At 42.6% G+C, this 55,514-nt stretch overlaps 3 protein-coding genes across 6 annotated transcripts; 1 reads left to right on the forward strand and 2 right to left on the reverse strand.

The window, feature by feature from the left end:
* Positions 1-5,155: 5,155 nt before the first annotated feature.
* On the forward strand, positions 5,156-10,235 carry LOC142381798 (dickkopf-related protein 4). Its single transcript, XM_075467029.1, has 3 exons — positions 5,156-6,077; positions 7,438-7,549; positions 8,704-10,235. Exons 1-3 carry the CDS (start codon positions 5,967-5,969, stop codon positions 9,021-9,023), a joined length of 543 nt encoding a protein of 180 aa, XP_075323144.1. The 5' UTR covers positions 5,156-5,966; the 3' UTR covers positions 9,024-10,235.
* A 1,332-nt stretch (positions 10,236-11,567) lies between these two features.
* On the reverse strand, positions 11,568-18,067 carry ppiaa (peptidylprolyl isomerase Aa (cyclophilin A)). The gene is made up of 4 exons (XM_075467030.1): positions 17,915-18,067; positions 14,172-14,291; positions 13,883-14,055; positions 11,568-11,974 (listed from the first exon to the last, which is right to left on the reverse strand). Exons 1-4 carry the CDS (start codon positions 17,981-17,983, stop codon positions 11,842-11,844), a joined length of 495 nt encoding a protein of 164 aa, XP_075323145.1. The 5' UTR covers positions 17,984-18,067; the 3' UTR covers positions 11,568-11,841.
* A 5,198-nt stretch (positions 18,068-23,265) lies between these two features.
* On the reverse strand, positions 23,266-54,589 carry LOC142381789 (zinc finger MIZ domain-containing protein 2-like). 4 transcript variants are annotated; one of them, XM_075467012.1, is made up of 21 exons: positions 54,336-54,589; positions 42,498-42,580; positions 40,952-41,066; positions 40,654-40,862; positions 39,838-39,997; positions 37,533-37,766; positions 37,290-37,443; positions 36,131-36,249; positions 35,958-36,050; positions 32,421-32,607; positions 32,104-32,245; positions 31,116-31,194; positions 30,650-30,781; positions 29,583-29,688; positions 28,426-28,583; positions 28,283-28,350; positions 26,910-26,978; positions 26,429-26,685; positions 25,317-25,489; positions 25,076-25,243; positions 23,266-24,186 (listed from the first exon to the last, which is right to left on the reverse strand). In XM_075467012.1, the coding sequence occupies exons 2-21, from the start codon at positions 42,545-42,547 to the stop codon at positions 24,079-24,081; spliced, it is 2,781 nt and encodes a 926-aa protein (XP_075323127.1). In that variant the 5' UTR covers positions 42,548-42,580; positions 54,336-54,589; the 3' UTR covers positions 23,266-24,078. The 4 variants fall into 4 exon arrangements, with proteins under 4 accessions (XP_075323127.1, XP_075323126.1, XP_075323124.1 ...); XM_075467011.1 differs by having other exon boundaries at positions 35,958-36,047; positions 42,486-42,580; XM_075467009.1 differs by having other exon boundaries at positions 42,486-42,580.
* Positions 54,590-55,514: the final 925 nt, after the last annotated feature.

Below are 55,514 nucleotides of genomic sequence, written 5' to 3' on the forward strand. Positions count from 1 at the left end.
TCATTTACAGTGATGTCTGCCGTTCATGACACATAATGTGAACTCATTCACGTTCAAGTTCTTTATTAAAAAATGTGTTGCGTTCAGTTCAACGTTCGCGAAAAAAATTAGCGCGTTCAATGAACGCGTTCTTTTGAACTCGTTCACGCACAACACTGACGAGTAGTGACCTCATGATGCATACCCAACATTTCAGAGAATCTAGTATGCATCCGGGAACTTAAAATAAGTTAAAGTTAGTAGGAGAAGTAGGCGGTTTCGAACACAGCCAAAGAGATTAGAAGCATTTGTCAGGTAGGGTGGGTGCGAGGAAGGATGCAGATTCTTTCAGAAACAAAACTTGGTTTATTTTCAATAAAAGGTTTAACAGAAAGCGCGGCTGAGCCGGATCGCAAAAACTAAAACGTGACAAAAACAAAACATGACTATGGCTTGGAATACAAGAAAGGTACTTAGCTGATGACGAGTGACGAAAGATGAATGAGGATCTGGCTATGAACATGAATAAACTGGGAGACTAAATGCTGCGGAGGGTGAGTGAGTGCAGCTGATGGGGAAAACACAGGTGAGGCAAGTGAGGCTGATGGCAGGAGAAACACTGAGGTGGCATAGCATGGCAAAAACTAAAAACGAACCTAAAACTTAAAACTAAGACGTGAGAAAACTAAGAACTTAAGCAGAAACTAAAAACAGGGCAAAAATGAGCTGGACTCTCTGACAGCGGTGTCAGACAGACGGATGCTGAGCAGGATAGAATCCATGCTGGACAATCCTGCACATCCTCTTCATCATGTGTTGGTCACCCTCAGTCAGAGACTTATTGCCCCATGCTGCACCACAGGAACTCATTCCTGCCTGTGGCCGTCAAACTGTATAATTCCAGTGTCTGATAGTTATTCATCTCATTATTTATTATTTATTTATTTCATTACTTCACCATGTGCAATAATAATAATAATAATAATAATAATAATAACAATTAGGTACTGAGCAGCATTGTAAATACTGTTTATTGTATATACTGAGATTTTCCTTATCTTATTCTTATTCTTATATCTTATTTTTACACTGCTAATATGGGAAGGGTTGTAATTTTGCTTTATCTTATTTTGTCTTATTGTATTATATTTATATTGCTCTATTGTATTTCCTGACTTAATCTTTTTTTCTGTAAACGAGTGCACTGCAGAAAAGGAATTTCCCGTAAGGGATTAATAAAGTAATTCTGATTCTGATTCTGAAAAACCCCACAGACATGACAGCATTTAGCTCAGTGGTGTAAACAGCACTTCATTCAGCTGGTCTGTAAGCAGAGGTGGGTAGTAACTAGTTACATTTACTTGAGTAAGTTTTTGAAAACATTATACTTCTAGGAGTAGTTTTAAATCTCTATACTTTTTACTTTTCCTTGAGTAGATGTGTGCAGCAGAAACTGTCCTCTTACTCCGCTACATTAGGCTACAATGAGCTGGTTACTTTTCTTCTTACCTCTTTGGTATTCTACGCCTCATTATTTTTATCCCCCCGCGTACGCCTCATTTTAATGTTTTATTCTGACAGAGAGAGAGACTTCCGCCAAAGGCTCTACCACCTGACTGTGTTCCACCAATCAGACGCAGCCGTGCGGTCTGGTCACGTGACCGTACTCGATCTCAGCGGCGGGACGGGTTAGCTTTAGCATTAGCAGTCGTAGCAAACAAACAAAGAAACAGATGAAAAATGTCAGAACCAACGGTGGGAAATGAAGACGCAGACGAGGCCTCATACTGAAAGCATGTTTACCTTACAAAGAGTGAGAAACAGCAGCTACATTATGTGTCTTCTGTGGCAACCAAAACAAACGCACATTTCAGCAGAAACTCAACATCTAACTTGAGGAAACATGTAGCGCTAAGTTTCCTAAACTCGTTTTTCCCCCATGGATAGGTGAATGTTTGTTTTTTAGGTTACATATGGGTTACATATGTTTTAAACATTTCCTACGTCTCTTTTATTTTTTATTTAAGTTCTTGAATTTACCTGGATTATTTTAATTTAAGCTATTTTGTAATTAATTAATTCATTTTAATCTATTTTATCAACTGGATGAACTCCAAAAAAAGTTTAAATAATCAAATAAATGGATACCAATATGATATTGAAAGATTCAAAGGTTTATTATCATATGTGCAGTTAGAAACGTGTTTCCCTGTTCAATGAAATTATTTGCTTTTGTTGCCCACACTGGATGTCCAAATATAATAAAAGATAAGATAAAATAAGCATGCAACAACAATATTATAACAGGATTCTTAAATAAAATAGAACTATAGAAATTAAAATATAGAAATCTAGCTTGTGTACATAAATGTGCAGTAGTGCGCTACATTAGCTGTCTTTGTGCAGTAGTCAGCAGTAAGGTGGTTGTGCAAAATTGCAAGTATTTTACTGTGATGTCATTATCACGTCTGCTTTTTGTGATGTTTGTGTGGTGAGAATCTGATTTAAAAAAAGGAAACATAATGACTATAACACAAAGTATTGAAAAAAGCTCAAAAAGAGTCATTTTGAGTGATATAATTAAGCATAAATCATGTAAAAAAAAGCGGTTTATAACTCAAACTAAGACAAACCTGCTCATTAGGACAAAAGAAGGATATTTTAAACAATATTTTTGAATATAATTAAATAGTTTTTAACGAACATAAAACAGATCAAAGTAAATAAGTTTATATGAAACCACCAAAAACAAGTTTCTTTTCAGAAAATTCAGCAGAAAACGGGTTTGAAATGTCGTCTTTAAGATGTTCTGAGTAAAGATGAGAACCCTGAAATCAATCTAATCTCCCAGCATGCACCTGGAGAAATGAGGACAAAAGAGGGAAGTTAGTGGGGAAACTGAAAGTGGTGTCCTTAAGAAAGAGGAAAAAATTCAGCAAAAAGTATTGAAAAAAGCTCAAAAAGAGTCATTTTCAGTGTTATAATTAAGCATAAATAATGTAAAAGAAAAGGAATGAACCTACTTTCGTGGAATACATCATTTTGAGTTAAGTTTTAATGTGATTTCCAAATGAGTCGTTGTTTTTTACAGAAACTGCACATTTAGAGAAGAGATTTTGCTGCCAATTGTTATCCTGCGCGAGTAGGCTAAAGTTAGAAAAGGCTAACGTCACGTTAGCATGAAGCTATGTAGCACTATGAAGTGGTACCTTGAGTTATTAGTGTCCCGACATACGAGTTTTTTTGAGTTACGAGTCGTTATGAACAAGGATGCAACTTCAGATTTTAAATATTTTATTTAAATAAATGCTGAAAAATGACCTGAAACACCGTGTTTGCGTCATGTTGAATATATTTTACATTCATGCAGGCTGCTTGTGTGACCAGTAAAAACTACAAACTGCACCTGATCGAGTCATGATCATTTCGTATTAGTGAGTAAATACGACTGACAGATTTTTGGGTAAATTAAATAGAGTAGTCTTACATGTCACTGGATCTAAAACGGTGCATTTTTCTGGACTTCTTAAAAAAAAGGGGAAAAATTGAGAGTATACCCACTTACCCAGGGACCACTACACTACACTGGAAAAAATCTAAATCTTACCAAGTATATTTTTCTCATTGAGTATCTCATTACACTTAATATCAGACACAACTGCCTAACAAGTGCTATTTCAGCCAGATATAGGGACTTGTTTGAAGACAATACATCTGGAATATCTTGTTAAATGAAAAAGTCTTGAAAACAAATTGTTTTGAGTCACATATCACATGAAACAAGCTTTTTTTTTTCATTTGAAGAGGTTTTTAAGCTCATTTCAAGATCACTTTTATCTCAAAAGTCCCAAATATCACATTTTATTTCAAGAAATCTTGACAAGCCAATTTTCACTAGTTCTATTGGCAGATTTTTTTGCTTATTTCAAGCAAAAACGTCTTTTATTTGTTGGTTTTTAAATTATTTTTTGAGGGGCATTTTTTCTAGTGTATCTCAGAGTTGTTTGAAACAGCTGCCACTTAAGATTTCAAGTGTGTGGAGTCGATTCATGTGTTCAGAATTGCTTCCCAGATGTGGAAAATGTATTTTATGAGACAAATATACTTGGTAAGATTTAGATTTTTTTCCAGTGTGGTGTAGTGGTCCCTGGAGAAGTGGGTATACTGGAAAAAATCAAAGTCTTACCAAGTATATTTGTCTCATTTCTAGTCAAAATATACTTGGGGTTACTATAAATAAAAGTTACAAATAAAAGACGTTTTTGCTTGAAATAAGCAAAAAAATCTGCCAATGGAACTAGTGAAAATCGGCTTTTCAAGATTTCTTGAAATAAAATGTGATATTTAGGACTTTTGAGATAAAAGTGATCTTGAAATTAGCTTAAAAACCTCTTCAAATGTAAAAAAAGCTTGTTTCATATGATATGTGACTCAAAACAATTTGTTTTCAAGACTTTTTCATTTAACAAGATATTCCAGATGTATTGTCTTCAAACAAGTCCCTATATCTGGCTGAAATGGTGCTTGTTAGGCAGTAGTGTCTGATATGAAGTGTAATGAGATATTTTGACTAGAAATTAGACAAATATACTTGGTAAGACTTTGATTTTTTCCAGTGTGGAGCTCTTATCTCAGAGTTAAAACCTCAGTTTTGACTTTTCGTGTCACACATCATGCGACTTGTGAAGCTAAAGGTTTTAAAAGTGTTTCTTTCTTCTCTTCCTGGCAGAAATCAGTTTATTGGAGGAGCTCCGGTGCTGGATCTCTGAGCCGAGATTAACCTGTTAAATCTGTTTTGCTGTCATCATCTGTTAAATCGTCTTTAATCACCCGTAAACACTCGCACATCCGCCCGCCTGAGAGACGCAGCCCGGCCTCTAATGAGCCTTAATCCTGACCTTTCCAACCACATGAAGTGAAACCACACACACTACTTCAGACGGCTCTACCTGTCTCAGGGCTCCAGGTGCATTTTAATCTCTCTGTGGTCTCTGCGGTGTCACGTTTCAAACGTCCCGCCTCACCTGAGGCCGCGGGGCTTCCAGGAAGGAAGGGAAGGCGGCGCTGGCTCTGCCGACTGATGCGGTCGGGCTTCAAACGCACATTTCAAAACTTCTGAGGCGGAGCGGGGACGATCAGAGAGGAGGGCAGGGCTATAAAAACCCAGCGCACCTGAAGGCAGCAGCCAGGAGACGCTGATCCGTGCACAGCATCAACAACAGAAAAGGCTTTCTGTCATCCCTGAGCACCGAGGAGGAGATATCTGAGGAAAGGATTTAAGGAAACTCTGCTACAACTAGAGTTTTAATTTAGACGGAAAGCAGAAAGTAAAGCGGCGAAGGAGCCAGATTTAACTGTGAAACTCTGCTAACAACCAGAGTTTTAATTTAGACGGAAAGCAGAAAGTAAAGCGGCGAAGGGGCCAGATTTAACTGTGAAACTCTGCTACAACCAGAGTTTTAATTTAGACGGAAAGCAGAAAGTGAAGCGGCGAAGGGGCCGGATTTAACTGTGAAACTCTGCTACAAACAGAGTTTTAATTTAGACGGAGAGCAGAAAGTAAAGCGGCGAAGGAGCCAGATTTAACTGTGAAACTCTGCTACAAACAGAGTTTTAATTTAGACGGAAAGCAGAAAGTGAAGCGGCGAAGGAGCCAGATTTAACTGTGAAACTCTGCTACAGCCAGAGTTTTAATTTAGACGGAAAGTAGAAAGTAAAGCGGCGAAGGGGCCAGATTTAACTGTGAAACTCTGCTACAACCAGAGTTTTAATTTAGACGGAAAGCAGAAACTAAAGCGGCGAAGGAGCCAGATTTAACTGTGAAACTCTGCTACAACCAGAGTTTTAATTTAGACGGAAAGCAGAAAGTGAAGCGGCGAAGGGGCCAGATTTAACTGTGAAACTCTGCTACAACCAGAGTTTTAATTTAGACGGAAAGCAGAAAGTGAAGCGGCGAAGGGGCCAGATTTAACTGGACCGGCGGGAGGATGTGGCTGTGGCGCAGCGTCCTGTGCGTGTCTCTGGTCTGCGGTCTGGCTCTGGACTCCAACACCATCAGATCCTCCAAAGAGGTGACGCAGCCGGAAGCCGAGCCGCCGGTAAGAGCAGGAAACTAATCCTCTGAGGCTGACTTTTGCTTTTCAACAAGCAGAAAAACACACTTTTTACACGTTAAACCTGAATCTGTCTGGAAATTAAACGGGAAATGTGACATTTATGAGTTAAACCTGTGGAAGTGCAGATGATCCAGATGATCTAACAGTGTTCTGTTCATCATAATCTCTGTTTTTAAACTAAAAAATCATCTGTAAACTGAACGGGCTGTTGAATTATACACGTAAAAGGCATTAAAATATTCATGTTATCTTTAAAAAAACTAGGGCTGGGTAACGATTAAAATGTTTAATCTAATTAATCACATGATTTCCCTGATTAATCACGATTAATCGCATTTATACGCAGAATCCAAAAATGAATCCAAAAGTAGTGTATAGCCTTTAGCATTTAGCTTTATTTTAAATGTGCTGCCATATGAATGAAAGTGCCATAACATTTGTTGTGCAAACACACTTTTAACATCAGCATCTTTCTGTAGTTTTTATGTAGAAGCCTCGCTCCACTGTCTGTTTCCTTGAATGACTTGCTGCTATCAGTTGTGTGTTTTGCCTTTAAGTGATATTTTAGACTGGAACTACTACGCTGAGAAGACAATTCAACTTGGCAGTGTTTACAGATGACTTTGGTTCTGTCGACTCCGCCGTCTGGAAGAACTTTAACATGAAAATGGCCGAGTAAAAGTTCCGTACCCTTCTCCATGTTTGGTGGATCCGCCGATTACTTTCTTTTCCTGTTCCACAGCAGACAGCAGCAGACTTTTACAAAATAAAAGCCTGTGAGCAACAGACTTTTACAAAATAAAAGCCTGTGAGCAACAGACTTTTACAAAATAAAAGCCTGTGAGCAACAGACTTTTACAATAGTTACCATGGAAACATCTGCAGATATTCACTTTAAAGCTGCTCAGAACTGAACTAACTCTGGTTCTGACTCAGATTCTGGGTTTATGTTCATGTTGGAACTGATAGCAGCAAGTCATTCAAGGAAACAGACAGTGGAGCGAGGCTTCTACATAAAAACTACAGAAAGATGCTGATGTTAAAAGTGTGTTTGCACAACAAATGTTATGGCACTTTCATTCATATGGCAGCACATTTAAAATAAAGCTAAATGCTAAAAGCTATGCACTACTTTTGGATTAATTTTTGGATTCTGCGTACAAATGCGATTAATCGTGATTAATCAGGGAAATCATGTGATTAATTAGATTAAACATGTTAATCGTTGCCCAGTCAGTAAATGTAAAGAAATTAAGCTGATCAGGACTTTGACACAGACCTGTAGATCTTTGTTATTCTTACTCGCTGTAAAACTTGCTGTGTTTGTGTTTGTTTTTGTCAGACTGGAGGCTGCAGCAACAGAGCTCAGAGGAGGCCGGCCTCCGACAGACATGTGGTCAGACAGACCAACAGGCACGTCGACAGGCAGACGGACGGCCTCAACAGGACCAAAGGTGAGTGGCTGAACAGCATGTCCCAGCATGCACTGCGGCAGGGTGCCTCCATGACGACTAGGGATGGGAATCGAAAACCGGTTCTTGTTGAGAACCGGTTCCCAGTGCTTCAATTCCTTGGAATCGTTTGGCGATTTTGCAAACGATTCCCTTATCGATTCCAGTGGGCGTGAATGACGTCACCACGCAGCGTTGCGTGGCGAGTCCAGCGCAGCCAGCAGCCAACAGTAAACATGGCGCCCAAGCGGTACAAACGCTCGAAAGTTTGGTTCCACATCCCTAAAAAAGACGACAACAGGAAACTTGCAAAGTGAATATTTCACCAAAGGGAGGAAATACTACCAACATGCAATAACTATGAATGAATGTCGCGTTTTCGATCTGCTCCGGACTAACGTTGGTGAATCTGAACCCAGCAACGTTAGCAACGTTAGCAACGTTAGCAACGTTAGCATGTCCTCGGCTAACACTGCAGGTCACTAACTAACAAACACTGCCTATCATGTTAGCACCATTTGCCTGATTGTAAAAGCTGCTGTTAGTAACGGTTAAGGTTAAATGAATGCCTTCTCAGGCATTACATTTAGATGAAATCATGAGAGACAGAGCCTGACTGGCTCAGAGCCAGAGGCTGGTGGTACTACCCCCAGTTCACCTCTACCTCCAGCTTCTCCTTTCACCAGAGCAATTCAATTCAATTCAAAATTTATTTTTAAAGCACATTAAAACAACCTCAGCTGACCAAAGTGCTTCACAACAGCAACTGCATCACAAGAGTCATCAATAAAAGCAATAAGAATGACTTCATCACAGATAAAAAATCTAATTTGAGATAAAATTAGCAATAAAATAACAATAACAATAAAAGTGGTGGAAGGCCAGGGAAAAGAGATGAGTTAAATGAATAGTTAAATGACCCAGGCCATGATAGACCAATGTGGACCTCACCGTTGTTGGGTTTGTGAGGTCATGACTCGTGTTACTTCTAAACTAAACAAAGTTGATGCTAATCGACCGGTTTGTTCCCAAAAACGAGAATCGATAAGGGAATCGGGCAAAGAACCGAATCGTTAAACAGAATCGAAAATGGAATTGGAATCGTAAAAATCTTATCGATTTCCCATCCCTAATGACGACGCCCCTTTGTGTTTCAGCCCCGGAGATGTCGAGCTGCGTGCGCTCCGGCGACTGCGCCGCCGGCCTCTGCTGCGTCCGCTATCTGACCGGCAAGCGGTGCCAGAGGATCCCGGAGGAGGGCGAGGCCTGCCTGCTGCGAGGCCCCACCAAGCTGAGGAGGAACCTGGGCCGCTGCGACTGCGCCGCCGGGCTGTCCTGCGCCGCCGCCGCCGCCGCAGAGGGGGCGGAGCCGGGCAAAAACAAGCGGCAGGGGGTGTGTCTGCCCAGGCCCCGGCAGGGCCAGAGGAAGACGAGGCACTCCGGGGGGAAGAGGACGGCGGCGGACAGTCGCTGCTGAGGGACTCTCAGAACTTCCCAGAACTTTGCGGCTCTTAGTTTTAGTTTCATGGATGCAGCGCCGTGTTGGATGTGTGAGTCACGGGAGCAGAGCAGCTGGCAGAGCGGCAGCACCCCCCACAGGCCGGATAGTGTAACTGCAAGACAGGAAATGAAAGCAACGCTCCAGACTTTGATCGTTTAATTCCTCTTTGGCCCCCCTTACAGTTCTGAGATGTAACACCACTGTCATAAAGACTAGCTAAAGAAAACCAAAGCTACGTTTTTTACGTGACCTGCTGTGCAGTAACCTCCTGCCTGGGGCGGGAAACATCAAATAAGCAAAATATAAAACATAAAAACAACAGCAGAAACAACCAGAAAAAGAGTTCAACAACATACGAAAAGCTGTGGTGAAAGCTAAAGAAAACTAATTTGATCAGAAGAAAAGGAGCCTTTCTAACATCTAAAGGCAACTTGTTCCCAAGTTAACGAGGAGGAGAAGGGAGAAGGAATATTTTGGGCATCTCATACGAAGACGTTATTAATTAGTTATTATAAATACTAATTAAGTCTAAGAATCACGGATAAAAGGCTAAAATATCACATGTTAACTATAATCAATCCAGATTAAAGGGAACAGAGGAAAATATGAGTATTAGTTACATTTGTTTCAGCATTTTTGTGTTTCGAGTACGCTGTGGCGCAATGCTTTATGGGATGTAGATTTTTCCAAATCAGTACACCATCCAGGTGCTTTCAGCGTACTGTGTAGTACAATTTGAAAATCCGTATGAACTGATGGTATCGTGTGCGGTTTTGAAAGCAGCCTCTCTGTGAGCCGCGCACATGCGCAGCCACGCACGTGACTTTGTTGTCGTGTTGAAGAAGCTTCGAAGACGCTGTCAGAACCCAAAGAAATGTCAAACAAGTGTAAAGTAAAAGTGAGGCGCTGGGTCTCCGGGGTAGTTTCAGGCCAGAAAACGCGAGTTACGAAAGTCAATTTGCTTTAAAACAAGTCAGAAGTAGGTTTAAGGTTCACAAACTTCTCTGGCGTTGCTTTGAAAGGAAGTCGATGGAACTAAATAAGAAACATGAGGCTAGAACAACTTAGTTACTTTTATTGTGTTGCTGCATCAGATTCCACATTTGTTTCTGTTTTTTAAATAGAAAGTTTTGTTCTTCAGTGAAGACTGAATATTATTTTGTTGTGTTTGTTAAATAAAGGTTTAAATGAACTACTAACTGAATTAAAGTGTCTTCATGTTCAAAATGTTCCAGTAAACTGATAAATCAAATAAAAACGCCGTATCAGCGACGCCGTTAGCTCGTGCAGCTAACAGGAAGTGTTTATATGAAATTTAGAAAATGAAGTAAAACATTTAACAAAAAGAAGATGTTTTGGTTAAAATCTTTGATGATGATTCAGAGGATGTTTTAAGGTTAACAACCTTCTCTAGTGTTGCTGAAAATCTATTTAAAGTGTTTTTTGTACCAAAGCAGTCCATAAAACGTGGTCCCTTTAATTATATTAAATATAAAACCAGACAGTTTCCTGCTCATCTTTGGTCAGAATAATGTAGATAATGTGCTTCTTTTCTCTGGGGTTTAGTCCTCCGTTTAAGCTTCAACTGATTATTAAAATCAGCAAATCTTATCGTAGAAATTGTGTGATTGTGGCCCCTTTAGCATTTAGATCCATGGACAGAAATGATCCTCGTCAGCTTATGTTACTGAGCAGATATTTATTTTATTACTGTATTTTATGTTAATCAAAGTAACTCTACATTCGTTTTTGTTGTACGGTATTTAACGTCTTCATGTAGCACCTCGATCATTCAGACCGATTAATTCAAAGCTTTTTTCATTCCTTCTTCTGGTGAAAAAACTACAAACGTCTTCTTCGTTGGTGCATAAAGTCTGATCAAAAGCACTCCGTGTCAGAAAAATAACTTTGGAAAAACAAAACCACTGAGACAAAAAGGAAAGCCGTAAAAAAAAAAAAAAAAAAAAAAAAAAAATGATATTAAAAATTCCCTTTGGCATTTGTCTCTTTATGGTAATATTGTTTATATGCAGTTTGTCTGATAAAGAAAGTTTAAGTACATTAACATTTATCCACAGCCACAGAACTCTTAAAAATACCAAAAAAACAAAACCTGTTCCGTCTTAAAACGGATCAAATTTTTAGAGAAAAACCAGAAGTCTGCAAATTAAAATCCAAACAGTCTTACTTTAACATTTAGTCTATTCACTGTTAAAATCAAATGTTTCGTGTCTCTGATTTAGAGACTATTTAAGATACATGTATACCGTGTACCTGCAGTACCCGGGTCCGCCAGCAGAGGGCGGAATACCTGCAGTACCTTGTTCCGCCGGCAAGGGGCAGTCCACTTTAATATTAAGCCTTAAACTTTAATGTAACACTTTAAAGTAAACCTGGAACCAAATTTAGGATCAACTTTAAATTTCATTTGATATTTTACTGCAGCATCAACTTTAATTTGGACTTTATATTCATTTAAAATACTGAAACTTTGTAAATAAAAACCAAGAAAACAAGTCGTTTCATTGTCAAGGCATCTTTTATTCTCTTGTTCATTTTTTGGATTTAACAAAAAGAAACAAAAACAAACCGTCGGGACTTTGTGGAAAAAACGTTAATGCAAAAGAAACTTTCAAAAGGCGAAGTCACAGATGCAGCAACATGGTTTCAACAGAATAGAAAATAAAAAAAAAATAACTGGGCAAAAGGGGGGGGGGGGGGGGTTCGGCTTAATCTCCATCAATAGGAATGTTGAGTAGTGGAGGGGCGGAGCCTAAGAGGGTGTGGCTACTGGTTAGAGCTGCCCGCAGTCGGCGATGACGACCTTGGCTTTGGGTTTTCCTGATGAGGTGCCGACGGCGTTCATCTTATTCACCACGTCCATCCCCTCGACCACGCTGCCGAACACCACGTGTTTCCCGTTCAGCCTGCAGGCGGAGAGCAGGGATCAGGAAGCACGCCAAAAACACGCCAACAGGCTTCAATTCAACATTCACACACGAGCATTTTTAAAGACTCAAAACCAATAAAATGGCCCAATGACAGCGCTTTATTTATATATATATATATATATATATATATATATATATATATATATAAAAATAATGTTTTGTAATAGCTTTGTATATTTTTTGTTTATTCACTATTTTAATTTTATATTTATTCTATTCGCTTGTTTTTACTTTAATCGTTTACATATGTTTTACTGTATGCTGCTGCAACAATTTTCCCAAATTGGGATGAATAAAGTACTTATCTATATATCAATCTCTCATTAGAACCTGTCACGCCGTTGCCGTGGTTACGTGACGAGCCACGCCCAGAACAAAGCAAACATTAAACCGTCGTTTCCAGACAACGGTTTTATTCTTTATCCTGAAGTCTTGGAAAACATGTCAGGTGTTAAAGACGAGCAGCTGTGCAACTCCAGATGTTCAGTGAATATTCTACAGAAACAGCTGCTTCGTCTGCTCACGTTACAGGAACATCAGATTAAAAAAAACCAAAAAAAACACAACAACATTTTCTCTCATTAACAGCTTAAAAACTGTTGTAAATATATTTTTTTATAATTTTAAATACTTAATCTTTTCAAACTGAACCAGAAATAATCATAAAGTACTTCTCAGACATTTAATTTGTTTTTAAAGCATTTTTTTAGGATAATTTAACCCTGATAGGAGACATTTTTCACCACTTGGGGTGTACTTTCTCCTCTAATTTCACACTGGAAATAGTGATAATCATCATATTTGGTCCAGTTGTGCATGTTTGACTATTTTTTCGAAGTTCAAACATCAGATACAATGCAATTTTTCATTGTGTAGAGAAAAAATAAATTTAAAAAAAAACTCCTTAATTTCTGAAAAGGGACATTTTTGTCCCCTTAAAACCACCTAAAAACATAATATATTTTTCACAAATCTTTTATTCCACTTCAGATCATAACCACCAAGTTTAACAATTATTTTAAAAAATTAACCCTTTAGATGCCAATTTGAGAATGGGTTAATTTTTTTTAAATAATTGAAAACTTGGTAGTTATGATCAGAACTAAAGTGGAAGAAAAGATTTGAGAAAAAAATATTAACATATGTTTTTAATTCGTTTTAAAAGGGGACAAAAATGTCCCTTTTCAGAAATTAAGTTGCGTTTTAAATCAGGTTATTTAACGACATGATCAAACTGAACCTGAAATAATTATAAGAAATAATCGTCTTTTAGGATATTTAATAATTGTCTCGGTTCCTTAAATTATCCAAAAAGTTAATGATTCTTTTCACTGAAAATTGCAGAATAATAAAACTATAACACAACCAATGCTTCCAAATTAACGAGGTCATCGCAGTGGGCGGGGCTTAACATAAGCCCTGAACACTGGACTTTGTCAAAGTGGTGAAAAATAACGTAATTTCACAGTAAAACGATCTCGTTCCTGCTTAGACATCCTCAGAAGTCGGCATGAAGCTAAATTTTTTTGTTTATTATTATTAGTTAGTAGTAGTATTTTTTTTACTAGAATTGGTATTATTGTTAATACAATCATTGTAAATATTAAAAAAAAAAATAATAATAAAATAAAAAAAAAATGTTGAGCTACTTGACTAATTTGAATTTCCCCCATTGGGGGATGAATAAAGTATTTTTCTATTTTTATTCTATTAAAGCGTGGCTGCGGCTCTGAGCGGTGCAGCTCCGGGCCGTGTTATTGTTTTAATATTGTTGTTTTTGCATTGTTCTTGTGTTTTACGCCTTGTATTTTGTGTTGTACAGCACTTTGTTTCAGCCACGGCTGTGTTAAAAGGCTTTATAAATAAAGTTGAGTGGGACCGTACCATGTTGTCTCGGCTGTGCAGATGAAGAACTGGGACCCGTTGGTGTTGGGGCCGGCGTTGGCCATGGACAGGATGCCGGAGCCGGTGTGCTTCAGGGTGAAGTTCTCGTCGGCGAACTTGTTGCCGTAGATGGACTTTCCCCCGGTTCCGTTGTGGTTGGTGAAGTCGCCGCCCTGCGTGGCAGAAACACGATGTAAAGAGCCGGTTATAAACATTCTGCTTCAGGTCAGACCCACAGAAACGGGAACCGGGGTCCATGTGGGCCGGTTACCACGGTTACTGGACTCACCTGGCACATGAAGTCGGTGATGATGCGGTGGAAGCTGCAGCCCTTGTAGCCGAAGCCCTTGTCTCCGGTGCAGAGGGCGCGGAAGTTCTCGGCGGTCTTGGGCACCACGTCGGCGCGGAGCTGCAGAAAAAAAAAAAAAAAAAAAAAAAAAAGTCAGAACGCTGACGTAACCATGGCAACAGGAAACCGAAAGGCTGCGAAACCCCCTGATCAGAGAACATTAGCCCTCCTGTTGTCTTAGCGGGTCAAAAGTGACCCACGACCATGTTTAGGAAAAGGAAAAAGATAGTTTAAGGTATTTTTTTCTACAGCTAAAGGGACCCCATCATTAGAAAAAGTTTATTTTTGTTTATGTTTCCATGTGGGCTGTACACCACTGGGGTACAAAGATTGTCTTATGGGTCATTTTTGACCCGTGAATTATAAAAACATTTAAACACCAGATAAAAGTTCACTGTTTTTTCCCCTTTCAATATAATTAATTTAGAAGTAATTACTTCACATTTATATAATAGCAATAATAAACCTTTATTATGTAAAATAAAACTGAGAAAACAAGAAAACTGTTGGTCCAACTGACAGTAAAAAAAAAGAAAAGTGTAATCCTGAAAACTGGTGATTTTCTTTTTGTGTTGTGTAACAAAAAATACATGATAAAATAATAAATCAGTATTTTCTCTCATTAACAGCTAAAAAAAAATTGTTGTAAATATATTTTTTTACTATTTTAACAACTTAATCTTTTCAAACTGAATCTGAAATGATCATAAAGTACTTTTCAGACATTTAATTTGTTTTTAAAGCATCTTTTAGGATAATTTAACCCTGATGGGGGACATTTTTCTCCACTTGGGCTGTTCTTTCTCCTCTGATTTCACACTGGAAATAGTGATACTCATATTTGGTCCAGTTGTGCATTTTTGACTATTTTTTTTTTTTTTTCAAACACATCATATACATGATAAAAAAAAATGTATTGAATTGAGTTGAATAGATAAATAACAGGTGGTTTCATCATACAATAGATTTTGGATTTAAAATTCAATTTAGTTGCTTTATTTTGGGGCTTTGGTAGGACAAAGGGGAGTAAACAGAATGATAAGACCGCACAAAGGGTTAAACTTTACTGGACTCTGCTCTGTGGACAAACCCCACAGCCAAACACACCTTCAGTCAGGGGGAAATCACCCGTCTGTCAGATAAAACGATGCCGCAGCAGACTGGACACGGATCAGGTGACGGGGCGGTCGGTGCTGTAAGGTGAGGCAGGAATGCAGCAGACGCTGTGGTGCAGTGACGCTGCAGCCCTGCCAGCAGGCGGGGAGGGAGGGGGGAGGCAGGGAGAAGGTCTGCAGCAGCAGCAGCAGCTCAGACCTCTAAACACACCGGGCAGCGTGAGCCAAGAGCTCCACCAGCTGATCTGTGAGCAGGCTGCGGCAAAACCTGCCGAAGATGCTGAATTCTGCTGCTCAGATGCAGAATTTTGCTGCTCAGATGCAGAGTTCTGCTGCTCAGATGCAGAGTTCTGCTGAATTCTGCTGCTCAGATGCAGAGTTCTGCTGAATTCTGCTGCTCAGATGCAGAGTTCTGCCGCTCATAGGGCTGCACGATAATGGCCAAAATGATTATTTGTTGATTTTAATGAACTGCATGACTCCATTGGTTATTTCACGGTGTCTTTGGGAGGTGGTTGGGTATGGTGATGCGCTAAAGAGGCCTGAGTTGATGTTGTGGGATGATTGGTCTTTGCGATGCATTTCTTGGTCCTCATACATTCATCGTATTGAACTTTATGGTGTTTAAGTGGCTAAAGAGGTTCGTTGTGTTGCTTTGTGGCGCCAACACAACCGTACGGCACTCTTTGCATATCACCTTCTCTCGAGTTGCGTCACTCGCCTTGAACCCAAAATGCTTCCAATGGAGGAAAATCCGGTTCTTGGGAAAAGCTCCTCGGCCTCTGCCACGTTAGACATTTTTTGTTTTCTCTGTTAAGATTGTTTAAAGCTTATAAGACCGACTGCTACCTGTTGTGGCATGTTCGCCACGTTACTTTGTCCTCTGCAACTAGTGTCTACATCTAGAAACTAAACTGAATGGCGCATTTTAAATATCGTTCGATCACGCGAATTTGATTGCAGGAAGCCAATATCGTTATTTAAAATTCGATATATTGTGCAGCCCTAGATGCAGAATTCTGCAGCTCAGATGCAGAATCTGAGCAGGTTGTGACCTCAGAGCAACTCAGATAGGTTTTAGTCTGGAAGGCTGACCACATGCAGATGCTCAGACTTTCCAAAAAGCAGAATAAAAAACATCTGGAGGTGCAGATTTTAAATCAGTGCAGGAGCTGAACACATTTATAACCCTTCTAAGTTCATAACAACTAATATATGGATTTTAGTTTACTCTTTTTTTTAATGTTTGTTTACATTCTGTTGGAGCCTTTTTACATGTTAAAGTTTTTAATGTGCATCAGTCCAACATGGGCACATTTCCTGCTTCTCTAATCGTGTAGTTTGCCATAAAGATGAGATCTAAATAAGGTGGCGGGTTAAAGCAGCCACACCAGCTGAGGACACATATAGCAGAAGCTCCAGTTGCTCTGAGGTTTCAGGTTGTGAAACATTTCCCCGGCAGGTCCCAGGATCAGGTCGCAGGGAGCCGCCCATAATGGTGCACAGCTGCAGCACAAAATGGCTGGACCCGCAGTTGGTGCGTCAATCAGCCCAGCTTCAAGCCACTAGAACCGTATAATTTTTTTTTTTTTTTTTTTTTTTAACCCTCAAATGAATAAAACCACCGGGCTCACTATCCTCCACCCGCCGCCGTGTTTCTGTCCCTGTATGCGGGCACAAAGAGCTCGGTGTACCCCTCCAGCTCGGACACCCCCTACATCCGCATTTTTAACCGTGCAGACAGCCCCTCCCCCTCCCGGACAGCGCGAGCACCGCGGAACGTTCCAGAACTGGTCCCGGCCGCGAGCTAGCTAACCGGTACCGTTAGCTTCAGAAGCTAATTGCTAACACGTTTACTAACGTTTCCAACCACACCGAGGTTCGAGAAAAAAAAAAATATATATATTTCGACATCGTTTGTAAACTTGTAAGCAGCCCGCGTGCCTTCCATTTTAGGTTTCCCAGGCTCGCGTGAGGGCCGCGCGACGCTCTAACAAAGAACAAGCGCGGGCACGCAGTTTTAACATTAGCATTAGCTGCGAATATAGCCACCAACGGCGCGCCTCGTGACGACGACAGGAGCCTCCGCGTGACGGCTGCCAGGGGCGGCTACAGTCTGCGTGAACGGGGTTAGCCGGCGCCCGGCACCACGGCGGAGTGTCACTACACAAGAATAAGCACGAACGCGGTGCTCGCGGACGAATTAAGTCCAACAGTAAAGTATTCTTCTGATTCCGGTTGCACGCGGCGACACAGCTACAAACACGTGCACACCCTGTTCGTGACAGCTCGGCTAATTAATGCTAAGTTAACCCCCGTTTAAAGCCATTCAACAAGAAATCGGGTTTTAGCATGCACTTAGCTTAATGCTAAGCTAACCCCGTTTAAAGCCATTCAACAAGAAATCGGGTTATAGCATCTGCTTAGCATCTGCAGCTGCAGCTCACCGGCCTGGGCGGAGGTGGTTCTCATACACCCGTGGAGCAGAGCTGACAGGCCGGCCGAGACTAACACGAACCAGCCGCCCTGACAGCAGCTTACACCCGGCTTCACAAGCAGCCGACTCACCTCCATTACAATCCGACCGATGGATTTGCCGTCGGCGGTGATGTCGAAGAAGACTTTTGGGTTGGCCATTTCAGCAGGCTGCGGTGGAGCGGGAGGACTGAAGAGTTTTCCAGCGAAGAGGACCACAGTTAGGCCACAGGAAACCGAAAAAGATGGTGGAGACAGGATTTATTTTATATAATACGCCGGCGGGGGCGTGGAAACACAAGACAGCCAATTAGTAATGCAAGAGTGTTTGATTGACACCAGTTTGGGCCAATCAGAGGTCAGAAGAGTCGACGCTGCCGTTTTTACAGCGTACGGTCGTTGTGGGGTTTGTTTGATGTGTATCGTAGCATCAACCGGCTGGGTGGCGGTGTCTACATATCCTTCTTTGTCACGTAAACACCGCCCCTTTAAGGTGTACCAGGAAACTAATTCAAACAGTCGTAAGAGTGAGCAGCGCGCGCAAAAGATGACAGACAGCCGGGCCGTCCAATGCGTGAAGCGCACGCGGTGGGCGGACGTAAAGTTCTGCAGTGAGCGCGCGCACCTGATGCTGGGGGTTAAAATATGGGCGCGCGATCACGAAAACAGGGCGCGGTCCGTCTGACACGAGAGGAAAGTTAGCAGGAAAAAGTTCACGTCACCTTAAGGTCAAAGTTCAGCCGTGACCCGCTGCCACATTAACGTCAAAGATGGCGGAAATTTCCCGGTTCTTCACGATGTGTGAAGAAAATGTTGGAGAAATGAGTCCCGAGTTGAAATAAGTTTATTAACCCTCATACCTGATTTAAAACACAACTTAATTTCTGAATGGGGACATTTTTGTTCCCTTTTAAAACAACTTAAAACCAGATGTTAATTTTTTTTTCCGCTTTTTTTTCGTATATCTTTTATTCCACTTCAGTTCTGATCATAACTACCAAGTTTTAAATTATTTTAAAAAATTTAACCCTTTAAATACTGGTTTATATGATGTAAACGCCAATTTCTGTAAAAAAAAACAAACAAACAAAAAACTGCTATATTTTCAATATATAGAATGCAAAGTGAAATTGTTGAGCAGGGATAATTATGGTCTGGGATATGTCAATGATTAGCAGCAACATTGATTTTTAGGGATTTTGAATTTTTTTGCTATGTCTGATTTAAAAAAAAAAAATCTTTAATTTCTGAAAAGGGCCATTTTTGTCCCCTTTTAAAACGACCTAAAAACATCATATATTAATATTTTTTTCCACTTTTTTTTCCAGAAATCTTTTCTTCAACTTCAGTTCTGAACATAACTACCAAGTTTTTAATTATTTTCAAAAAATTAACCCTTTAAATACTAGTGTATATGAGGTAAACACCAATTTCTGTTCAAAAACACACACAAAAACTGCTATATTTTCAATGTATGCAGTGCAAAGTGAAATATTCTATGGGGGATTATTAGGTCTGGTAGATGTCATTGATGAGCTAAAACATCAGTTTTTACAGCTTTTTAGTTTTTCTGCAGTGGCAGATTACAGAAACTGCTCCCATAGACATCCATTATAATGAATGCAGCATTAGGCTATGGCACACACACACACACACACACACACACACACACGCAATATATGAAAAATAAAAAAATGTCCGTGTTTGTAATATATCAGCTCACTTATTGTCCCTTATTTTCATGAATATTAATAGCATCTACAGTCATTTAGTGTGTTTTTCTGTCCAAACCCTCAGCCGGAGCTCCCTGATGTTGCCATGTCTGTCAGAGTCCAGCAGAAGCAGCTCAACAGGTGATCGTGACCTTTACCTGCTGCAGGATGAAGCAGGTAAAGGTTCCTGTTGATCAGTGACCTTTAACGACCTTTGATGATCTGTGGTTGGTGCTCAGAGGCGGCAGCTTCATGACGAGCGGAACACGTCCTCCAATCCAAACGATGGATAAAAGATCCCACATCAGCTCAGTCACTCAGTGGGGTCACATGCATGGGCGTCAACTGGGTTTGGCAGCTGCCACACCTTGGCTCCAGGGGAAAATCAATTTGTATTGATTATTCTATTATTTAATACATATAAATGAACTACAAATGAAATTCTGAACAACACAATCAATTTATCTAAGTATCATCTTCCCTTTTGAAATGTGGTATCCCCCCCCCTTCCTCCCACGAGTTGACGGAGCCTGGAGGTCAAAGCTGATGTTATTAGCGGGATTTGTTGTTTGCTAATTAATGTAAAATATGAAGAAGCAGAAAACTTTAGATTTATTTATCACCAAAAAAGGGCAGGTGATGATGGGTCCAATGTTGCCCCAGCGGCAGAGGAAGGAGGACGCCGCTAATGCTAATGCTAATGCTAATGCTAACAGGGAGACGGAGACGAGTCCATTGTTATGTTAGCGGCTATGTGAGTGAGACTGCATTTGCACACAGATAAACTACATAGCAGACCTTTGTGGTGATTATTGTATATTTATTGATACTGTAGTCATGTGACTATAGTGACCTTGTCGTACCTTAGCTTTGGCTGAATTGACGCCGCTGGTCACATAGCACTGAAAGGATCGGATTATTGGCTAAATCACAATCAGACTTATTAAGTTATTAAGTGCATGTAGACACCTTAATCTGACTAAGAACTGGATCGGATGGGATTCAGACCCCGAGATAACTGGGCTGAAAGTCACTCTAAACCTGCTTGTAGACGCTGAAGCACGTGGTGAATCAGACTTTGCGTTCTGCGCATGCTCCAGATGTTTTCCCGGGGTCGTGACCCTGAAGTCAAAGGAGACGATATTCCTGTTGTTGTCGCCGTCAGAAAGAAACAAACAACGCGATGGAGAATGCTCCGTTGGGCATCGAGTTTGTGCAACAAGCAGCTCATCACAGACCAAATGTAGAGGGACGTAGCTTCATCTGGCTCTGCGTTCTCCATCTTTCTCCAATGCCTGAGTTTGTTGTTGTTGTTGGTGGTGAAGAGGTCAACAGGAAGTGGCTCTATTAGCAACAGCTGGAATGGGTACAGCGCCACCTATCATACCGGGGTATGACACGCTTTGTGCCTCTGATCCCATTCATTCACCGCCAGATATCCAAGGAGAATTACCCTTAATAACTCAGTCTGATTGTAATTTAGCCAATAATCCGATCCTTTCAGTGCCATGTGACCCCACTGAGTGGGTCTACGTGATCAGATTAATTTGATTACAGCTACAGTTGGGTAATTATCCTTGGATATATGGCGGGGAATGAATGGGATCGGTTTTGGAAGGAAATGCACTTCTGATTTCTTGTGAAGTTCTTTTGCCGACCGATGTGGAACACACTTATTGTAAGATAAATAAAAGAGTCTGCAGAATGACCGTAATGTGATGTGATGTTTCTCCTGCTGTACGAACATAAAGTTCATGTTTTTGGTCCCTTTTATTCACGGATGCAGACGAGTGTTCAGTCCTCCGCTGATCAGGAGTTACCTCTGAGGTTAATAAAGAACTTTACTTCCTGGTGGATGCATTTATATTCATTCTACTTTTTACCGGAACTGTGATTAAAAATAACCGTTTTCTCTGGATAGCTTCCCTGCAAGCTGCTGACAGGTATATATGAATGTATACATATACATATATATACATCAGGTCATTTCCAGTGATCTAACATTGTGTCACCCACGCATGGTAACTAAAGCAAAAAGGAATGTTTCTCCCAAATGTTGGTGGATCTTCTTCCATGAAGCTCCAATGACCCGTTAGTTTCAGAGAACATGGCTCTGACTCACCAGTTCCGACTGTTTCTTTTTTGGGGGGGGGGGTTATGCCTTTAATGTTAGGACAGTTGGAGAGAGACAAGAAGCAGGGGGAAGACATGCAGCAAGGGGCCGATTGGTGTGGGAGTCGAACCGGGGCCCGCTGCAGCGAGGACAAAGCCTCTGTACATGGGGCGGCTGCTTAACCCACTACGCCACCGACCGCCCCGCTCTAACTGGCTCTAACTGGCTCTAACTGGTTCTGACCGGTTCCGACTGCTTCTAACTGTTTCTAACTGGCTCTGTTGTTTCTAACTGGTTCCGACTGTTTCTAACTGGTTCTGACTGTTTCTAACTGGTTCTGACCGGCTCCGACTGTTTCTAACTGGTTCTGACCGGTTCCGACTGCTTCTAACTGGCTCTGTAGTTTCTAACTGGTTCTGACTGTTTCTAACTGGTTCCGACTGTTTCTAACTGGTTCTGACCGGTTCCGACTGTTTCTAACTGGTTCTGACTGTTTCTAACTGGTTCCGACTGTTTCTAACTGGTTCTGACCGGTTCCGACTGTTTCTAACTGGCTCTGACTGTTTCTAACTGGTTCTGACCGGTTCCGACTGTTTCTAACTGGTTCTGACTGTTTCTAACTGGTTCTGACCGGTTCCGACTGTTTCTAACTGGCTCTGACTGTTTCTAACTGGTTCTGACCGGTTCCGACTGTTTCTAACTGGCTCTGACTGTTTCTAACTGGTTCTGACCGGTTCCGACTGTTTCTAACTGGCTCTGACTGTTTCTAACTGGTTCTGACTGTTTCTAACTGGTTCTGACCGGTTCCGACTGTTTCTAACTGGTTCTGACCGGTTCTAACTGGCTCTGACTGTTTCTAACTGGTTCTGACCGGTTCCGACTGCTTCTAACTGTTTCTAACTGGCTCTGACTGTTTCTAACTGGTTCTGACCGGTTCCGACTGTTTCTAACTGGCTCTGACTGTTTCTAACTGGTTCTGACTGTTTCTAACTGGTTCTGACCGGTTCCGACTGCTTCTAACTGTTTCTAACTGGCTCTGACTGTTTCTAACTGGTTCTGACCGGTTCCGACTGTTTCTAACTGGCTCTGACTGTTTCTAACTGGCTCTGACTGTTTCTAACTGGTTCTGACCGGTTCCGACTGTTTCTAACTGGCTCTGACTGTTTCTAACTGGCTCTGACTGTTTCTAACTGGTTCTGACCGGTTCCGACTGTTTCTAACTGGCTCTGACTGTTTCTAACTGGCTCTGACTGTTTCTAACTGGTTCTGACCGGTTCCGACTGCTTCTAACTGTTTCTAACTGGCTCTGACTGTTTCTAACTGGTTCTGACCGGTTCCGACTGTTTCTAACTGGCTCTGACTGTTTCTAACTGGTTCTGACTGTTTCTAACTGGTTCTGACCGGTTCCGACTGTTTCTAACTGGCTCCGACTGTTTCTAACTGGTTCTGACTGTTTCTAACTGGTTCTGACCGGTTCTGACTGTTTCTAACTGGTTCTGACCGGCTCTATCAGTGGATCATTTGTCTTTCCTGACATTTTGACTGGTTCTGACCAGCTGAAGATGGAATAACTGATGAAACGATCACATGAAGCTGATGAAATCACCACAGACTCGGCGTGCGTGCGTCTTCCCCGTGTGTGTTTATTAAATTACAAAGGTTATAACTCTCATTTTTCAGGTTATCGTCACCGTTACTGAATCACACAGAGTCATCATGAACACCTATTTTACCCAGAAGCCACCGGGCCTCCGGGCCACGAGGACGCCACAATCTGGACTCGACAGTCACTTCACAACATACAGAATCATGACGATGAGGAGGATGAAGATGGGACCTCGTGTCTCGTGCACAAATCTGAGAAAAGATCCAGATGTGAGTTCCACTGAGCCACATGTGCAGGAACCATGTGACCCCACGTCCGGGATTTAAGCTCCCGTAAAGGTGCAGGTCGGTGTAAAATGGTGGACGGACTTTGAGATGGTCGCCATCTCCGCTTTGACCACTAGATGGCAGCACCTGCTCCACACGGTTCTGATCGGCATGTTTGGGACTCGGAGGAACCGGAGGGCTCCGTCTCTGTGGCTGAGTGGAAGTCACGTGTCGTGTTACGGCTCCTTTAAAACTCCTGGTACAGCACGCTAAAATCACCCGGAGCGGCGCCGCGGTCACCGCCGCCATCATCAGCAGCAGCAGCAGCGGCGGCGGGGCCGTCGCTCCGACAGGGAATGAAGGAGGTCAAAATACAGATTCAGAGGATAAAAATCAATAAAATAAAGTTACCATCGAGTTCATAGTCACACAAAGAGGTTTTTCTATTTAAAAGTTGCTCCCCGCTCCGTCCTGTGCGGGCGGCGGCCATGTTGGACCGGCCGCGGTGTTTGCGGACGAGCGGAGAAACGGTTCGTGTGTCGCGGCGACGCGTCGGCCCCTCAGTTGTTCTCGAACAGGGACAGCAGGTCGTCGTTGGCGTTGCTCGGGTGGTCCGGGGGGCCGAGGTACGACAGCAGCTCGTCGGTGTTGGTCAGCTCCGGGAGCAGCTGCAGAGAGACCAGAACCGGGTCAGAACCGGGTTAGAACCGGGTCAGAACCGGGTCAGAACCGGGTCAGTTTTAAAACTTTAACCAGGTTCCAACAGGCTGCAGATGAAAACAGTCTGACCCTGAAGTTTATGAAGTTAGTTCATTTAATCACCTGATTTACATGTGGTGACATCACTGGATTCTGAACACATTTCCACGTTTTTAACTTATAGTTTTCCTGTTAGCTGCATGAGCTAACGGCCAAACGCTTCCTGTTAGCTGCGTGAGCTAACGGCCAAACGCTTCCTGTTAGCTGCGTGAGCTAACGGCCAAATGCTTCCTGTTAGCTGCGTGAGCTAACGGCCAAACACTTTGTGTTCGCTGCATGAGCTAACGGCCAAACGCTTCCTGTTAGCTGCGTGAGCTAACGGCCAAACACTTTGTGTTCGCTGCACGAGCTAACGGCCAAACGCTTCCTGTTAGCTGCGTGAGCTAACGGCCAAACACTTTGTGTTCGCTGCACGAGCTAACGGCCAAACGCTTCGTGTTCGCTGCACGAGCTAACGGCCAAACGCTTCGTGTTCGCTGCACGAGCTAACGGCCAAACGCTTCGTGTTCGCTGCACGAGCTAACGGCCAAACGCTTCCTGTTAGCTGCACGAGCTAACGGCCAAACGCTTCCTGTTAGCTTCCTGTCAGTTTACTGGAACATCTGGAACATGAAGACTTCTGAATTCAGGGATAATTCAGATAAATTCTGTTTTCTGGTGCTAATGTGGGACCTTCAGCTGTTTTATTCAGGGGCGGGGCTTAAACTCTCTCATCATCATCATCATCATCATCTTGAACACGTCTAACCTGCTGCTGACCCAAACTGGACTCTGGACCTGAGTCGGGTTTTTACTCACATCCAGGGAAGGTTCGGGAACATCTGCAGACCCCCCCATGGAAAAGGGGCCGTCGCCTTGGAGACGGGGATTCTGGTTACGCTGCATCATCTGGTTGCCATGGAGACCCTGCGACTGCTGCTGGGAGAGAGGTGCACCATGGGAAGTGGAGTCCAGACGGCCGGACATCTGAGAGGAAACAGCTGGTTAGTGATGAAGACTCGAGTCTGAGCCGATGATGATGATGATGATGTCACCGTACCTGGGCAGCCAGCTGGTGGGGGTGGGGCTTGTCGGGGGTCAGGAGGGCGCTGGAGAGCTCGGGCTGGTAGGACAGAGGGGGAGGACCCGGAGAGGAGAAGTCCCCGCCAACGCCGGGGGTCCCGGGACCGCCGAAGTCCGAGAAGGAGGCCGAGGGAGCGGGGAAGGACGGAGCTGAAGGAGGAGACGGATCATAAATTAAACTTCAGGAGTTTACTGGAACATTTCGGACATGAAGACGCTTTAATTCAGGGGGGCAGGGCTTAAATATGTTCATCCAACCCGAATATTTCTGCTGTTTTTCTTCTTCTTGTTGGTATAAAACGAACTTCAGGCACTAAATTAAAATCTTTAAAATCATAAAAATCCACAAAAAGGCCGAAACAAACGTTTTAAAAAGATTAATAATGTAAATAAAATTAAATTCTATAGTTTCAGCATTTTTAGCATTTTTTAAGGAAATTATTTGTTTTAATTGAATTCTGTATTTTATCACAAATAATAATTTATATATTAGCTTATTTTTCTGCTTCATTAAAACAGAAATAATAATAATTTTAAAATGTTTAAAAACTCAAATATTTATTAGTGATAATTAATCAAATTAATTAGTAAAAAAAGATTTTTATTAAAGTTCAAAACTGAAATAAAAACAAATGAAAAATGTATTGAATTAAAGGAAATTTAGATTTAAATGATGAAAAGAAAATAAGTGAACAGATGAAAACAGCAGATATTCACATTGAATACTGATTTTATTCTGATCAGAAACAAATGAAAAACAGAAATAAATAACTAAAATGTTTAAAAACTCATTTATTTTTATAATTGATAATCAAATTTGTAAAAAAAGATTTTTATTAAAGTTCAAAACTGAAATAAAAAAGTTAATGAATTAACTTTTTCATTTGTTTGTATTTAATTTGTTCATTTCTTTATACAGTTAAATTTTATGATAAAATTTAGATTTTATCATTTAATCTAAATTAAAGGAAATTTAGATTTCAATGATAAAAGTAACAGATATTCATTGATTATTGATTTTATTCTGATCAGAAACGAATGAAAAACAGGAAATAAATCGACTTTTCTCTCGAAGGTCACGTGACCCACCTGATCCGGGGAAGTCGGGCGTGTGAGCGCCCCCTGCTGACAGGGAGGAGTAGGGTATCGGCGAGGAGGAGGAGGGGGCGGGGCCGAGCGACGCGATCATCTCCATGACGCTGGGCAGGACCATGTGACTCGGGCTCAGCGTCCTGCAGCGCTTCAGAACCGGGCCGTCCGGGTCCTCCTTCACGTGGATGTCGGGCTTCACCGGAACCGGCTTCCAGCTGCAGACCGGGTCAATGGTGATCTCCTCGTACTCCGAGCTGCGCCAGAAGAGAGCAATGAACCCAATGTGAGCTTTCACGGGTCATTGGTGGACTTCTCTGCTTGTTTAAAGAGAAGGTCACACGCTACTTTGGCCCTGCTGGGCTGCCGTACAGAGTTTAAGAAGTCTGGTTGGAAACTGTCAGACTTTAGCTTTAAAGTTCTGAAACTCAGGAGGAGAAAACGTGTTTTCAGAAGATGAAGAACAACTAAAGTTTCTTACTTTTGGACGTAGATGAGGATTCCCAGCATGTACTGGTCCACTTCCAGTCCCTCCAGCAGCGCCGTTTTACTGCAAACACACACACACGGGTTACATGCCGTCCGGTTCTGTCCTCAGAAAGCAGGCTCGCTCCAGGCTAACCGGTTCTACTCTGTCCTTTAAACAGATTCAGGTCTGAGTTTCTGACTGAAGCTTTTTGTTCAGAACCAAAGTGTCTCCTGATGCTACGAAGGCTGCAGCTAACGATCATTCAGGTCATTGATTATTCCATCGATTTATCTGATTAGAAATATTTATACAATTGAAAACTATTTAAAACAGCCGTTTTTGTTCTGGTTGGACTTTGATGGGACTCAGAATATTAGTTCACATTAACAGGCTGAAGCTGCTCTGATGGGCCGAGGCACATTAAGGACAATATGATGGGGTGCTTGTGCTAACGGGGTAGTTCTGGTGACATTTCAGCAGAATTGAGACACTATTTGTCCAACACGATAACCACTAGTAGCCTCAGCGTCCTGTTCTCTGCTAGCTTCCTTTTGTTCTCTGCTAGCTTCCTTCTGTTCTCTGCTAGCTTCCTTCTGTTCTCCGCTAGCTTCCTTCTGTTCTCTGCTAGCTTCCTTTTGTTCTCTGCTAGCTTCCTTCTGTTCTCTGCTAGCTTCCTTCTGTTCTCTGCTAGCTTCCTTCTGTTCTCTGCTAGCTTCCTTCTGTTCTCTGCTAGCTTCCTTCTGTTCTCTGCTAGCTTCCTTCTGTTCTCCGCTAGCTTCCTTCTGTTCTCCGCTAGCTTCCTTCTGTTCTCCGCTAGCTTCCTTTTGTTCTCCGCTAGCTTCCTTCTGTTCTCCGCTAGCTTCCTTCTGTTCTCCGCTAGCTTCCTTCTGTTCTCCGCTAGCTTCCTTCTGTTCTCCGCTAGCTTCCTTCTGTTCTCCGCTAGCTTCCTTCTCTTTTCTGCTAACTTCCTTCTGTTCTCTGCTAGCTTCCTCCTGTTCTCTGATAGCGTCTTCCTGTTCTATGCTAGCTTCCTTCTCTTCTCCGCTAGCTTCCTTCTCTTCTCAGCTAACAAGCTGACTGATTTCCATTAAAATGCTAACCTGTTCGCTTGTGTTTGTTCTGCTCAGTGGACTCGATATGTGAACTGGCTGCTTTCTGCTGAGATGCTGTAGCATTGACGTTGTGCTATCATGCTAAGCTAACTAGCTTTTACAATGGACACACTGTTCAGTATTCTCTCTTCTTTGAAATGCTCCCAAACTTTAGACATTTTTCCTCTTTTTCTCTGATTTTGCTGCTCGTCGTTTCCATCAAACCAAGCTGCTACAAATGTGCGCACGTTGTGCGACAGTAATAACTGGCGTTCTGTGAGTCATGTGACCTACTTGCACACAGGACACCTCCATGTTCCCCTCTCGCAGTTCAGCTGCAGGTACGACTCCAGATCGAAACACTGTGGACACAAACACAGGCGTCAGTGGGAGGAGCCGAAGGCTGAGAGTCCGCTGTGATTGGCCGCCCGACTCACCTGTATGTGTCTGCAGTCGTGGCCTCTGGCCGGCAGCTGGATACGCCGAAAGGTGATCGGACACTTTAGGGAGACTCTAATGGCCGTCTGCTCCACGCCGTCTTCTCCGTTCAGCCCGGGGGTCCCGGGGATGGAGCCGCTGCTGAAGTTCCTCTTTACTGAAACAAGAGAAGAAGAGTCTGAGGTCCTGATTACAGCTTCCTCTTCAACAGGAAGTGACAACCAACCCGAGGAAAACACTCGCTGTGTTCCAAACCGGATACTTCTCCTACTGACTTTAACTTTTTTTAAGTTCCCGGATGCATACTAGATTCTCCGAAATGTTGGGTATGCATCATGAGGTTACTACTCATACTCAAACTACCCAGGATGCAACGTAACGTGACGTTGCCGATCGTCATTTCCTGTCAAAACGGCAGTTTCAAGCTAGCTACAACGAGGGTAGGTTCACTTCCTGTTTTCAAAACAAAAGCACCAATTGTATGGTAATGGCTTTCCCTATGATAAAAGGCAACGGGTATTTTATTTTGTGAAAATAACAGGAAGTGCGTTGCTCACTGCGGCTAGCTTTAGTAGCACCGAATTCGTGGGAACAAAATTGTAAACAGCCGGTATTTTGTCAGGTTTTCAACACGTTGGGGATCTAAACGACTACTTTCTCACCTGAAAATGTTTCAAATGTTGCTAAAGTTTACAGAGTTTAGAGCTTAAGGGAAATCAGCTTCAGGCCGGCTTATTTCGGCTCGGGCAGGAGCCAAATGCATTGTGGGTAAACGCTCTGCATACTGTCTGATCGATGAGTATGCAGTATGCGGTATGCGGTATGCAATATGGAACACAGCCGAACATTTCACATCCTGATAAAGGTTTGCTGTCAGAGTGAGGGGGAGGAGCTTAGTGACGTCAGGATCTCCTTGATGACATGTTAATGGTTCACAGTTCTGGTTCTTAATGACCAAAGAGCAGCAAAGAAATCAGAAACTTTCCTGATAATCTTCCTCCAGCATCAGGTTGTTCACCATAAAAACATTAAAAACTGAGTTCTGCCTGATTACTAACTGAATAACATCTGAACAGACAACAGAACAACTCGCGTTCTTCTTCTACTAAAACTTAAAACCTGATCCAGGCCGGCTGGAAAAGATGGAGGAACTCACTCTTGGTGACGCAGTGCTCTGCAGGCAGCAGCCTCTTCTTCATCAGACCCTGCAGCACCGAGCGGACCGACGGGCGGTGGACCAGCTGCAGGACGAACAGGTGAGACTGAGGACACAGACAGGTGGGTTAGTGAGGAGCTGCAGGGTTAAAATCCTTCTTTTGTTTCATTTAATCATTCTCATCCTCCACCATCCGGGGGGAGGAGCTCCAACATTCAGAGGGAGGAGCTCCAACATTTAGGGGGAGGAGCTCCAACATTTAGGGGGAGGAGCTCCACCATCCAACATTCGGGGGGAGGAGCTCCAACATTTAGGGGGAGGAGCTCCACCATCCAAAATTCGGGGGGAGGAGCTCCAACATTTAGGGGGAGGAGCTCCAACATTCAGAGGGAGGAGCTCCACCATCCAACATTCGGGGGGAGGAGCTACAACATTTAGGGGGAGGAGCTTCACCATCCAACATTCGGGGGGAGGAGCTCCAACATTTAGGGGGAGGAGCTCCACCATCCAACATTCGGGGGGAGGAGCTCCAACATTCAGAGGGAGGAGCTCCACCATCCAACATTCGGGGGGAGGAGCTCCAACATTTAGGGGGAGGAGCTCCACCATCCAACATTCGGGGGGAGGAGCTCCAACATTCAGAGGGAGGAGCTCCACCAGCCAACATTCGGGGGGAGGAGCTACAACATTTAGGGGGAGGAGCTTCACCATCCAACATTCGGGGGGAGGAGCTACAACATTTAGGGGGAGGAGCTTCACCATCCAACATTCGGGGGGAGGAGCTCCAACATTTAGGGGGAGGAGCTTCACCATCCAACATTCAGGGGGAGGAGCTCCACCATCCAACATTCGGGGGGAGGAGCTCCAACATTTAGGGGGGGGAGCTCCACCATCCAACATTCAGGGGGAGGAGCTCCACCATCTAGGGGGAGGAGCTTGATGTTTTCTCTTCCTAAATGTGTGTTTTCTTCATTTAGTGCGATTATCTTGTTTCTTAAACCTCGTCTTACAGAAGTTTCCCATGAATGAGGTCATGAACACGCGTGTGCGTGTGCGTGTGTTCTTACGCAGCAGCAGGCGGTGACGGTGATCTGGATGGTGTTCCTGCCCGGCTGACAGACTTGCTTCAGGTACAAAGGTTTGTGGGAAGTTTTGTTGTCACCGCGCTCGATGGTGAGAGGAGTGGCGTTCACACTCACCTGCAGGAGGCCAAAGGGGAGGAGCTTAACATCAGAACGCCTTCCAGCAGCACGGCTTATAACATATTATTTATATATTTATAACACCGCTTTGCTTCATTATCTTACTGAACAGACAAGAATAAATGGATAAAACTGATCGGGGAATTTCAAAGTAAAGGCGACTTATTCAGCACAGATCAGTCAAATCACGTAAAAAAGTTACTGAACCTGAAGTTTTAAGAGTAAAAATCATATAAATGACAGAGTTTTTGGATTAACTGAGATTAAACATGGCCTCCGATCACCAGCTGATTGATCTCAAATGAAACGTAAACAACGAGGAGGATCAGACCTGGACGGAGGCGGGCCAGTTGGTGTTCATCTGTCGGTCCTCGTGGTGGTAACACTTAAACTGGAGCTCCAGGTCGGGTCTAAAACACAGGAAAACAGCACATAAAGTTATATTCCAGGGTTCATTTATAGAAAATAAAAAGCTTTTAAAGATCCGGAATATTTTTTATCTACGGAGCACTGAAAGTGCCATAATCCAAAGTAAATAAAAGGTTAAATAATAAGATTATATCATGATAATTTTATGCTTTAATATTAAACTGCATTCATTCAAATTTGTGTTAATGTTGCTGTTTTTTTTTAATTTAATTTGTTATTCAACTGAAATATATTTAATTTATTTCTTCATCTGAAACTCCGCCCCCTAATTTGCATAATGACGCAGAAATGCAAAAAGAAATGTAAATAAACAGAGAAGTTCATAGATCAATAAAGGGAAGTAATGCATAAATAAATAAGTACAGTAACAAACAAAACGAAATAAATTCAATATTTTCCATTTTAAATAACAAATAAAACTGGAAACTGTGGAAAAGTAAATAAATAACAACGAGATTAAATTAAAGCAGAAATCTGATTTCTTTCACGATCTATAGATTTCAGGAACACATTTTTCATTTAATTTTAGCCGCATTTATCGCTCATTTACTGATTTATTTAGGCATTTATATATTATTGAGCACGGCGGTTTCAGTTCTCCATAATTTTTTCACCCTAAAGTATTTGAACAAAAACAGTAATTTTCTAACTTACGGTGAGTTATAAATTATCTTTAATAAAACTAAATTTCTGTTTCCTTTCAGGTGAGAATATCAACTTTAACTTTAATTAAATTAAGATATTTCTAGATTTACAGAAATAAAACATTTCAGATTAAATTTAAACTGTTTCCAGAAGTGCGTTTCAGGGTTAAAACTAACTAAAATAAATAAAATGTTAAAGTTTTGGTTAGAAACCATGAAACTCGGCTCAGCTGGCTGTGTTTTCACCTCATTATGAGCGTTTTGTAGACCGACTCTTTCAGCTGGAAGGCGTGGTTGCTGACCGCCAGGTTGTGCTCTAATCTGAAGGGCTCTAGGACCACGCCGTCCCTCACCGGGAAGGTCAGCCGCAGGTCGTCACTGGGGTTACCTGTGGACAGGAAGTCGTCACGCTGAACACTTCCTGTGAATCATTTGGAACATTTCCCTCCAATAAAGACCTTTTTGTTAATTTTGTGTTATTTTAAGGTTAAACGTTGATGATATTCTGTAATAATCTGCTTCTGAACGACCCCGCCGTCACCTGAGTGCGTTCCTGAGCGTACCTGTGGAAGGGGGAGGGGCCAGACTGGCCATGTTGGGTTTGATGTCCGGCAGGAAGGAAGAAGGCATCGGCTTGACGTCGTTGCCGGGCGACATGTAGGGCGGCGCCATGGAGCTGCTGGGGGTGATGGGAGGGGTCGGGTTCCCAGGAACCGGGGAGGATGGGTAACCAGGCAACCCCCGTCCAGGCTGCGATGGAGACACAAAATGTCCCGGCATTAAATTTCTGCCAACAGTTAAATGGATTTACAATATATGGATGTTTATATCATGTAGAGAAAACAGGACGGAAAGAAATGTCCTCATAAAGACAGAAATGTCCTCATAAAGCAGAAAATAAATGTCCTCATAAAGTAGAAAGAAATGTCCTCATAAAGTAGAAAATAAATGTCCTCATAAAGTAGAAAATAAATGTCCTCAAAGACATAAATGTCCTCATAAAGCAGACAGAAATGTCCTCATAAAGACAGAAATGTCCTCATAAAGCAGAAAATAAATGTCCTCATAAAGCAGAAAGAAATGTCCTCATAAAGTAGAAAATAAATGTCCTCATAAAGTAGAAAATAAATGTCCTCAAAGACATAAATGTCCTCATAAAGAAGACAGAAATGTCCTCATAAAGCAGAAAATAAATGTCCTCATAAAGCAGAAAGAAATGTCCTCATAAAGTAGAAAATAAATGTCCTCATAAAGTAGAAAATAAATGTCCTCAAAGACATAAATGTCCTCATAAAGAAGACAGAAATGTCCTCATAAAGCAGAAAATAAATGTCCTCATAAAGTAGACAATAAATGTCCTCATAAAGCAAACAGAAATGTCCTCATAAAGCAGAAAATAAATGTCCTCATAAAGTAGAAAATAAATGTCCTCATAAAGACATAAATGTCCTCATAAAGAAGACAGAAATGTCCTCATAAAGCAGAAAATAAATGTCCTCATAAAGCAGACAGAAATGTCCTCATAAAGCAAACAGAAATGTCCTCATAAAGCAGAAAATAAATGTCCTCATAAAGTAGAAAATAAATGTCCTCATAAAGACAGAAATGTCCTCATAAAGCAGAAAGAAATGTCCTCATAAAGCAGAAAATAAATGTCCTCATAAAGCAGACAGAAATGTCCTCATAAAGTAGACAATAAATGTCCTCATAAAGTAGAAAATAAATGTCCTCATAAAGTAGAAAATAAATGTCCTCATAAAGTAGAAAATAAATGTCCTCATAAAGAAGACAGAAATGTCCTCATAAAGCAAACAGAAATGTCCTCATAAAGCAGAAAATAAATGTCCTCACAAAGACAGAAATGTCCTCATAAAGCAGAAAATAAATGTCCTCATAAAGTAGACAGAAATGTCCTCATAAAGCAGAAAATAAATGTCCTCATAAAGACAGAAATGTCCTCATAAAGCAGAAAGAAATGTCCTCATAAAGCAGACAGAAATGTCCTCATAAAGAAGACAGAAATGTCCTCATAAAGAAGACAGAAATGTCCTCATAAAGAAGACAGAAATGTCCTCATAAAGCAGACAGAAATGTCCTCATAAAGCAGACAGAAATGTCCTCATAAAGCAGACAGAAATGTCCTCATAAAGCAAACAGAAATGTCCTCATAAAGACGAAAATAAATGTCCTCATAAAGACGAAAATAAATGTCCTCATAAAGACAGAAATGTCCTCATAAAGACAGAAATGTCCTCATAAAGCAGACAGAAATGTCCTCATAAAGCAGACAGAAATGTCCTCATAAAGCAGACAGAAATGTCCTCATAAAGCAGACAGAAATGTCCTCATAAAGACAGAAATGTCCTCATAAAGCCAGAAATGTCCTCATAAAGCAGACAGAAATGTCCTCATAAAGCAGACAGAAATGTCCTCATAAAGCAGACAGAAATGTCCTCATAAAGCAGACAGAAATGTCCTCATAAAGACAGAAATGTCCTCATAAAGACAGAAATGTCCTCATAAAGCAGACAGAAATGTCCTCATAAAGTAGACAGAAATGTCCTCATAAAGTAGACAGAAATGTCCTCATAAAGCAGACAGAAATGTCCTCATAAAGTAGACAGAAATGTCCTCATAAAGTAGACAGAAATGTCCTCATAAAGTAGACAGAAATGTCCTCATAAAGACAGAAATGTCCTCATAAAGCAGACAGAAATGTCCTCATAAAGTAGACAGAAATGTCCTCATAAAGTAGAAAATAAATGTCCTCATAAAGTAGAAAATAAATGTCCTCATAAAGCAGACAGAAATGTCCTCATAAAGTAGACAGAAATGTCCTCATAAAGCAGACAGAAATGTTCTCATAAAGCAGACAGAAATGTCCTCATAAAGTAGACAGAAATGTCCTCATAAAGTAGACAGAAATGTCCTCATAAAGACAGAAATGTCCTCATAAAGCAGACAGAAATGTCCTCATAAAGCAGACAGAAATGTCCTCATAAAGCAGACAGAAATGTCCTCATAAAGTAGAAAATAAATGTCCTCATAAAGTAGAAAATAAATGTCCTCATAAAGTAGAAAATAAATGTCCTCATAAAGCAGACAGAAATGTCCTCATAAAGTAGAAAATAAATGTCCTCATAAAGTAGACAGAAATGTCCTCATAAAGTAGAAAATAAATGTCCTCATAAAGTAGAAAATAAATGTCCTCATAAAGTAGAAAATAAATGTCCTCATAAAGCAGACAGAAATGTCCTCATAAAGTAGAAAATAAATGTCCTCATAAAGTAGAAAATAAATGTCCTCATAAAGTAGAAAATAAATGTCCTCATAAAGTAGAAAATAAATGTCCTCATAAAGCAGACAGAAATGTCCTCATAAAGTAGAAAATAAATGTCCTCATAAAGTAGAAAATAAATGTCCTCATAAAGCAGACAGAAATGTCCTCATAAAGCAAACAGAAATGTTCTCATAAAGCAAACAGAAATGTCCTCATAAAGCAGACAGAAATGTCCTCATAAAGGCAGAAATGTCCTCATAAAGACAGAAATGTTCTCATAAAGACAGAAATGTTCTCATAAAGCAGACAGAAATGTCCTCATAAAGCAGACAGAAATGTCCTTATAAAGCAGACAGAAATGTCCTCATAAAGCAGACAGAAATGTCCTCATAAAGACAGAAATGTTCTCATAAAGCAGACAGAAATGTCCTCATAAAGACAGAAATGTTCTCATAAAGCAGACAGAAATGTCCTCATAAAGACAGAAATGTTCTCATAAAGCAGACAGAAATGTTCTCATAAAGCAGACAGAAATGTCCTCATAAAGACAGAAATGTCCTTATAAAGCAAACAGAAATGTCCTCATAAAGTAGACAGAAATGTCCTCATAAAGTAGACAGAAATGTCCTCATAAAGCAGACAGAAATGTCCTCATAAAGACAGAAATGTCATCATAAAGGCAGAAATGTGCCTGAGGGTGGTTTCTGGTGTTAAATTCACAATATTTCTGTTAAACTGACGTCTTATTTAACTTTTACAGGTTAATTAAATTCCAGTTTCTCTGCAGAGTTAACGAACACACACACAGAGTTCATCTTACCCCCGACGGCTGGTTGAAGGAGCTGTAGACACCACCGGCGCCCCCTGTTGGCAAAGTGTTCAAACCTCCACCCTGACCATTAAACTGGTCCTGCTGAAACAACACGTTACAGTTAGCTCATTAATCTGATTGTTCTGGGGCTAAAATCCATCATTAACACTTTGTCTGCTCACCTTGTAGTACTGAGCGTTGGGGGGGCCGGAGGGGGAGTACTGTGGGAGGGGCATTTTATGGCTCTGATAGGAAGGGGAGGAGCCAGAGCGATGGGGGGCGGGGCCTGGTCCACCAGGACCTGCAGCGAAACCGAAAAGATAACGGCAGACATGTTTAAAACCCAAATAATGACAAAATGATAGATTATTTTAAAACAAAACAAATAGTTTTTAATACATAACAATAATAAATAATGTATTTAATATCCAAACTGCAAATATATCATAAAATATACAGAAAAACTTCTAAAAAAAAGTTCCATTTATTTACTAAAAGCTGATTTTCTTTTTAAGAATAATTAGATAAATAATTAGAAATAAAATATAAAGAACAGTTTTAGTCGCTGTAGTCACTTCACTGTACCCAAGAATTTTAGCTTTTGCTTCATTATCAACAAATAAAATAAAAATACTTTAATTATTCACAGGTACTTCAATGGTTTCCCCCAAAAAACCCAAATAATAAAAAATTTAGAGATTATTTTAAATCAAAACAAATAGTTTTTAATACATAACAATAATAAATAATGTCTTTAATATCCAAACTGCAAAAATAACATAAAATATACAGTAAAACTTCTAAAAAAAGTTCCATTTATTTACTAAAAGCTGATTTTTTTTTAAGAATAATTAGATAAATAAGAAGAAATAAAATTTAAAGAACTGTTTTAGTCGCTATAGTCACTTCACTGTACCTCAGAATTTTAGCTTTGTTATCAACAAAAAGAGAAAAGAAAAATACATTATTATTATTCTATTATTATTATAATTATTCACAGGTACATCAGAACCAACCACCTGTGATGCGTTTACAGTTCTGTGCGATCTTTACTGCATCAGAACACGTTTCAAAGGTCACTTGTTTCATTTCTGCTTTTATTGCAGCTGGAAGCTGGACAGAAAGTCAGGAAACTGGGTCACCAGGTCTCAGAATTCCAAACTTTGAGCAAATATTTGATGTTTCTTAATTGATTTTCAAATCAAACTGCAAACTGCAAACATGCACTTTACACCCCGAATGTGGGCGCTGAGACGAGGGACACAGGCTCGTGTGATACGTCGTCTTAACTCACCTTTAACAACAGATTTTAACGTTTGGATTCAGAGGGACGCATCATACCTGGGTGGTACTGCATGTTGGGGCCGGCGTACGGGCCGGGCCCGGCGTGGCCGCCTCCCCCTGAGCCCGGCATGGAGCCGCCGCCGCCGCCATGGCCGGGCATGACGCCGGAGCCGACGGGGACGCCGTACTGCTGAGGCATTCCCTGGAACGACTGAGGACAAAACGGGGACAAACTGAGCGTGTGGCGAGCTGAGGGCGGCGTGCACAGATGAAAACATCTGGGTGGACGTGGGGCCCCACCTCTGAGTTGTAGGGCCGCTTGAGGCCCTGCTGCGGCCTCATGTGCCCCTGCTGTGGTCCCGGGCCGTAGTTCGGATGCTGAGGGACCCTCTGTGGGACCCCTGCTCCGTACATGGGGCCCATCGAGGGGGGACCCCTGGTGGGGCCGGGGCCCATGCCCCCAGGAGCCATCCCAGGAGGGCCGCGGGGGCCCGAATGGGCCATGAACTGGTTGCTGTAGGCCGGACCCCCCATCTGAGACACAACAATGAACATACTAACGGTCAGCTGACATGACGCCGATCATGTGACCACGTGGTACAGCTGTAACTCAGAACCAGTTTTCTTTAAACTCATTTAATCTTGTTTCCTACAAAACCTCCAGAGTTTAGAAGGTTAAAAGAAAGAATAAATGTTTTATCAGCGCAATCAATGGCTGTGTTCGAAACCGCATACTACATACTTCCATCCTACATACTGCATACTACATACTGCATACTACATACTACATACTGCATACTCATCGATCAGACAGTATGCAGAGCGTTTACCCACAACGCATTTCACTCCTGCCCGAGCCGAAATCAGCCGGCCTGAAGCTGATTTCCCTTAAGCTCTAAACTCTGTAAACTTTAGCAACATTTGAAACATTTTCAGAAGAGAAAGTAGTCGTTTAGATCCCCAACGTGTTGAAAACCTGACAAAATACCGGCTGTTTACAATTTTGTTCCCACGAATTCGGCGCTACTAAAGCTAGCCGCAGTGAGTAATGCACTTCCTGTTATTTTCACAAAATAAAATACCCGTTGCCTTTTATCATAGGGAAAGCCATTACAATACAATTGGTGCTTTTGTTTTGAAAACAGGAAGTGAACCTACCCTCGTTGTAGCTACCGTTTTGACAGGAAATGACGATCGGCGACGTCACGTTACGTTGCATCTTGGCCTGGGTAGTTTGAGTATTAGGGCTGTCGCGGTGAGGGAATTCCCACCGCGGTGACTCATAGCCGCTCAACAGCGCGGTATGCGGTGATATCGCATACCGCACTTTCCACGACATGCAATGTTAGATGAAAATCGAGCGCATAATCCGTCTTTTTTCCCCAGCGATTCTGACATTTCACTTTGCTTTGCCTGTCATTTACTCGCTCACAGACCAACATAGCGGAGATCAAGCAGCGCATACCCCAGTTCTGCATTGTTGCCAGTGCCACATGGCAAATATCAACACTGTTGCAGACCTGCGCACGTTTCGTTTAGTAATGACGGAGAAAAACGAAGCAGATCAGTGCAGCAGTTGAGCTCACGTGTCCGGGATACAGTTTTTGTTTTTAACAGACTGCCGCCGACCAACCAACCCAAGCTGAACTTTAACTGTTTCCGCGAACAGACAATTCACAAACTACTCTGAGAATACGTTTCACCTACACAGTTTTGTTGAAATGATCAGGTATTTCCCAACAGCAAATGTGCACACCAAGCTGTGGTTCTGTGGAAGCTAGTTTTTTGTTGATATTAGACGGTCGCATTTACAACGGTAAACATGGATGATAAGGGAAGATTCAAAGCCATAAAGTGTCCGGACTAGGCAGAGGAGTAAAGCCGAGATAAAGGTAGGCCACTGCATTTTATTTTAACTTGCTACGACACTGAGTAGGCATATTCTTGTAATATCAGCTGCTGAGGGAGAATGAGACCACAACGAGTGGCATGCAGACGTGTGTGCGTGTGCGGTGCCTATATGCAAAGATGACGACAGAAACGCGGCACCTAGCTGTGTTAATGTGTTTCTCCTGCCTTGCGGGGAATATACAATGTATAATTATTACTGTGCAGTCTTAAAAACTCTTTTAGTTTCTCGAGTTCTGCGCGTGCAAGCGGGCGTGCGGTGGTGGCGGTGGCCTGGACACGCACCGCGGAGGTCCTCTCAGCACCGCGGTGATTGCATTTTGCGGTTATCGCGACAGCCCTACTGAGTATGAGTAGTAACCTCATGATGCATACCCAACATTTCGGAGAATCTAGTATGCATCCGGGAACTTCTCGCATACTCAAACTCGCATACTAACTCAGAAAGTTAGTAGAAGTATGCGGTTTCGAACAGCCATAGTGTGAAATAAGCCCCGCCCCCTGAATAAAACAAAATTACGTTGTCTCCATGTTCAGAATGTCACCAGTGATGTCATCAGTGATGTCATTAGTGATGTCACCACATGTAAACTAGGTGATTAAAGTTAAAGTTTTCTTTATAAAACCTCAGACGAGGATTCACTTATTTATCGGGACCGCCTGAGGCATCCAGCAGGGGGCGCCGTCCTCCGCTCACCTGTCCGTAGTTCATCTCCTGGTTTTGCTTCTCCTGGATGGCGGCCACAGTTGCCGTGGCGGTAGCGGTTGCCGTGGCGGCAGCGGCAGCGACGGCGGCGGCGGCCGCAGCCTGAGTGAAGTCAGCGGAGCCTCTGGAGCCTCCGGGGTTCGATGGGTAGCTGCAGACAGACGGAGGTCAAAGGTCAACATTTCAGCTCGTTTTCTGAGCCGAAATAAATCTAATGTTTGGAAAATCTTCTTTTAAATCACAGAGATATAAATGTTGGAGGCAGAAAACAGCGTTTCGGAGCTTTTTAACGAGTAATAACTGCGTTTCGGAGCTTTTTAACAAGTTAAAACTGTGCTTCGGAGCTTTATAACGAGTAAAAATTGGGTTTCTGAGCTTTTTAACGAGTAAAAACTGCGTTTCTGAGCTTTTTTATGAGTTAAAACTGCGTTTCGGAGCTTTTTAATGATTAAAAACTGCGTTTCAGAGCTTTATAATGAGTTAAAACAGTGTTTTGGAGCTTTTTAATGACTAAAAACTGCGTTTCAGAGCTTTATAATGAGTTAAAACTGCGTTTCGGAGCTTTTTAATGATTAAAAACTGCGTTTCAGAGCTTTATAATGAGTTAAAACTGCATTTCGGAGCTTTTTAATGATTAAAAACTGCGTTTCAGAGCTTTATAATGAGTTAAAACAGTGTTTTGGAGCTTTTTAATGAGTAAAACTCAGTTTGGGAGCTTCATAATGATTAAAAACTGCGTTTCGGAGCTTTTTAATGAGTAAAAACTGCGTTAAACGAACCGGTTACCAACAAATGACCAACACCCACCTTCCTGTGTAGCCCCCCGGCCCTCCACCGTAGCCCCCACTCGTCCGGCCGTACATGCCCTGATTCATGTAGCCTTTGCTGGGCTCGCCGTAGCCCGGCTGGCCCATGTAGCTTCCGGGCCCGCCGGCCATGCCCGGTCCGCCGGGGCCCTGCATCATGGGTCCCCCGCCGGGGTTGGCCCCGGGCCCCATCACCCCTCCACCCAGGCCCTGAGCAGAAAAACACCTCAAAGGTTACAAAAGAAGAGAGAAAAGAGCCGGATTCATCAAATGGTTTCTCCCGTGTGGCGATGTCACACCTGGCTGGCCGAGGGATTGGTCACTCCCCACACAGTGGTGACCACGGAGAGGGACCCTGTGGGCTGATTGGTGGGCTGCTGCCAGCTGGAGGGGTCGTAGGGGTACGAGCCGTCACTGCACACAAACCAGCATCAAACAAACCATAAGCATCCGTTAATATCATTATTATTTCAGACTCTGACAAACAAGTTTTTATTATTTTCAGAGTCAAACAATCCACTGTACCTGTGTGTGTGTACCTGTGTGTGTACCTGTGTGTGTGTACCTGTGTGTGTGTACCTGTATGTGTGTGTGTTTACCTGTGGATGTGTACCTGTGTGTGTGTACCTGTGTGTGTGTACCTGTATGTGTGTGTGTTTACCTGTGGATGTGTACCTGTGTGTGTGTACCTGTGTGTGTGTACCTGTGTGTGTGTGTTTACCTGTATGTGTATCTGTGTGTGTGTGTACACTTGTATGTGTACGTGTACCTGTGTGTGTACCTGTGTGTGTGTACCTGTGTGTGTGTGTACCTGTGTGTGTGTACCTGTGTGTGTACCTGTGTGTGTACCTGTGTGTGTGTGTTTACCTGTGTGTGTGTGTGTACACTTGTATGTGTACGTGTACCTGTGTGTGTACCTGTGTGTGTGTACCTGTGTGTGTGTGTACACTTGTATGTGTACGTGTACCTGTGTGTGTGTACCTGTGTGTGTACCTGTGTGTGTGTGTACACTTGTATTTGTACGTGTACCTGTGTGTGTACCTGTGTGTGTGTGTGTACCTGTATGTGTATCTGTGTGTGTATCTGTGTGTGTGTGTGTACCCGTGTGTACCTGTGTGTGTACCTGTGTGTTTGTGTTTACCTGTGTATGTGTGTACACCTGTGTGTGTACCTGTGTGTGTGTACACCTGTTTGTGTACCTGTGTGTATGTACACCTGTGTGTGTACCTGTGTGTATCTGTGTACCTGTGTGTGTGTGTAACTGTGTGTACCTGTGTGTACCTGTGTGTGTGTACACCTGTGTGTGTACCTGTGTGTGTGTACCTGTGTGTGTGTGTACCTGTGTGTGTGTGTGTACCTGTGTGTACCTGTGTGTGTGTACCTGTGTGTGTGTGTACCTGTGTGTGTATCTGTGTGTCTACACCTGTGTGTGTGTGTGTGTGCGTGTGTCTGTGTGTACCTTTGTGTGTACCTGTGTGTGTGTACCTGTGTGTACCTGTGTGTGTGTACCTGTGTGTGTGTGTGTGTATCTGTGTTTCTACACCTGTGTGTGTGTGTGTGTGCGTGTGTCTGTGTGTACCTTTGTGTGTACCTGTGTGTCTGTGTGTGCGTGTGTGTACCTGTGTGTGTATACATGTGTGTGTACACCTTTGTGTGTACCTGTGAGTGTGTGTACCTGTGTGTGTGTACCTGTGTGTGTGTGTGTGCGTGTGTCTGTACCTTTGTGTGTACCTGTGTACCTGTGTGTGTGTGTGTGTTTGTGTGTGTATCTGTGTGTACCTGTGTGTCTACACCTGTGTGTGTGTGTGTGTGTGCGTGTGTCTGTGTGTGTACCTTTGTGTGTACCTGTGAGGGTTGTTGGCCAGTCCAGCCTTCATCTGGTTCAGAGGGTTCATGGTCGACAGAACCGGGTCCAATCACACAGACTCCTGACAGACAGACAGACGGTTCCTGAGTTAATCAGCAGTTACAAACTACATTTCCCATCAGCCCCTGCTGCAACAGCATGTAAGCATCCAGTAAGAAATGAGCCACCAACCAAAATGTTGACATGCTGGTGAAGAATGCACCTTTATCTTCAAACCACCTTCGGCTCGTGTTCCGCCCGGGAACCGGTCACAGAACAAACCACCTTCGGTGTTCTGCCCGGGAACCGGTCACAGAACAAACCACCTTCGGTGTTCCGCCTGGGAACCGGTCACAGAACAAACCACCTTCGGTGTTCCGCCTGGGAACCGGTCACGGGACAAACTACCTTCGGTGTTCCGCCTGGGAACCGGTCACGGGACAAACTACCTTCGGTGTTCCGCCTGGGAACCGGTCACAGAACAAACTACCTTCGGTGTTCCGCCTGGGAACCGGTCACAGAACAAACTACCTTCGGCTCGTGTTCCACCTGGGAACCGGTCACAGGACAAACTACCTTCGGTGTTCCGCCTGGGAACCGGTCACGGGACAAACTACCTTCGGTGTTCCGCCTGGGAACCGGTCACGGGACAAACTACCTTCGGTGTTCCGCCTGGGAACCGGTCACAGAACAAACCACCTTCGGTGTTACACCTGGGAACCGGTCACAGAACAAACTCCCTTTCGTGTTCCGCCTGGGAACCGGTCACAGAACAAACTACCTTCGGTGTTACGCCTGGGAACCGGTCACAGAACAAACTACCTTCGGTGTTACACCTGGGAACCGGTCACAGAACAAACTCCCTTTCGTGTTACACCTGGGAACCGGTCACAGAACAAACTCCCTTTCGTGTTCCGCCTGGGAACCGGTCACAGAACAAACTACCTTCGGTGTTCCGCCTGGGAACCGGTCACAGAACAAACTACCTTCGGTGTTCCGCCTGGGAACCGGTCACAGAACAAACTACCTTCGGTGTTCCGCCTGGGAACCGGTCACAGAACAAACTACCTTCGGTGTTACACCTGGGAACCGGTCACAGAACAAACTACCTTCGGTGTTCCGCCTGGGAACCGGTCACAGAACAAACTACCTTCGGTGTTCCGCCTGGGAACCGGTCACAGAACAAACTACCTTCGGTGTTCCGCCTGGGAACCGGTCACAGAACAAACTACCTTCGGTGTTACACCTGGGAACCGGTCACAGAACAAACTACCTTCGATGTTCCACCTGGGAACCGGTCACAGAACAAACTCCCTTTCGTGTTCCGCCTGGGAACCGGTCACAGAACAAACTACCTTCGGTGTTCCGCCTGGGAACCGGTCACGGGACAAACTACCTTCGGCTCGTGTTCCGCCCGGGAACCGGTCACAGAACAAACTACCTTCGGCTCGTGTTCCGCCTGGGAACCGGTCACAGGACAAACTACCTTCGGCTCGTGTTCCGCCTGGGAACCGGTCACAGGACAAACCTTTCAAACCCAAACTGGTTTAAACCCGAGGAGCCGAACTGGTTCCAGTTCCTGGAAGGTCAGTGAGTCGTTAAACAGAAACCCGAGTCACAGCCGAACCCGCCTGACATTCAAAAAGATGAGAAAACTGAAAGTTTCCTGCTACAGAACCAGAAGTTCTGATCCAGACCTCATTCCTGTGAACGTTTCCAGGGAAACAGCGTTCTTTCCTTCATTAAAGCACCCGGAGTTACGGAGTTAATAAAGGTGCTTCAAACATAGAAGTTAGAAAGAAGATCTGGAACCAGTTCTTCCTGTTTTAACGACCTTTGACCCGAATCTTCATGTTAAAACATGAAAATCTCACATTAAATCTACTGAAAGCAGCATTTAAAAGGTCCTGATACATACTAACCAATCAGAGCGCGACCTTCAACATGTCATCAGAAACCTGTGAGAACACGTGATATTTTACTTTCTTTCAGAAAGAGGCTCTGACTGACTCAGGAGGAGGGGGCGTGGCTTTAAGGGGGCGTGGCTTTAAGTTTCCACCTGATCACAGGTGAGTCAGAGCAGGTGTTCCCTGAGGAATGAATCAATAGATGTTAAAACTGATCAGAGGTGATCACACAGAGGAGGAACCATGTGACCAAACAGGAAAAACAACCCAACACACCTGAGTCACGTGACCACCTGCTGTACCGGCTGTCAGTTTCACTGATTCTCAGACCGGTTCAGACCGGTTCAGACCGCCCAGACGTTGGAATTTAGCAGAGGAACACCTGGAACTATGATCAGTATCAGCTGCAGACGGACTGGAAACATGAGAGAAATGATCAGAATGTAACTTTTTCAGCAGCTTCAGAATCAGTTAAAAACTAAAAACATGTCAGAGCTGATAGTTCTGATCGATTTCTGATCAGTTTCTGTCTCTGAATCACTCAGTTTCCTCCCGTAGAACCAGAAATCAGAGTTTTGAAGGTATCTATGACGACCCTGAGCTGGGCTGAGCAGAGTGGCGACACTCCCACAGACTTCTATAGAAAGAAAGGAATGCGGAAGTCACGTGGGTCACGGAGACGCCAGAGTTCCAAACAAGGGACGCAGCTCCGTTAACCTCAATTACTCGTCAAGAACAATTACTGGAGACTTCCGGCATGACGAGTTAGCGAGCAGACGTGTGAAAGGGGGCTCCAGTTAACTTTCATACAACAAAGAAAAATAAACAAAATTTGCTCGTTGTTTTATTTGGTTTACGTTTGGATAACCTAACGTGGGACACTTTTGACTCATTTGAGTCGCACAGCAGCTTATTGAACAATCGTCATGAGCAGAGGGAAAGGTGGAAAGCGACCCACTGTTTCAGCTAAGCTAGCAAATATGGCGAAAGAAGCAAGGTGTACTGAGAAACCTGATGACAGCCCGATTACCACGAGTGACCTTGAAACTCTACTCAATGGTCAGCGCGAAAGTTTCAAGAACGACGTGGCGGCTTTGATCAATAAGGCAACGGAATCTCTCAAATCATCAGTTGGTTCACTCGGACAAGAAGTGTCATCTTTCAATGGCCGGCTCACTCAAACGGAAGCTTTGGCTGGGGATAACTTTGAAAAAAAATCACGGAGATGGAGGCCGCCATTAAAACTCTCCAAAAACAGTGTACCAAACTACAGGATAAAGTTGAAGATCTCGGCGCTCGAATCTGAGGATAATCAACGTGCCCGAAGGCTGTGAAAAGGGTCAAGACCTAGCTAAGTTCGTGTCTGATCTGCTAATGGAGGTGACGGGCCCGGGTGTCTTTAGCAGCCCCCCGGAGATAGAGAGAGCGCACCGCGCCCTCCGAAGATCGGGTGATTCGGACAGTACAGAGAAGCCCAGGGCATTCCTTGTCAAGTTCAGTGTTTCCCACACATAGACTAATTTGTGGCGGTGCGCCACAGACTATACACCGGCCGCCACATATTGCGTTTCGTTATTATTATTTTTTTTTAAACGCTATTTAAAAAATACTCGTATTCGTTAAGCTGCATTTCCTTTCCCTGCTCTACCTCAGTCTCTCTGTCCCTCGCGTCTCTCTCGCATAGCCTACTCACACACAGCCCCTCTCCTCCGTGCTTCCCTGGAAGCGTGGAAGCTTGCTAGCTTAGATTAGCTCTATAGCTCTGGCTCAACCAAAAGAAGACGGCTGGCGAAATTCACGAAAGGTTGGTATCACGTGCACCTTTATAAAATCGCACATTAAAAAGTCCTATAAAAATATTTTATATTTTTAATACAATGTTGTCCCGTCCCGACCCATAGCAAACAAGCGATTACGCCTTCTTTATAAAGTTAACTAGTCGCAAGTTTGCCGTAAAAAAAAAATGTAGTTGGGTTTGTCGAGGTCAAAACACTATCAGCTGTGAATCAAATAAAGTAGTTTTTTTTTAAACTCTTACACTGAATGTTTGCTGCTTCAATCCAGATGAGTATTGAAAAATATTTTCCGCGATTGAAAAAGAGAAGTGCGTGTTGAGGATGACGACCAGCCTGAACCGGAGGTATCAGTCTGAAACAGCTGAACAGTCCCACCAGTGTAATTAGCTATGTTATTCATTTGTTTACAATGAAGATGTGAAAATCTGCAGATAAGCTGCACCTGTGTCACCCACACAGGTGTCACACATCCTTACGTCCCCCATCATTTTCCTTGATGGAGAAATTATCCAGGTTCTTAACTCCCAATGTGACATATATGTCACATTACAGATCTCTGACAGTGGGGGGTGGTATTTTGGAAAAAAATTCTGAAATGGGTTCTATGTGGTCTATTTAGTCTGTTATAACCCCCTTAATTTTAATTTAAGTAGAAATGGGTCTGGGTTCTTATGGGTTAATACAATAAAGTTCTGTGTGACCAATTATTAACGAAGGAATTATTTTGAAGTTCCTGAAGTTCCTCCGTTTTCAAGAGAAGGAGAAAATGCCGAGGTGGGCCAGGAATCATCAGATAACCTACCGCGAATCCGAGCTGAGAATCTACCCGGATATGAGTGCTGAACTGGCCAAACGACGAGCATCATTCAATGGAATCAAGACTGCGCTGTATCGGAAAGGCGTGAAGTTTCAGCTGCGCCACCCCGCCCGACTTTACGTGTCATTCCAAGACGAGGACTATTTTTTTGACACTCCACAAGAAGCCAAGGTCTTTTATGACCAGCGTATCAACATATCTTAATAGTAGCCAAGGCTATGATGAAGAGAACAAGGTTGGTCTCACCCCCAGATGTTTAACATTTGCAAAACTATAACCTTTTCTAGTACTTGGTTTCTGAATTGATGATGTAACTGCATTCCCCGTTGTGATTGAGTCCCATTTAAATGTAACCTAATTTAAGCATAGGCTACTTTATTTACTTATTTATTTTTCATTTGCTTTGTTTTTATCCGTAATAATTGAAAAGTGTACTGACATAGTACAGTGGCCTATTTGCAATTTCAGCACAAAATTATTATTTTCATTGTTTTTTTTTTATTACCCATTATTATTATGATTATGATTATTTAAAAATTATTATTTGGAGCTCCCTGGAAAGTATAAGTAGAAGAAAAGTGAGTAATGTCCTCTGGAAGTACGTTTTGTGTAATCCTGCTGCTAGTTCTAGTTCTGAGAACATGCTTAGGAATGTTACATAGGTTATACACTCTCTGTTCCGAGAGTGTGTGGGGTTATCTTATGGGAGGGGTGGGTGGGTTGTGGGCAGGTATGTCCTCACTACATTTCTTGAGATGTTTTTGTTTTATGTCCATTTTCTTATCCATATGTTTATGTTGTCCATATTCACTCATACTAGGCCCCTCCCCCTTTCAATATCTAGTCATGGCCAAACACTGCCATTTTACATGCTTGACCTTCGGGTATGGCTAAAATCACCAAAGGCTCAGGGGCAAGCTTGAGGTTTGTGTCCTGGAACGTTAAAGGGCTGAATAGCCCAGTTAAGAGGGGTAGAGTATTATCTCATTTAAAACATTTTAAAACGGATATAGCCTTTCTGCAGGAGTCCCATCTAATTACTAGGGATAACCATAGATTGAGGGCATCATGGGTGGGTCAATGTTTTCATTCCAATTCCAGTAATAAAACACGTGGTGTAGCTATTCGGCTCCATAAAAAAGTTCAATTCAGCCCAAATAAGATAATAACCGACAGTCAAGGCCGATTCCTTATAGTTACAGGTTCTCTTCATAATGTAGCAGTTACTCTTGTGAATTTATACGCACCCAACTGGGATGATGAAGCATTTCTTACAAAAGGTGGTGTCAGCTCTTCCAGATCTTAACAGTCATCAACTTATTTTGGGAGGTGACCTTAACTGTGCAATAGATCCATCACTGGACAGGTCCTCCAATAGGCAGTGTTCCCCTTCTAAAATGGCCAAAGCTTTTTCAACTTTCACTGAACAAATAGGAGGTGTGGACCCATGGCGCTTCCTTAACCCTGATAAAAAACAATTTTCATTTTATTCCCCAGTTCATACAAGTTTTTCACGAATAGATTACTTCTTTATTGACAGCAATTTTTTACCAGCTGTCACTCACACAGAATACACAGCCATAGTCATATCAGATCATGCAAACTGCTCCTTGATCTCTCCTTTAAACTCTTACAAAAAACACGCCCCCCCCTGGAGGTTGAATAGTGCACTGCTTAATGACAATGCATTTAAGTCCATCATTTTAATAGCAATTGATAATTTCCTTAAAAATAATAACTCAGATTCTATATCTCCTTCTTTACTTTGGGAAACAATGAAAGCTGTTGTTAGGGACAGATTATATCATACTCTGCTAGTTTAAATAAATATAAAAAACAAAATCAAGAACAGCTACTGGATAATATTAAAAATCTGGATGACAAAATATCAGTGTCACCATCTCCAGAGCTTATTAAAACAATTACTGGTAAGTTAATAAAATAACAGCATTTTAAACATTTTTTACATCTTTAAGCATTATCTATCAGAAGTATACTCTTAGACATCGTTATTTTTACATTTGGTTAGCATGAAATGTCGATGTTGATGTTAAAAATGTAATGATTTAGGGACCTAGCTTAAAGCTTGGTAACGGAGGCTAACGTGAGGTAATTAACGTGATTATTTCACTAAAGTCCGGTAACTTTTTATTGTCTGGTGACATTATGTAAAGTTGTTTTGATTGTTAGGTTTTAAAACATTACCAAAATACTATATAGGCCTATAGTAATAATACATTTAATACATTTTTGGTATTTCTGACGTATTTTCTCCGGTAAATTGATTAAATTACAACATTTTTGGCATAGTGAGGCATTAGCTGACTGGTCTTTAATTAAGTAAGTTTTTTTTCAGGCATGACTTCGCAGCTGTGATAATGAATTTATTAATTTCTCTGTTGTTGTTGTCAGGGAGGTCAGCAGATGTGGTGCTCGCTGCTGCCATGGATCAACCCTTATTAGGGCTTCAGCCGATTTCTACAATGTCCAAACCCTTAAATTTGATCAAATACAGTTCATTGTTGCAGATTAATCTACCCAACAGTATGAATAGCAGTAAAATAACTTCTCTATTAAGGCTTGTTTTCCATTTTCCATGATGACATTTCATAATAAAATGTTTGGTTTAAATCTGTTTTGTTTATTTTTTTTTCACAACTGACACATTTATTTTGTCATTAATATGGTTTTAACCAAAAAAGTTTAATTCATGTTTTAATCCATCCATCCATTATACCCGCTGAATCCGTGGATCGGGTTGCGGGGGGGCTCATTGTCCATCTGACACCAGAGAGAACAGACAGACTGAATGACATCTTCTACAGATGGAGTGTTTGGGCCAACAGGAGTAAATCCTGGGAACAGACAGTAACATCAGGCTCTGTTGGAGGATGTAGATCTGAAGGTAAGCTGGACCTCTGGCATGTTTCAGTATAAAGGAGGACGAGGTAGCTGCCCCCTGCTAGCATGCAGGGGTACCCTCTAACATTTAAAATGGTGATAAATGTGTCTCTGTGCTCCAAAAAAGAAAAACGTTGATAAGTCGGTGATCGGTAAAGTGATCAATGCACATTATGGGTCAATATTTACAGAAAATTGCGTCGTAAATGTTAAAGTTATCGTTTTTGTGCTCCATCCCGCTAAGACCCGTTCAAACTGACTGACAGCGCTGTGACGTTTGGAACTCCGGAGGCTCACATGAACCACGTGACAGCCCTAGCGGCGACTTCAGAGCGTGTCGCAACTCTGTATTACTCTATAGCTCTGGACTGGGTAACATCAGCAGAAACTGGTCTGAGTCAGTTCTGATGGGGGCCCAGACATGGTCCCAGAACATGGTCCCCAGAACATGGTCCCAGAACATGGACCCCAGAACATGGACCCCAGAACACGGTCCCAGAACACGGACCCAGAACACGGACCCAGAACATGGACCCCAAAACATGGACCCCAAAACATGGACCCAGAACATGGACCCCAGAACATGGACCCCAGAACATGGTCCCCAGAACATGGACCCCAGAACATGGTCCCAGAACATGGACCCCAGAACATGGACCCCAGAACATGGACCCCAGAACATGGTCCCCAGAACATGGACCCCAGAACATGGTCCCAGAACATGGACCCCAGAACATGGACCCCAGAACATGGACCCCAGAACATGGACCCCAGAACATGGTCCCAGACATGGACCCCAGAACATGGTCCCAGAACATGGACCCAGCTGTTATTCCTCTATCAGGAGCTTCTTCCTGAGCCTCTTTCAGCAGGTTTCAGACATTTTGTCTTCAGGCTGTTTCCTCATTGATTTAACATCAAATCTTTATTAATAATTATTCACCTTCACTTTAAAGAGTTAAACTCTCCGTTTTAACTTCACACAGACCAACTCCAAAGATCTGCTTTTTACTTAAAATTAAACTAATTACACCAATGAACATACTGTTTTTAGTATAATCTGTGTGTTTTATAACCATTGTGAGTTACAGTCCTGTTCCTGTAACCTTTAAAGTGTCCTGATCAGCAGTTCTGCAGCTTCCTGAAGCTCTCTCAGAGTTTCTCTTTGGACATTTTCTGCTTCTTCCCTCATCTTCAGTCCAGTCCTTGTCCCTGAGCATCTTCAGAGGAATGTGTTTTTTCTTCGTTAAGCCACTTAACTCTGACCTGTGAACCATTCAGGCAGGAAAAAGGCTCCTAACTCAAGGGATGAACCAGTGTTGGGTCCAACTTAGCAAAGAAGCCGTTTTAAACTGGATCTTTAGGCACTTTGTTCCCAGCAGCCTGTCACAGAGACACATCATTTGATCCCATTTCTTTAGCTGCATCTGTGCTGAAAACTTGGCATATCTCAGCATGGTGTGTAGTAGGGATGTTAACCGATGACCGTATGACCGATGGTTGACCGAATCTATGTGGTTCGGTTAGAATTTTTCTGCCGTCGGTTTAAAAAATAAAATAAAATAAAATAAAAAAAAAACCTCACTATATCTTTAGAAATGTTATGTGAGCATGAGCCATCCCACGATGGAAGAACAACCGCAGCAGATCCACGTAGCGCCCTCCTCAGAGGTCCTCTCTTACACCGGTTGCTATGACAACTTCTACGCCGTACATGACGGGTCCTGTTTGCGCAGTTTTTTAACCAAGTCATTGGTTGACCTACTTTCCTGTAACACCGCCAAATGCACCGTTCTCCGTTTGTGACTTTGTAACGGGGGCTTTTAACAGCCCGAGTTCGGTGCCGCGTTTGATTCGTGTTTAAAAAGTACCGTGACTGGAAGGGCGCCGTTGCGCGTAATGTGTGGCTGTGCGTGTCTGCGCAGGCACAGCAATTATTTTTCTACCCAAAACCCTTATTCCTCCACAAGTACGCCTAGAACTAGTGGTCAATGATTGGGGAAAATGTTTAATACCAAGGGCACGAACTAACATTGATTGTGTGATGGGAGCCTAACCAGTCTAAAATGGGGGCATAACTTGTTCCACGCGGCAGAGAAAGACGCGCAACAGGACACAGATATCATAAATGGCACTTATAGAATTTTCGGTGACCGACTTTAATCGACTAATGAGGCTCAGTGGTCGGTCAAGACTTTTTTTTAAATTTCGACATCCCTAGTGTGTAGTGTGTCCTTAAAACATTTGAGGAAACTGGACAAATAAAATGGACCTAAACATGAGTAATAAAACTGTTCTTTTTGCAGAAAAGTTCAAGATTAAAAACTGATGTTCAGTTAGTTAAGATTCAAACGATCCCGCAGGACAAATGTGAGGAAAGTTAATGCTTTTATACTGAAAAAAAAGGGGTAAATGATGACTTAAAAGTCGTTGTTTTGCAACAAAATTAAAGGGATATGCCACCCCCAGGCCAAATTAAGTGTATCCCCGCATTCCCGAGACATAAATAAGTGTGTGGGAGCGTTTTCCTGGCGACCCAGGCATTGTCCGAATCTCACAGCACTGACCACTGCTTGGTTGCGCGTAATACATACATGCTAGCGTCGCCAATCGAAATATTTCGCCCAACGTGAATTAATTTACTTGATTTACCAGTGTGTTGTCCGCACTGGAAACTAGTTCCCAAACCGACATGAGCAAAACAAGCCTTCCGTGTAGATTTACACAGTATTTGCACTCGAATACACCAAGCAGTGGTCAGTGCTGTGATACGGACAATGCCTGGGTCGCCAGGAAAACGCTCCCACACACTTATTTATGTCTCGGGAATGCGGGGATACACTTAATTTGGCCTGGGGGTGGCATATCCCTTTAAGGAAGTGATTCAAATCTATTGGATGGAACAGATAAAGTAAATAAATTTAAACTCATGAAAACAAAAGATGGAGCAGAAGTCCTGATCTAGATCTCATTTCTTTACATTTTCCTTCCAAGCAGCCGGACTTTTCTGTAATATTTTACAGCGGTCTCGATCGATAGCTTTTATTTGGACATTTTCTGCCTTTTTCATCCATTTTTAGTTCAGAGGAATGTGTTTTTTCTTTGTTAAGCCACTTAACTCTGAGCTATGAACCATTCAGGCAGGAAAAAGGCTCCTAACTCAAGGGATGAACCAGTGTTGTGTCCACATTTTAAACTGGATCTTTAGGCACTTTGTTCCCAGCAGCCTGTCACAGAGACACATCATTTGTTCCCATTTCTTTAGCTGCATCTGTGAAAAACAGCAAAGATAACACAGTCTGACTGAAAATAGTTCCATGAAGATTTTCCTTTCAGTAAATCACTGCACCTACTTCCTGTTTTCCTGGAAACACACCAGGAACTGAGGGCTGCTCCTCAGAACCTTTCCTACAGATGTGTGTTTGGAGCTCTTCTTCTTCTGCTTATTTCACTCTAAATGTTTCACTTGGATCTTAAACAGCTGTTTAGCACCAACAAGCTGGAATTAAATGTGTTGGAATAAATGTTTAACAGCCGGCAGCATTCAGGACAAAACGTTTAAAACCATGAAGTGTTTCTACCCTGAAGAGCCGAGGCTGGAGCCCGTTTTAAAAACCAACGAGTAAAACCGTTGAAAATAAACGTTCCAACGACGTTAATTCGGGTTCAAACCGGTTTCAGCTTTGAACCACCGACCCGGTGGACGCGTGCACGCCCGTACACGCACGCAACTAGTAACGTTACGGTTTAAAAACCCATTTTAGTCCGGGTTCCGCTGCCCTCCACCCGTCCGTTTGACCGGAGAACGCCACAGTCACAGGAGACATTTTGATTCCTCTCGGTGTTGCAACCTGAGGGGGAAGCTAATGCTAACGAGCTAATAGGCAGCTCCAACGCTCACAGTGGCTGTAGCGTCGCTGTTTAGCATTAGCATGCTAACAAGCTAACAGGCAGCTCAACGCTCACAGTGGCTGTAACGTCGCTGTTTAGCATTAGCATGCTAACGGGACGATAAAGAGTCAACGGCGGCGAAACGGCACGGAATTAATCACGAAACAGCGCTGTTCAATCAACCGAAACGAGACACAACGAACCTCCGATGTGTTAAATCCGGAGACCAGGGCTAAAAATCACCGCGGACTTACAGAGCTCCCCCGCTGCTAGCACGTTAGCCCGACTAGCGGTGACAATAGAATGCTACGAGGCTAGCAGCTGCTAGCAGCAGCTAGCTTGTTCCTCAAACACAAAACACCTGATGTTTGCCACAATTAAATCCTCACCGAGAGGTCGCGGTGTGCCTTCAGCAGCGACACGCGTCCCTTCATGCAGACAAAAAGATTCACACAGCTTTCTCTCTCACACGCACAGCTACACGCACACAGGCGGGAGTGTGTTGTGGTTCCACAGCCGACCTACCTCCTCTGCTTCCCCGGTGTCCGAGCCCTGCTCCTCGGGGCCTCCGCTGCATCAAGAAACACCTCGGTCCGGAGGCGCCACAAAAATCCAGAAAATACTCCCGATAAAAATAAAAAATCCTGCGCGGAGGGCGAGATTCGCGTCCAGCCGGGGCCGGTCTATGCGTCTGATGATCCGGCCTGAAGGGGAGACTCCATCCGCCGCAGCTCCGGGAGGGTTCACATTGAATTAGTCAGGATAAACCGGAACAAAGGGGGTTAACTACAGTGAGGAGTTCAGCACAGCGACGTCAGTGTGTTTCCACTGCATCACCGCCCAGAGACGGAGAGAAACCACCGGAAATCTGACAGCATTCTCCTTAAAAACGCGATTTTACAAGGAACTCAATGGGGGAGAATATTTAAGTAAATAACTTCAGTGTAAGATTCAAATTTATTTTTTGTTTTAGGAATAATACATAAAAGTCTAAAGTTCTTTGGGTTTGTACATGTAAATGAAGCTAGAGTCAGTTCTGGGGTTCCACAGGGTTCTGAACTGGGTCCACTTCTGTTCTCTTATTTAAGTAAATAACTTCAGTGTAAGATTCAACTTTAATTTTTGTTTTAGGAATAATACATAAGAGTCTAAGACTGATTTAAGTCAGTTATTTGGATTTGTACATGTAAATGAAGCTAGAGTCAGTTCTGGGGTTCCACAGGGTTCTGAACTGGGTCCACTTCTGTTCTCTTATTTAAGTAAATAACTTCAGTTTAAGATTCAACTTTAATTTTTGTTTTAGGAATAATACATAAAAGTCTAAAGTTCTTTGGGTTTGTACATGTAAATGAAGCTAGAGTCAGTTCTGGGGTTCCACAGGGTTCTGAACTGGGTCCACTTCTGTTCACTTATTTAAGTAAATAACTTCAGTTTAAGATTCAACTTTAATTTTTGTTTTAGGAATAATACATGTAACAAAGGTTAATTTGGCTGTGTATAATTCCACAAAATTATTGTTTTTATGACATTTATAAGACTAGTCAGGTGTAACTTTTCTTTTTCTGTTTCTGTACATTCTTTTATGGGGGAGCAACATTCGCGACAAAAGACACGGTCCCGCCTAAACTCTTCCTCTTTTTTCTGATGTTCGGTGAGGAAAGGTGGAGGAAAATAAAGACCTTCGAAAGAGTGTGGTGTGGTCTC

This window comes from Odontesthes bonariensis, chromosome 6 (assembly GCF_027942865.1).
Source record: "Odontesthes bonariensis isolate fOdoBon6 chromosome 6, fOdoBon6.hap1, whole genome shotgun sequence".
In the NCBI taxonomy this organism is placed as follows: domain Eukaryota; kingdom Metazoa; phylum Chordata; class Actinopteri; order Atheriniformes; family Atherinopsidae; genus Odontesthes; species Odontesthes bonariensis.

Coding starts and splice junctions, on each gene's coding strand:
- LOC142381798 (XM_075467029.1), top strand. CDS start 5,967: ATGTGGCTGTGGCGCAGCGTCCTGTGCGTGTCTCTGGTCTGCGGTCTG. Junction 6,078..7,437: donor AGCCGGAAGCCGAGCCGCCG/GTAAGAGCAGGA, acceptor TGTTTTTGTCAG/ACTGGAGGCTGCAGCAACAG. Junction 7,550..8,703: donor CGGCCTCAACAGGACCAAAG/GTGAGTGGCTGA, acceptor TTTGTGTTTCAG/CCCCGGAGATGTCGAGCTGC.
- ppiaa (XM_075467030.1), bottom strand. CDS start 17,983: ATGGCCAACCCAAAAGTCTTCTTCGACATCACCGCCGACGGCAAATCC. Junction 14,292..17,914: donor TCGGTCGGATTGTAATGGAG/GTGAGTCGGCTG, acceptor TTTTTTCTGCAG/CTCCGCGCCGACGTGGTGCC. Junction 14,056..14,171: donor TCACCGACTTCATGTGCCAG/GTGAGTCCAGTA, acceptor TCTGCCACGCAG/GGCGGCGACTTCACCAACCA.
- LOC142381789 (XM_075467009.1), bottom strand. CDS start 42,547: ATGAACCCTCTGAACCAGATGAAGGCTGGACTGGCCAACAACCCTCAC. Junction 36,250..37,289: donor CAACATGCAGTACCACCCAG/GTATGATGCGTC, acceptor GTTTCGCTGCAG/GTCCTGGTGGACCAGGCCCC. Junction 25,490..26,428: donor GCCCGACTTCCCCGGATCAG/GTGGGTCACGTG, acceptor CTCCTCCTTCAG/CTCCGTCCTTCCCCGCTCCC.